The following is a 72,089-nucleotide window of genomic DNA, read 5'->3' as shown; positions in this document are numbered from 1 at the left end:
TTCTCTGGTCCCTGTCCCTCCAGGAAAGACTTATGTTCCTCCCCGTCTTCGCCTCCGGATCCTCAAATGGGGCCATTCCTCCCTTCTGGCTGGTCACGCCGGAATAAAAAAGACTTTACAGTTGATTGCCAGACACTATTGGTGGTCCTCCTTGGAAAAGGATGTGACCGATTTCGTACGAGCCTGTATGTGTACGTGACAAGACCCCTCGTCAGAAGCCTTCAGGTCTTCTCCATCCGCTGCCGGTGCCTGAACACGGTCATCTGGGTGGTCGTTGATCGTTTTTCCAAAATGGCTCACTTTACTCCGCTTCCAGGCCTTCCTTCTTCGCCACAGTTGGCGAAGCAATTTTTTCTGCAGATCTTTCATCTTCACGGGCTTCCCACGCATATCGTCTCGGATAGAGGCGTTCAATTTGTGTCTAAATTTTGGAGAGCTCTCTGCAATCAATTAAAGATCAAATTAAATTTCTCGTCCTCCTACCACCCGCAGTCCAATGGACAAGTGGAGAGAGTGAACCAGATCCTTGGCGACTACCTGCGACATTTTGATTCCTCCCGTCAAGATGATTGGGTCGACCTGTTACCCTGGGCTGAATTCTCGTACAATTTCAAAAACTCTGAGTCATCCGCCGAGTCTCCATTCTTTGTGGTGTACGGCCGTCACCCTCCCCATCCCCACTTCATCTGGAGTTCCTGCTGTAGATCATTTGACCCTGGATTTCTCTTCTATCTGGAAGGAAACTCAAAAGTCGCTCTCACTGGCCTCTTCTCGCATGAAGAAACATGCGGATAAGAAGAGAAGAGCTCCTCCTGTCTTTGCCCCTGGTGACAAAGTATGGCTCTCTGCCAAATATATTCGGTTTCGTGTCCCTAGCTACAAGTTGGGTCCTCGTTACCTTGGACCATATAGAGTCAAAAGTCAAATCAACTCTGTCTCCTACAAGCTCCATCTTCCTCCTTCTCTTCGTATTCCTAACTCCTTTCATGTATCCCTTCTCAAACCTCTCATTCTTAACCGCTTTTCCCCCAAGGTCACCGTTCCTGCCCCTGTCACTGGGTTCTCTGACGTCTTCTCGGTAAAAGAAATCCTCGCCTCCAAGGTCGTCAGAGGTAAAAAAAAAATTCTCGTAGATTGGGAGAATTGTAGCCCCGAAGAGAGGTCTTGGGAGCCTGAGGTCAATAGCCTCGATAAGGAGCTCATCCATAGGTTCCTGGACTCCAAAAAGAGGGGGAGACCAAAGGGGGGGGGGGTACTGTAGCGCCGAGTGCTCCGGGCCCCGCTTCCCCTCCGGAGCGCTCGCTGCGTCACTTTCTTGCCTGCAGCACCCCGGTCAGACTCGTTGACCGGGAGCGCTGCTATGTGTCCCTCGGCGGGGATGCGATTCCCGTGGCGGGACGTGCCCGCCCGCGGATCGCATCCTGTGTCACTCACCGGTCCCATCCTTCTGCTCAGTCCCGGCGCGCGGCCCCGCTCTCTAGGGCGCGCACGCGCCGGGTCTCTCAAATTTAAAGGGCCAGTGTACCATTAATTGTTGCCTGGCCCAATTGGTTCCTAAACACTCCCTACACTATATAAACCCACTTCCCCTTCCTGTCCCTGCTGGATCTTGTTGCCTTGTGCCCTGAGAAAGCGTTGTGTTCCATTGCCTGTGTACCCAGACCCTTGCCGTTGCCCCTGACTACGAACCGTTGCTGCCTGCCCAGACCTTCTGCTACGTCCGACCTTGCTCTTGCCTTGTCCCTGTGTACCGCGCCTGTCTCAGCTGTCAGTGAGGTTGAGTCGCTATCGGGTGGAACGACCTGGGGGTTACCTGCCGCTGCAAGTCCATCCCGCTTTGCGGCGGGTTCTGGTGAAAACCAGTAACCCCTTAGATTCCGTTCCCCTGGTACGGCCCACGCCATCACCTCACTGACACAGAGGATCCACCCCCCGTGTCCTATCCGCATACCAGTCCGGATCCTGACACTTAGTCTGTTTTTTTTTGCATCCCCTAATGGCTTTTAGGGAAATCCAAAAATTCCCAATTTCCCTACCCTTTCATAGAGAAAGCTTTTGAGTAATTTTCCCAGAATATAAAGCACAACCTTTTGTATTGCTCCAATACATGGTCTTGACTAAAATGTCCCACTGGTTTGTGTATACAGTTTCTATGTAGATCCATGTGCCTCCTTAGTTATAAACTACAAACAAACTCAATGGCCTAGATTTATCAAACTGGGTGAGAAAAAAAATAGAGTGATTTTCCCACAACAACCAACCAACAAGATAAAAGTGGCTCAAAAGGGTACTCCGCTGCTAAGCGCCAGGAGCTCATGACGTCATAGCCCCGCCCCCTCATGACTTTACATCCTGCCCCCTCAAAGCAAGTCTATGGGAGGGGGCGTGACAGCCGTCACGCCCTCTCCCATAGACTTGCATTGAGGGGGCGGGATGTGATGTCATGAGGGGGTGGGGCTATGACATGCCGACTCCAGTGTTCGGAACAGTTTGTTCCAAATGCTGAGCAGCGGAGTACCCCTTTAAACATTTATGACGTCAAACTTTTTCTGAAGTGTCATAAATACTACCATCTGTAGCAGAATGGAGCCTTCAGAATGATCTATGTGACCCCAGCATGCTTGGTGTTGAACACTACTTAGTAGCATATTCTTATCAGTAAAAGTCAATGTACACCAACATCTCCATAACTGATAAATGTATAACCTGTAAATAGGGTAATATATCATTTCAAGAAAATGCTATATACCTCTAGAAAGCAATTCCAATGAACATAGCAGCACTTTGGCTTATAAAATCTGTTAGGCTTATTTAACTTGGGGGTAGGGGTGTTTAACCTCTGAAAGCATTTTGCACCCAAATTTTCTTTTGATTTTTAACAGTGCTGCCCTAACCTTTTATGTCTCTGACATTTCTATGGGACCTGACATTAGGTGGCCCACTCCAGGCAAGCCATGTCCTCCTTTGTTCTGTTCTGTGTGAACTTACTGCTCTATCCACAACCATTGCTGTGGGGGGAAACGACTAAGGGCAGTGGCGTACATCGAAGAAAGAGGCCTCCTATTATGACACCTGATTTTGCCACCAGGACAGAAAGGTTTGGTCTTTGCTTTCAAGGACATATTGGTCTGTGATGTCCCAGTACAGGACATAGTCCTGTAATACCCTTAGGCCCTGTCAGTTAGAGTCCCTCAGTGACCTGGGGGCTACCCTGCAAGGTCTCCCCCCTGTTGGTTCTATAAAGGTTTGTATCACTTTAATGTCTAGACAGGATCCGCATGTATACATAGTATAGAGGACCTGTGGGAGGTCTCAAGGACCTGTGTAAGCTGTCACATGTTTTGTTATGTTGTCACATGTTCTCCCAGAAAGCACCAGCTTAACCTCTGACCCGCAGCTTGACCAATGGGCTTTAGTCAAGCCCCCCACTATATAAAGGGGCAGCCATTACAATTCTGTCTCTTTGCTATGAGCTCTTCTGCTGCAAGCAGCTCTTCCATCTAAGTCTTTGCTGAGGCAGCAACCACCAAAGATCTCAGTGCAAGTGATCAGAATCTGGAAGGCCACAAAAGCTACAAGTCTCTCCAATCTAAATCTAATCTAAGTCTCAAGTCTATGTCGGCTGTCACTGAAACTAGTCAAGTCCTGCACATACTCAAGTCAAGTCTAATTTCAAGTCAAGATAACTAAAAGTGTATTGGTCCAGCAAGCTGCAAGGTCCTCTGGGTCCTGGCCACCTCTCTGGGAAATCTTGCCTTAACTGTGAGATAATTACACCTGTCTTCTACTCAGTAAAGAGTCTCCGTTTGACGATAACTGGTTGTGAACTCTCATTTCCCTTCTAGCAATTGGGATAGTGGAGAATCCGGGTGTGTGGTGTTCCAGAACCCGAAAACCACACTGGTGTCACAAACACGAGGGGTTAATACCATCAGATCCCACCACTCACACCGCTACACCCGTGGTCCCGCCATTACACCTGGTGGTCCACCACAGGTCAATTTTCCCCCTCTATTAATTTGATGACAATACAGTTCCCTGGAACGAGAAATCCTACAAAGTTTCTTACCAATACAAAATGCGACTAACCAGGTCAGGACCTTCCTCTCTCCAACATAGCAGCCACATGGTCTTCTACAATGGTACATATTCCCTTGACTAAGTGTATCACTGTCCAAAAGGGGTTTACTATTTATGTAGTTCTATGTCCTTGTGTTTCAAAAGTGTTGTATGATCTAGTAGTTATAGTGCCTATTATTAAAGAGTTCATACAAAATGTAAAATAAAGTTCTGCGGATCGGTTCCTTGCTTAATGGTCATCTTGAGATATCTACTGTAAGTGGATACTTCTTTGCAGTCATAGGATGATTCTGGGTTTCAGTGCTGGGGACCTTTGGCTCAGTAGAGAGGAGACGTTTCCCTCTTTGTCCTTTTTCTTCTCTTCTCATTTCCCTTCTTTTTTCACTTTGTTAAGTCTTTTCTATCTTCTTGCTGGAACTCCTTCTCTAGAATCTCTCTCTATCGTGATTAGAAGTGAGGATGAGAGGTTGTATTCATGACTTCCCTAGGAGGCCACTTTTGCTTTCCCCCAAAAACCAGCACCACTCTCTTGTATATTGCATCTCTTCCATATGTACAAAAGTGGAGGTTCCTGGAAAAAAAGGCTGGCTAGCCCTACATGTAATTATTGGCAGCCCTGTTAATACTATAATGGAATTCTTTGCATAAACCCATCTATGAGGACCCCGTACATATTTCACAATGCTGTAATGTTAAGAAACAAATTTCCTGGTTGACCATGGTGATCATGAATGGCCACTTCAATTCCCTGTAATAGTTTGTGTTACATGTACTGTATGTCTTAATGTATGTTGTCTGTCATATACTTTGATTCCTTGAGTTCTATTATCTTATCTGGTCAATCACATTTACGTCTTTGCTTAAAATGGGAGCAAAGGTTGGGGCAAGAAAGAAAGTAACTCATGTACTATAGAGAACACTGGATACAGAAGGTGAGTGGATCTAAAGTAAAAAAAAAAAGAAAAGAAAAAAAGATAGAACAAACACTAGACATGTCTATAGGTCAAATAAAGATACCTGTATCATGCCTGTAGATGCCTATAGCTCTGTCCGGAAACACTGGACAGGTTTGGGAGTAAATATTATGTCACAAAAGTAGCATCTGTGGGAGATCACCCTGGGGCCATGCCCATTTGTGGACTAGGGATCTCTACTGCTAAAGGGCCTTCTTCATGGGCCAATTATCAACCAAATGAACATTTGTTGAAATATTCTTCTCCATAGCTGATGGCTGATGAAGAGAAAACACTTGTGGGGCTAATAACATAATTTATGCAAACCTCAAAATCATCTATCAGATACACACAAGCAGTTTGGCGTGGATTACGCAAAAGACAGCAAAAATCCACTTATCTGTAAGAAATTTTTACAACCCACAGACCTGACTAAGGGCAATTCCGCTACGGAAGGTGCACACCAAACCAAATAGATCCTCAAGCAATGCTTCTTAGACGTGAAAACAATGCCAAACATATTACTGTCTCCTTCGGTAACACTCCACTTAATGCCACTATAGGAAAAGCCATCAGGCGTTATTGGTACAAGCTCGAATAAGATGCAGAATCGCAAGAAATAGTTTGAACAGTCAATTGGGAGGTGTAGAAGTAATAAGGCACTTTATAACATGCGGAAATTCTTATGTTGTATATATTCTGTTTTGTCCTTGCACATTCTATCATGTAGGAAAGACTATACGCCAGCTATTGATTCGTATTAGAGAACATCTATATTCTATTCGTACTGGGTGCACCTAAGCTAGTTTTCCACCTAATGGAATGTCATGGAGGAGACAGTACTGTGCCTAGATACATTTGCATACACAGGGTTAATCTTCCGCGTTCAGGCGAAGACAGACATGCGTACTTACTACAAACAGAAGCAAGATGGATATGGTTGAATGCCCTTGGTCCATTGGGTCTTAAAAGGGTACTCCGCCCCTAGACATCTCATCCTCTATCCAAAGGACCCCTCCGCGACCCTGGTGTTCTGAACAGTTCAGAACGCTGGGTCCAGGCAGCCATGGTTGTGATATCACACCACTCCCCCTTGTGACATCACACCAAGCCCCCTCCATTCATGTCTATGGGAGGAGGCATGATGGCCATGTCCCCTCCCATAGACATGAATGGAGGGGGCGTGGCTGTATACATGGATAAGATGTATAGGGGCACAGTAACCCTTTAATGACCGTTATGACCTAAGCTAATTTCTTTGATGTTTTTGTGTCATATATTTTATTTGTTATACATTCTGTTGTCTATGTAAACTAACATCATACATGAAGAGCACCATTCAACTGTACAAGTGCACCTGACATGTAACACGTTGGACGTAAGCCAGAGGAAGTATGTAGTACATACAAAACAGCTGGTGCTTATTATTCACTTCATGTTGTCCTGTCATCCCACGTTCCTGGTTTTATGTCATGAATAAAGCATGTAAAGTTTTATTTTTTTACTGCCAAGGAGAAGTGTGCTGACTTTCCATACACTGACCCATGTAAATGATCCGGCAAATGTTTGGAGAGCCCCGGCTGCACAATGATTGAGTCTAGACACGACCACCAATAGCAAATCAGGGGCGGGGGGGTTTACTTTCGTTTTCCCCGTTCTGCCCACCCACAATAGGCAGGGCAGAACGGGGAAACGACGGGGACCGAACTCCGAAGATCCACTTACCCGTCGGTGGAAGCTGCGGGACGGGATCGGCGGCAGTGATCGGAGTGGGCGGCGATGTCGTGCAGCAGAAGAGGACGGCTCCCTTGAGCCGACGGAAATCGGTATGTTGCCTAGCAACATCTAGAGGGCTACAGTCTGAGACTGTAGCCCTCCAGATGTTGCAAAACTACAACTCCCAGCATGCCCAGACAGCTGCTGGGCAAGGTGGGAGATGCAGTTTTGCAACAGCTGGAGGTCTACAGTTTAGAGACCACTGCACAGTGATCTCTATACTGTAGCACTCTAGATCTTGCAAAACTACAACTCCTAGCATGCCCACATAGCTGTTTGCTGTCTGTGCATGCTGGGATTTGTAGTTTTGCAACATCTGGAGGTCCACAGTTTGGAGATCACAGTGCAGAGGTCTCTATCTGTAGCCCTCCAGATGTTGCAAAACTGCGAATCCCAGCATGCTGAAACAGCTGTCTCGGCATGCTGGGAGTTGTAGTTGCAATCCCTCCAGCTGTTGCATAACTAGATCTCCCAGCATGTCCTTCGGCAATCAGTACATGCTGGGAGTTGTAGTTTTGCAACAGCTATAGGCACACTGGTTGGAAAATACTGAGTTAGGTAACAGAACCTAACTGAAGGTTTTCCAACCAGTGTGCCTCCAGCTGTTGCAAAACTACAACTCCCAGCATGCACGGTCTGTGAGTACATGCTGGGAGTTGTAGTTTTGAAACATCTGGAGGTTTGCCCTCCCATGTGAACGTACAGGTTACATTCACACGGACAGGTTTACAGTAAGTTTCCTGCTTCAAGTATGAGCTGCGGCAAATTTTTCGCCGCAGCACAAATTTCTAGCGGGAAGCTCACTGTAAACCTGCGCCCGTGTGAATGTACCCTAAAAACACTACACTACACTAACACATAATAAAGGGTAAAACACTACATAAACCCCCTTTTACACTGTCCCCCCAATAAAAATGAAAAATGTATTGTACGGCAGTGTTTCCAAAACGGAGCCTCCAGCTGTTGCAAAACAACAACTCCCAGCATTTCCGGACAGCTACTGACTGTCCAGGCATGCTGGGAGTTTAGCAACAGCTGGAGACACCCTGTTTGGGAATCACTGGCGTAGAATACCCCTATGTCCACCCCTATGCAATCCCTAATTTAGTCTTCAAATGTGCATGGCGCTCTCACTTCAGAGCCCCGTCGTATTTCAAGGAAACAGTTTAGGGCCACATATGGGGTATCTCCGTAATCGGGAGAAATTGTGTTACAAACTTTGCGGGGCTTTTTCTCCTTTTATCCCTTATGAAAAGGAAAAGTTGGGGGCTACACCAGCCTGTCAGTGTAAAAAAATTTAAAATTTTACACTAACATGCTGGTGTTGTCCTTTACTTTTTATTTTCACAAGTGTTAAAAGGAAAAAAAGACCCCCAAAATTTGTAACGCAATGTCTCCTGAGTACGGAAATACCCCATATGTGGGCGTAAAATGCTCTGCGGGCGCACAACAAGACTCATGAGAGCGCACTATGTACATTTGAGGCCTAAAATGGTGATTTGCACAGGGGTGGCTGATTTTACAGCGGTTCTGAAATAAACGCAAAAAAATAAATACCCACATGTGACCTCATTTTGGAAACTACACCCCTCACGGATCGTAATAAGGGGTATAGTGAGCCTTTACACCCCACAGGTGTTTGACGAATTTTCATTAAAGTTGGATGGAAAAATGAAGGATTTTTGGAACGGTGGTCCGTGAAAATGAAAAATTTCATTTTTCATTTGCACAGCCCACTGTTCCAAAGATCTGTCAAATGCCAGTGGGGTGTAAATACTCACTGCACCGCTTATTAAATTTTGTGGGGGGTGTATTTTCCAAAATTTTTTCCATTTACACATCCGACCTTAGCAAAAAGTCGTCAAACACCTGTGAGGTTTTAAGGCTCACTGTACCCCTTGATGTGTTCCTTGAGGGGTGTAGTTTCTAAAATAGTATGCCATTTTTTTTTTGCTGTTCTGGCACCATAGGGGCTTCCTAAATGTGACATGCCCTCCAAAAACCATTTCAGCAAAATTCTCTTTTCAAAAGCCAAATGTGACTCCTTCACTTCTGAGCATTGTAGTGCGCCAGCAGAGCACTTGACGTCCACACTTGGGGTATTTCCATACTCAGAAGAGATGGGGTTGCACATTTTGAGGGGCACTTTGTCCTATTATCCCTTGTAAAAATTTTAAATTTTGGGGAAAACTAGCATTTTAGTGGAAAAAAATAAATAAATCATTTACACATCCAACTTTAACAAAAAGTCGTCAAACACCTGTGGGGTGTTAAGGCTCACTGGACCCCTTGTTACGTGCCTTGAGGGGTGTAGTTTCCAAAATAGTATTCCATGTGTTTTTTTTTGCTGTTCTGGCACCATAGGGGCTTCCTAAATGCGACATGCCCCACAAAAACCATTTCAGAAAAACTCACTCTCCAAAATCCCATTGTCGCTCCTTCCCTTCTGAGCCCTCTACTGCGCCCGCCGTACACTTGACATACACATATGAGGTATTTCCTTACTCGAGAGAAATTGGGTTACACATTTTAGGAAGATTTCTCTCCTTTTACCCCTTGTAAAAATTTAAAAACTGGGTCTACAAGAACATGCCAGTGTAAAAAATGAAGATTTTGCATTTTCTCCTTCAATTTGCTGCTATTCCTGTGAAACACCTAAAGGGTTAACAAACCTTTTGAATGTCATTTTGAATACTTTGGGGGATGTAGTTTTTATAATGGGGTCATTTGTGGGGCATTACTAATATTAAAGCCCTTCAAATCCACTTCAAAACAGAACTGGTCCCTGAAAAATTTAGATTTTGAAAATGTTGTGAAAAATTGGAAAATTGCTGCTGAACTTTGAAGCCCTTTGATGTCTTCCAAAAGTAAAAACATGTCAATGTTATGATGCAATCATAAAGTAGACATGTTGTATATGTGAATCAATATATAATTTATTTGGAATATTAATTTTCCTTATACGCAGAGAGCTTCAAAGTTAAAAAAAAATGCAAAATTTTCATTTTTTTCATCAAATATTGGAATTTTTTTTACCAAGAAACGATGCAAGTATCGACAAAATTTTACCACTAACGTAAAGTAGAATATGTCACGAAAAAACAATCTCGGAATAAGAATGAAAGATAAAAGCATTCCAGAGTTATTAATGCTTAAAGTGACAGTGGTCAGATGTGCAAAAAATGGCCGGGTCCTACAGTGAAAATTGTCTGGGTCCTTAAGGGGTTAAAGTTGGAACATAATCAAGTAGATCGTTTTCAGCTTTTGGATGTTATGTTTGGATCTGGAGAAGATTTTATTATTGAATGCAGCCATTCTTGTTGACAATGCTATGGACGGAGCTTTGGAGATAAAGTGTACTTACCTTTATACTGACTTCTAATACTGACTGGACGAATCTTGAGATCTTCAGCAAACCACAAAACGGCCTTAGAAAAAGATGACTATGAATATGTTCCTCTAGCAAGGACACCAAAGAACTGGTTTCACTGGCACACTCCTGATGATCCTGTCAGGATCGGAATATCCATGTCCTTATGGACATGAATCAGGACAGAAAGCTGAAGGGGGATCTTTAAATAATATTTTTTAGGGATCTTTAAAGCATATTTGTCATATCACAGAAAAAAAAATAATGCTTGTGGATGTTCCTCACTAGGTTATGCAGATGTGTCACATGTTTTTTATGTGTCTAGCTTCTTTATTTGGCTTAAAAATCCCTTATTCTGCTGCTCACTCATTCTGACATCCACTTCCCAGGAATGGGCATGTCCAAAGCAAGAACTGAGCCCACTCTCACTCACCATTCAATCACTTTCCCTCTGAGTTTGATGTGCTGAGTCTATTTATCCAATCACTACAGGCTGCTCTGCAACCCCCTTCTCTCTGATTTCAAAGAGGAGTCTAAGACAGGACAGGAGAGGGCATATAGGAGTACTAGTCCTGCTAGCTCTTCCTGGACTTTCTCCTTGCCTGGGCTTCAGCTGGGACAAAGATTATGCTGCAGCTGGATGGGATTATGTTCTGGATAGTATGGAGACCCCTGATCTTGATAAGCCAACTTTAACAAATTTTCCTCACCTTGTCTTTTGCCTGTTAATTTGAACCAGACCCTGACTCTTCTGGCTTGACCACTGCCAGTATTACATTGTGTTGGTTCTCATTTGGTGGTGTGGTTCGGGCCCCTGGTTTACCTTTTTGTATTCTGATGTTTGTCCTAGGTGTGCCCATATGTTATTGACCTGGCCTGTCTTACCCTCCCATAAGCGCCCTGTGCACATAGTGAGTGTAGGGACTGTTGCCCAGTTGGGGGCTGCTGTTTAGGGTGGATCATCCAAGAAGGTAGGGACAGTAGCTGAGGTTAGAGTAGGGCTGAACTTTTCCCTACCTATCGTGACAGCTCCCCAGCTCCATTCTATGGATGATGAGATCTCCATTTTAGTTTAAAGAGGTTACAGAAACAGCGGACTATGTCACAACATCCATGAACTTCAATTCTGATGGCTTTATCTATGTACAATATAGAATGATAGCAGAAAAACCTACCCCATTCTGGAGATCGCAGTGGGTGCTACTGGTCAGACCCACCATGACCAGACACTTGTCCCCTATCCTGTGGATAGGGGTATATTTTTAATGACCGGACAACCCCTTTAATGGGGGGACATCCCTTTTTAGCAGATTTTTGCCCAGTAGAATAAGACACCAGTAATATAAATAGAAGATAGTAGGTGGAATTCTCTCTTGTACACTGACTCTGTCTGCCGAACATTTGTATTCCAACTATATTGATTCTTGAAAAGAAAAAGTTTAAAGAAGTGTAGAAAATTTGAATAAAATGTGTGAAAACAAAAGTGTAATCACTATAAATCCCTATTTCTTCAAATTTTTTGCTTTTAGATGATAATCCCTCTCATTGTTGAGAAGAAACAGATAACAGATAGCCTTCTGCCTATAGTTCTGCATAATAAATGCTCAGGTACCTCCGCCCTGATAACCAGTGCTCTGCTATGTCATTTAAACATTAATAGCCACAATTGTACAGTGCCAAAGATCACTGGAATATAAGGGATGATCCTGCACAGTTTCCTCATTTTTGGCTTTGTGACTAGTAATGGTCTTGAATGGTGAACGCATTGGGATTTATAAACTCAGTTCCATCATGGCAGTGGTGGCCACCCTGCTCTTATTGTTGTCACTGCTAACAGGTAAGTGATCACTGGGGAATCTTATAATGTCTGCCTTCTTTTTTAATGAAGTAAGAGAGAAGAATCTAAACAAAAAGACAAGATAACCCAAAAAAATAGTCACAGTCAAAATTTTTAATGATTTGTTATAATTAAGGACATTCAATAATGGATTCAATTTAGTGTTATGTACTACTAAATCTAGTTCATGATCTCATACATAACTGAAAAGACATTTTTATGGGAAATGGTTTTATGGATATTAAGTCTGGTATCTATTTTTAAAAAAATCTAAATTACTTTTATTTTATGTACCAATAGGGAGCTTATAATGTAATCTAAATTCCCACAAAGTCAACATTGGGGTCTATGGTTTGTGGGCTGGACAACAGAAGCCACATCTACCATTAATATGAAACAAACCTATGTATGGTGGAACAACTGTGCTGATGTTGTGGTGGAATGAGATTATATAACAGCTCCATATCATAGGAAACATATCCAGTGCCCCCTATGGGCTTTTTGTGCATTTAACCGTTATCTAGTTTAGTTTTATGGACAATTATTTTCCATTACGTCTTGCCTACCTATCATATATAATCAATTGTTTCTACTTTTTTACAAGTAGTCTTCCGTGTGGTTTCTCATGGTTTCTTAAAATGGGAATTTATTATATGTTGGAAGAAGAGTAGAGGAATCTATCTACAGAGTTAAATGGGTTATCCAGAAATAGAAAAACAGAGCTAATTTCTTTCAAAAATGGTGCCCGTCTGTCTCCAGGTCCGGTTTGGTTCTGCAGCTCAGTTCCATTTAAATGAATTTAGCCAAGTTGTAATACCACACACAACCTGGGGACAGACGTGGAGCTGTTTTTGAAAGAAATTTGCTCTGTTTTTCTATTCCTGGATAACCCCTTTAATTTCTACATTTGTTAAAATGGCATGTGAAAAGGGTTAAAAGAAGGGACATGACCCTTTAAAACTATTATTACTCTGTATCTTCTTCTTCTTCTTTGGAGCTACAAGGCAAATGACTGCATGGCATTGACCATGTAAGAAATCTTATCTCAGATAGTTCTTTATGAGTTTGGTCCAAAACTACTGACTGGTCGCGCCTATTGGACTTATTTGGAAATCTATTGTAATTGATAGTAAAATGTAATATTGGTTATTTGTTGTATTTTAAGGGGTATTCTGCACTAATTCGATTGGTGATCCATCCTCAGGATATGCCATTAGTGGTTGATCTGTTGGGTGCCGACACCTGGTCATTTACTTAAAGGGGTACTCTGCTGCTCAGCGTTTGGAACAAACGGCGTCGGCTCCAGCGTTCGGAACAGCTTGTTCCAAACGCTGAACAGCAGAGTACCCCTTTAAATGGGAGTCACAGCTATACAATAAAAGGCACATGGCTTCTGGCTCCATTTACTGTGTAGTGTGGGGCGCCAAACAGCTGATCAGTTGAATCGGTGATTGCCTATCCTGAGAATTGTTCATCACTCGTATAATCCTGGAAAACTGCTTCAATTGTGGATGATAAGAGCAGAGCAACTTAGAAGCCTTTGTCATAAGCCATGGTAGTAATGAACACATATTACTCCAATGTAAAGATGTTTGGTTTGGCAAAATTATTTCAGAGGAAAAATGAAGACAATGGGCCACCCCATTTTGTGGAAGAAAGGCTTAGAAAATCTAAGTATTCTGACCTATGGTTCTACCAACGTTTACATGAGGGTCTACAGTAGTGATCTCCAAACTGGGGTCCCCCAGATGTTCCAGCTCATTGGCTTTCCGGGCATAATGAAGGTTGTCGTTATGCAATATCTGGAGGGCAACAGTTTGGAGACTGCTGGTCTACAAGATCCCATAGACATAATCTACAGTAGATGTGAGATCACATGAAATGTGTCTATGAAGAACTTTGGAAGTTTGATAGATACCTTAGTACAGGAGATGAGATGGAAGCTAGTTTATATGTCAAGGACCTTAAGGGTATGTTCCCACTATGAAAAAAAAATGCTGCGGCCAGATGTTAGCTGTAAATCAATGAGAAATCGCAAAATTCTTTTTCCACTTTGCATTTTTTAGTTTGGCATTTTTTTTCCCATCAATTTGGCATCTTTTCACTCTTTTTCAGCTCCTTGGCGGTTTTGCAAAATCACAGCATGTTGAGCCTATGGTGGGTTTTCCCTGAAATCGTGGTGTTTTTCTCCAATAGAAGTCTATGGGAGTAAAAAAACACCAAGAAAAACGGCATGTGGGTTTTAACTTTGGCGTTTTTGCCGGTGGTTTTTATTTAGATTTTTTGGGACTTTAGTGATCCAAAAAAGTGATAGAGATACCTTTTTTTTTAGTAACAATTTATAGAGTACCATTAAAAAACAAATCATAAAAAAGATACAGTAGTGATGAAAAAAATTGTATTTAACAGAATTTATCTTTTTTATAACAAAATTTTTATTAATTTTTAAACAGGGATGAATTTATGTGTGCAGGCAGGGCACTAAAAATATAGCTGACAATAATACAGTGGGGATCAAAAGTTTGGGCACCCCAGGTAAAAAATTGTATTAATCTGCATAAAGAAGCCAAAGAAAGATGGAAAAATCTCCAAAAGGCATCAAATTACAGATTAGACATTCTTATAATAGGTCAACAAAAGTTAGATTTTATTTCCATCATTTACACTTTCAAAATAACAAAAAACAAAAGAATGGCGTCTGCAAAAGTTTGGGCACCCTGCAGAAATTTTGGCATGCACTGCCCCCTTTGCAAAGCTGAGACCTGCTAGTGTCATGGATTGTTCTCAATCATCATCTGGGAAGAGCAGGTGATGTCATTCTCAAAGGTTTTAAATGCCCAGACTCTGACCTTGCCCCAACAATCAGCACCATGGGTTCTTCTAAGCAGTTGTCTAGAAATCTGAAACTGAAAATAGTTGACGCTCACAAAGTTGGAGAAGGCTATAAGAAGATAGCAAAACGTTTTCAGATGTCAATATCCTCTGTTCGGAATGTAATTAAGAAATGACAGTCATCAGGAACAGTGGAAGTTAAAGCAAGATCTGGAGGAGCAAGAAAAATATCATACAGAACAGCTCTCAGGATGAGAAAAACAATTCAAAACCCACGTTTGACTGCACAATCCCTCCAGAAAGATCTGGCAGACACTGGAGTTGTGCTACACTATTCCACTATAAAGAGATACTTGTACAAATATGGTCTTCATGGAAGAGTCATCAGAAGAAAACCTCTTCTACATCTTCACCACAAAAATCAGTGTTTGAACTTTGCAAATGAACATATAGACAGGCCTGATGCATTCTGGAAACAAGTTCTGTGGACCGATGAGGTTAAAATTGAACTTTTTGGCCGGAATGAGCAAAAGTACGTTTGGAGAAGAAGGGGAACAGAATTTAATGAAAAGAACCTCTGTCCAACTGTTAAGCATGGGGGTGGATCAATCATGCTTTGGGGTTCTATTGCAGCCAGTGGCACAGGGAACATCTCACGAGTAGAAGGAAAAATCGATTCAATAAAATTTCAGCAAATTTTGGATGCTAACTTGATGCCATCTGTGAAAAAGCTGAAGTTAAATAGAGGATGGCTTCTACAAATGGATAATGATCCTAAACACACCTCAAAATCCATGAGGGATTACATCAAGAGGCGTAAACTGAAGGTTTTGCCATGGCCTTCACAATCTCCTGACCTCAACATAATTGAAAATCTATGGATAGACCTTAAAAGAGCAGTGCGTGACAGCTATCACGCCAAGCGCTCCAGGTTCCGCCGCTTCCCCGGAGCACTCACGGCGTGCCCATGTATGCAGCGCTCCGGTCGGCACCACTGACCGCGAGCGCTGCTTCCATGTCTCCGGTGGGGGCGGGATCCGAGGTACGGGACGTGCCTGCTCTCGGATCGCGCCCCATATCTCTCACCTGCCCCGTTCTCCTGTTCAGTCTCTCAGATTTAAAGGGCCAGTGCACCATTAATTGGTGCCTGGCCCAATTAGTCCCAAGCACTCCCTACACTATATAAACCCACTTCCCCTTCCTTTCCTTGCCGGATCTTGTTGCCTTGTGCCCTGAGAAAGCGTTTCTGTGTGTTTCATTGCATGTGTACCCAGACCCTTGCCGTTGCCCCTGACTATGAACCGTTGCTGCCTGCCCAGACCTTCTGCTACGTCCGACCTTGCTCTTGCCTTATCCTTGTGTACCGCGCCTGTCTCAGCCGTCAGTGAGGTTGAGTCGCTATCGGGTGGAACGACCTGGGGGTTACCTGCCGCTGCAAGTCCATCCCGCTTTGCGGTGGGCTCTGGTAAAAACATGTAACCCCTTAGATTCCGTTCCCCTGGTACGGCCCATGCCATCACCTCACTGACACAGAGGATCCATCACCCGTGTCCTCCCCGCATACCAGTCTGGATCCTGACAGTAGATCCGGCCATGGATCACGCGGAGGTCCCGCTGCCCAGTGTCGCTGACCTAACCTCCATGGTCGCCCAGCAATCACAGCAGATCACTCAACAAGGACATCAGTTGACTCAGCTGACCACTATGCTGCAACAGCTTCTGCCGCAACAACAGCAACCATCTCCTCCGCAAGCTCCTGCATCTCCTCCGCAGCGAGTGGCTGCTCCCAGTTTCAGCCTGTCTCTTACAGACAAGTTTGATGGGGACTCTAAACTGTGCCGTGGATTCCTGTCCCAGTGTTCCCTACACCTGGAGATGATGATGGACCAACTTCCTTCACAACGGTCTAAGGTGGCGTTCGTAGTCAGCCTCCTGTCTGGAAAAGCCTTGTCATGGGCCACACCGCTTTGGGACCGCAACGATCCTGCCACTGCTACTATCCAGTCCTTCTTCTCAGAAGTACGTAGTGTCTTTGAGGAGCCAGCCCGGGCTTCCTCAGCCGAGACTGCTTTGCTGAATCTTGTCCAAGGGAATTCTTCAGTGGGCGAATACGCCATCCAGTTCCGCACCCTCGCCTCTGAGCTATCATGGAATAATGAGGCCCTCTGCGCTACCTTTAAGAAAGGCTTATCCAGTCACATCAAAGATGTGCTGGCTGCACGAGAAATTTCTGCTAATCTGTCTGAACTCATCCATTTGGCCACCCTCATCGACATGCGTTTCACAGAAAGACGCCAGGAACTTCGTCAGAAAAAGGATCTTGTTCACACCAGGCGGTTTCCCTCCTAGGCTCCTCTCTTTCAACATCCTTTGCAATCTGTTCCTGTGCCTCCTGCCGAGGAGGCTATGCAAGTGGATCGGCCTCGCCTGACCCAACAAGAGAGGACTCGCTGTAGGGATGAAAACCTGTGTCTATACTGTGCAAGCACCGAACATTTCCTAAAAGACTGTCCTATTTGTCATCCGCGTCTGAGAAACGCACCCACTCACCTAGTCAACGTAGGAGAGTCATTGCTAGGAGTGAATTCTACCTCTCCACGATTGACTTTACCTGTGTGGATTGCTATACCCGCTAATGCTACTTCCTTCTCCGTTGTGGCCTTCTTGGACTCGGGTTCAGCAGGAAGTTTCATTGAAGCCTCCCTAGTAAACAGATTCAACATTCCAGTTACCCGTCTAATCAAGCCTCTCCATTTCATCCGTCAATGGAGAGAGACTGGTCTGCACCGTGCGTTACCGCACTCAACCGCTAGCTACTCATGACTGTTGGAGTTCACCATCATGAACATATTGAATTTGTTGTGCTCCCCAACTGCACTTCTGAAATTCTTCTGGGCTTGCCCTGGCTCCAACGTCATTCGCCTAGCCTCGATTGGGTCACCGGGGACATTAAGAGCTGGGGATCTTCTTGCCACAAGCGATGTCTTCACCCAGTTTCTTCCTGCCAAGTCTCCATGGCTACTCCTTTGCCAGGTCTTCCTAAGGTCTATCAGGACTTTTCGGATGTCTTTTGTAAAAAGCAGGCAGAGGTCTTACCACCACATAGACCCTATGACTGTCCTATCGACCTGCTCCCTGGTACCACACCGCCCCGTGGTAGGATTTACCCACTTTCTGCCTTGGAAACCCAAGCTATGTCTGAGTACATACAAGAAAACCTCAAAAGAGGTTTTATCCGGAAATCTTCTTCCCCGGCTGGAGCTGGATTTTTCTTTGTCGCTAAAAAAGATGGATCTCTCCGCCCTTGTGTTGATTACCGCGGTCTCAATAAAATTACCGTAAAAAATCACTATCCTCTGCCTCTCATCTCCGAGCTCTTCGACTGACTGCGAGGTGCTAAGATTTTAAAACCAAACTAGATCTAAGGGGCGCATATAACCTCATCCGTATTCGAGCAGGCGATGAATGGAAGACCGCCTTCAATACCAGAGATGGTCACTTTGAATACCTAGTTATGCCATTTGGTCTATGCAACGCCCCAGCAGTTTTTCAGGACTTTGTTAATGAAATTTTTCGAGATATGCTGTACTTTTGTGTGGTAGTCTATCTTGACGACATCCTCATTTTTTCCTCCAACCTAGAGGAACATCGCCTTCATGTTCGTCAAGTGCTTCAGCAACTACGCCAAAATCAACTTTACGCCAAAATCGAGAAGTGTCTATTCGAACGCAGCAGTCTTCCCTTCTTGGGTTACATTGTGTCCATACAAGGTCTTCAAATGGACCCTGATAAACTTTCTGCGGTAATGGATTGGCCTCGTCCCACTGGCCTGCGAGCAATCCAAAGATTTCTCGGATTTGCAAATTACTGCCGTCAATTAATTCCCCACTTCTCCACCATCGTTGCTCCTATTGTAGCACTGACTAAGAAAAATGCAAATCCGAAATTCTGGCCGCCACAGGCTGAGGAAGCCTTTAACCCCCTCAAAGCCGCCTTCTCCTCTGCTCCAGACTTGTCCAGACCTGATCCTCAGAAGCCCTTCTTCCTCGAGGTTGACGCCTCCTCTGTTGGAGCCGGAGCTGTTCTCCTACAAAAATCCCCTAAAGGAAAAAATGTCACTTGCGGATTTTTCTCCAAAACCTTTTCCCCTCCAGAAAAAAATTATTGCCAGGCTAGGTGGTCGTTGTTTTTTGCACGTTTCAACTTTCAGATCCATTTTCGTCCCGCAGACAAGAATGTCAGAGCTGATGCTCTATCTCGTACCACCGATGCCTCTGAAGCCGAGACCCTTCCTCAGCACATCATTCCCCCTGAGTGCCTGCTCTCTTCTGCTCCTCCTTCTCTGGTACCTGTCCCTCCAGGAAAGACTTATGTTCCTCCCCATCTTCACCTACAGATCCTCAAATGGGGCCATTCCTACCTTCTGGCTGGTCACGCCGGAATAAAAAAGACTTTACAGTTGATTGCCAGACTCTATTGGTGGTCCTCCTTGGAAAAGGATGTGACCGATTTCGTACGAGCCTGTACAGTATGTGCACGTGACAAGACCCCTCGTCATAAACCTTCAGGTCTTCCCCATCCGCTGCCCGTGCCTGAACAGCCTTGGTCCCACATAGCCATGGACTTCATCACTGATCTTCCTGTATCCCATGGCAACACTGTTATCTGGGTGGTCGTTGATCGTTTTTACAAAATGGCTCACTTTACTCCGCTTCCAGGCCTTCCTTCTGCGCCACAGTTGGCGAAGCAATTTTTTCTGCAGATCTTTCGTCTTCACGGGCTTCCCACACATATCGTCTTGGATAGAGGCGTTCAATTTGTGTCTAAATTTTGGAGAGCTCTCTGCAATCAATTAAAGATCAAATTAAATTTCTCGTCCTCCTACCACCCGCAGTCCAATGGACAAGTGGAGAGAGTGAACCAGATCCTTGGTGACTACCTGCGACATTTTGTTTCCTCCCGCCAAGATGATTGGGTCGACCTGTTACCCTGGGCTGAATTCTCGTACAATTTCAGAAACTCTGAGTCATCCGCCAAGTCTCCGTTCTTTGTGGTGTACGGCCTTCACCTGCTTCCCCCCCTCCCCATCCCCACTTCATCTGGAGTTCCTGCCGTAGATGAATTGACCCTGGACTTCTCCACTATCTGGAAAGAGACTTAAAAGTTGCTCTCACTGGCCTCTTCTCGCATGAAGAAACATGCAGATGAGAAAAGAAGAACTCCTCCTGTCTTTGCCCCTGGTGACAAAGTGTGGTTCTCTGCCAAATATATTCGGTTTCATGTCCCTAGCTACAAGCTGGGTCCTCGTTACCTCGAGCCATTTAGAGTCAAAAGTCAAATCAACTCTGTCTCCTACAAGCTCCATCTTCCTTCTTCTCTTCGTATTCCTAACTCCTTTCATGTATCCCTTCTCAAACCTCTCATTCTTAACCGCTTTTCCCCCAATGTCACCGTTCCTGCTCCTGTCACTGGGTCCTCTGACGTCTTCTCGGTAAAAGAAATCTTTGCTTCCAAGGTCGTCAGAGGTAAAAAAAAAATTCTTGTTGACTGGGAGAATTGTGGTCCCGAAGAGAGATCTTGGGAGCCCGAGGACAATATCCTCGACAAGGAGCTCATCCATAGGTTCCTGGGCTCCAAAAAAAGGGGGAGATCCAAGGGGGGGGTACTGTCACGCCGAGCGCTCCAGGTCCCGCCGCTTTCCCGGAGGGCTGCTTCCATGTCTCCGGTGGGGACGCGATCCGAGGTACGGGACGTGCCCGCTCTCGGATCGTGCCCCGTGTCTCTCACCTGCCCCATCCTCCTGTTCAGTCCCGGCGTGCGCGGCCCCGCTCTCTAGGGCGCGGGCGCGCTGGGTCTCTCAGATTTAAAGGGCCAGTGCACCATTAATTAGTGCCTGGCCCAATTAGTCCCAAGCACTCCCTACACTATATAAACCCACTTCCCCTTCTTGTCCTTGCCGGATCTTGTTGCCTTGTGCCCTGAGAAAGCGTTTCTGTGTGTTCCATTGCCTGTGTACCCAGACCCTTGCCGTTGCCCCTGACTACGAACTGTTGCTGCCTGCCCAGACCTTCTGCTATGTCCGACCTTGCTCTTGCCTTATCCTTGTGTACCGCGCCTGTCTCAGCTGTCAGTGAGGTTGAGTCGCTATCGGGTAGAACGACCTGGGGGTTACTTGCCGCTGCAAGTCCATCCCGCTTTGCGGCGGGCTCTGGTGAAAACCAGTAAGCCCTTAGATTCTGTTCCCCTGATATGGCCCACGCCATCACCTCACTGACACAGAGGATCCAAAACTTGTGTCCTCCCCGCATACCAGTCCGGATCCTGACAACAGCCCAGAAATCTCAAAGAACTGGAAGACTTTGTAAGGAAGAATGGGCAAAGATACCTCAAACAAGAATTGAAAGACTCTTGGCTGGCTACAAAAAGCGTTTACAAGCTGTGATACTTGCCAATTGTTACGCCGAGCGCTCCGGGTCCTCGCTCCTCCCCGGAGCGCTCGCTACACTCTCTCCGCTGCAGCGCTCCGGTCAGATCCACTGACCCGGGGCGCTGCGATTCTGCTGCCAGCCGGGATGCGATTCGCGATGCGGGTAGCGCCCGCTCGCGATGCGCACCCCGGCTCCCGTACCTGACTCGCTCTCCCTCGGTCCTGTCCCGGCGCGCGCGGCCCCGCTCCCTAGGGCGCGCGCGCGCCGGGTCTTTGCGATTTAAAGGGCCACTGCGCCGCTGATTGGCGCAGTGATTCCAATTAGTGTCTTCACCTGTGCACTTCCCTATATCACCTCACTTCCCCTGCACTTCCCTGCCGGATCTTGTTGCCATTGTGCCAGTGAAAGCGTTCCTTGTATGTTCCTAGCCTGTGTTCCAGACCTCCTGCCGTTGCCCCTGACTACGATCCTTGCTGCCTGCCCCGACCTTCTGCTACGTCCGACCTTGCTTCTGTCTACTCCCTTGTACCGCGCCTATCTTCAGCAGCCAGAGAGGTTGAGCCGTTGCTAGTGGATACGACCTGGTCACTACCGCCGCAGCAAGACCATCCCGCTTTGCGGCGGGCTCTGGTGAAAACCAGTAGTGACTTAGAACCGATCCACTAGCACGGTCCACGCCAATCCCTCTCTGGCACAGAGGATCCACTACCCGCCAGCCGGCATCGTGACACCAATGGGGTCAGTACAAGATATTAACTCTGCAGGATGCCCAAACTTTTGCAGATTACATTTTTTTTCCTGTTATTTTGAAAGTATAAATGATGGAAATAAAATCTAACTTTTGTTGACATATTATAAGAATGTCTAATCTGTAATTTGATGCCTTTTGGAGATTTTTCCATCTTTGCTTGGCTTCTTTATGCACATTAATACAAATTTTTACCTGGGGTGCCAAAACTTTTGATCCCCACTGTAAAAATGTAGTGTGTCTTTCACTTTTTATTCTTTATTTATATATTTTTTTTAGGTAGTACTACTACTCCCAGCATAGAACACACTGTTCCATGATGGAAGTAGTAGTACCTGTACTAATTGACAGATCACCCCGGGTTCATTGCGATCCTTCTGTATAATGTATAGATGCAGGCGGGCGCATTTCTATGGTCCCCTGCACTGCTGTATTAATAGTTCCCACAGAGAGCTGTGATTGGCCAGATGGTTCTAGCCAATCACAACTCACTCTGCTCCATGTTGGGAGTAGTAGTACCTGCAAAAAGGGACAGATCACAGCGGTTGTCACATCTGACACCCTATGCGATCGTCCAATCTATTGCAGAGATGTGGAGCGCCTCTATACTCCGGCCAGTGATATGAATAGAACATCACTCATTCATATTTCCCTCTGAGAGCTGTGATTGGCTGCAACCATCCGGCCTATCCCCACTCTGGGCGGAAAATATGAATGAGTGATGTGAATTTCTATTCACATCACTGGCCGGCCCGGAGTACAGAGCAGAGATGTGAGCGCTGTATAGAGCCGCTTCGCACCTCTGCTATATTATGGATGATTGCATCACTCTTGACACCCGGGGCGATATGTCCATTAGTACAGGTACTACTACTCCCATCATGAAACAGTTTGTTCCATGCTGGGAGTAGTAGTACTACCTAAAAAATTGTACAAAATAGAGAAAAGAAAGTGAAACACACACAAACACTTTATTAAACATTAATTAAAATTTCATTATAAAAAATAAAAATGTAATTGAATATATTTTTTCCCATCCCTACTGCATCTTTTTTTAAATTTTTTTTGGTACCCAACACATTTAGAAAAAAAACACCAAAGGGGACAAAAATGCAATTTCCACTCAAATGCAAAAAATGCCAGAAAAAACGTCAGACGCAGGAAATTGCAGCTGCTTTTTTTCCAGCATTTTTTTCACACAAAAAAATGCAAGAAAAAAAACAAGTGGAAACTTAGCCTGAGATAAAAATTCAAAGATCACATTTAGACTAGTTTAGGCCCTTAATTTATCCTCTAATACTCTTCATAGACTTCCAGGTATTAAGTGTAGACCCCCACTATTTGGATATAGTTCTACAGTCACTCTTCAATCCACTTAGGGATGTAGAAGTCCAGAGTACAGGGTCAAGAGTTGCACCTTGTTTTTGGGCCCCATAACTTTTTACCACATAAGAAGACACCAGCATTACAACATGATAGTAAGGGGGAAAATGCATTCTTTGTAGTGCGTTGAATTCGTTTACTATAGACTTTTATGTATCATCTGGCCACAGCGTTTTGAGTAGAAAATGCAGGAAATGTGTGGTCTACTGGAAGTGTGGTCTACTGCAGTGTGGCCACCAAACTGTCCAAAATCCCAGCAAAGCCAACGATCAGCCAAATGTATACCCAGCGATCACGTTGGAGACCACTTCAGTTTTACTACATGCCATGTCATGTTTTGATCAGGACATGTATCAGGTTAACAGTCAAGAATGGCTGAAAACCATATGTGATCACTGTTTAAAGATGTAAGGCAGTCACTAAAGGCTAATAATACCAAGTGTGGAAACAATGATAACATTAATAATAATAAAAATGGCATAAAAAATATGGCTTTTATTTACGGACACATTTTCAGCTGATTATGGTAAAAAATTGAAAAATTTTTACTATTCCCCCCCCCCCCCAAATATAGATTAAATTACAGTCGTAAATAAAATACTGTGCCCCATTCTGTAATTAAGTCCCCACCATACTGTTCCCTGCTCTGTAGTTAGGTCCCCACAAAACTGTGCCCGGCTCTGTATTTATAACTCCGCCCAAACTGTGCCTCACTTTGTAGTTAGATCCCTAATACTGTGCCCTGCTTTGTAGTTAGACCCCATCATAATGTACCCCACTCTGTAGTTAGACCCCCCAATACTGTGCCACGCTCTGTAGTTAGACTCCACCATACTGAGTTTTGTTTTAAGGCCCCCACATTGTGTGCCCGCTCTTAAGTAAGGCCCCCAAAATAAGATTTATGCCCCCAAAAAAGATTTATGCCCCCAAAATGAAATTACTAAGTGAGAATAGTTACCAGGGCTAAAAGGGGTACCCCACTGCTCAGCGTTTGTAACAGACTGTTCCGAAAGCTGGAGTCGGCGCCGGGAGCTCTGACTTCATAGCCCCGCCCCTCATGATTTCACGCCCCACCTCCCCAATACAAGTCTATGGGAGGAGGCGGGACAGCTGTCACCCCCCTCCCATAGACTTGCATTGAGGAGTTAGGTCGTGACGTCATGAGGGGGTGGGGCTACGACACCACAAGCTCCTGGCGCCAGTTCCAGCATTCGGAACAGTTTGTTTCAAATGCTGAGCAGTGGAGTACCCCTTTAAAGGAGTACTCTAGTGGAGAACAATTTTATTTTTTTTTTTTTTAAATCAACTGGTGCCAGAAAGTTAAATAGATTTGTAAATGACTTAAAAAAAATCTTAATCCTTCCAGTACTTATTAGCTGCTGAATACTACAGAGGAACACAAGCACAGTGCTCTCTGCTGACATCTCTGTGCATTCTAAGAACAGTCCAGAGTAGGAGAAAATCCCCATAGCAAACATATGCTGCTCTGGACAGTTCCTAAAATGGAATATTGATCAGTAAACACAATTTAATGAAAAGTGTAAAAAAAAATAATAAAAAAGGTACAATATAAAAAAGCTCCTGCTCTAAAAAAATATAAATAAATGCCCATTGTTAATGGTCTGATCAGTGCTTTAATCCATTAAGGACACAGACCATTTTGGCCTTAACCCCTTAAGGACCAGAGTTTTTTTTTCCGTTTTTGCACTTTCAATTTTTCCTCCTTTCCTTTAAAAAATCATAACTCTTTAAATTTTGCACCTAAAAATCCATATGATGGCTTATTTTTTGCACCACCAATTCTACTTTTTAATGACATCAGTCATTTTACCCAAAAATCTACGGTGAAACAGAAAAAAAATCATTGTTAGACAATATAAAAAAAAAAATAAAAAAAGCCATTTTGTTACCTTTGGGGGCTTCTGTTTCTACGCCGTACATTTTTTTTTGTAAAAATGACACCTTATCTTTATTCTGTAGGTCCATATGATTAAAATTATACCCTACTTATATAGGTTTGATTTTGTCGTACTTCTGAAAAAAATCAAAACTACATGCAGGAAAATGTATACGTTTAAAATGGGAAAAGGGGGGTTATTCAAACTTTTATTAGGGGAGGTGTTAAATGATCTTTATCCACTTTTTTTTTTAAACTTTTTTTTTTGTGTCATAGCTCTTTTACATTGATAACTGGTTTCTCATAGGAAACCAGTGATCAATGATTCTGCCGCTTGACTGCTCAAGCCTGGATCTCAGGCACTGGATCGGACAGCATGGAAGCAGGTGGGGATCCTCCGGCTGTCATGTAAGCTGTTCGAGATGCCGCGGCGATCCCGAACAGCTCCCTGAGCTAACTGGCATTGTTTTACTTTCACTTTAGATGCGGCGGTCAACTTTAAAGGGTTAATAGCGCGCGGCACCGCGATCAGTGCTGCGCGCTATTAGCCACGGGTCCCAGCCATTGTTAGAGGCCGGGCCCGACCCGTTATGCCGTGGCCCCGCATTAAAGAAAGGGAAAGGACTCATGGCGTACCGGTATGTCCTTGGTCCTTAAGAGGTTAAGGACCGAGCCAATTTTATTTTTGCATTTTAGTTTTTTCCTTCTCACCATAACTCTTTTTATTTTGTGAGAGTGAAAAGAAAAACTTAAATGGGCACTGTCACCAACTTTATTTTTTGATATGTTGTAGTACTTATGTACTACAACATATCTCTAATATACTTTTATTTTTTTTATTAAAATTGTTTAATTTTCATTTGAAAACCGCCCACTAGGGGTCTCCCTCCTAGTGGCCGGCTGCAGCCTGGCATGACATCACGCCTGAAAAAGGACCAATGCGGCCGGGCATCGGTCCTTTTTCATTCAGCCTGCGCTCGCTCCCTGCCTGTCAATCAGACAGGCAGGGAGCGAGCGCATTGGCTCCCTGGCCACTGGCTGGGAGGCCACTCCTCCCGCACATCGCCACCGCCGCCTCGTAGTTTATCTACACAGGGTGCCTCCAGCTGTTTCAATACTACAACTCCCAGCATGCCCTGACAGCCAATAGATGTCAGGGCAAGCTGTGAGTTGTAGTGATGAAACAGCTGGAGGCACCCTGTGTAGTTGAATTAAGGGCTGAAGTCCCCCCAGCAGGCATCAATGACGTGGTGCCTGCTGGGGAAGTCTGCCTGGTAGTGAGCACACTGCCAGGCAGACAAAAAGCATTTTTAATATAGTAAAAATAAAAATTAAAAGCAGGGAGGGGGTTAGGGATAGATTGGCAACAGGCAGGGACAGAAAAAAAAAATAGGATGGTGGGAGCTACCCTTTAAATTTTGTAACTTTTAAAAGGTTTTTTTTTTCACACTGTACACTTAATACTTGACATGTTTTCTTCATTTTGTGGGTGAATACAATTAAATTGATATTCCTGTTTACATGCTTTACTATTATTGTACTACTCAAAATTTTTTTAAACTAAATTATTATTTTGAGATTGCCCTATTCTGACCCCTATAACTTTTTCATTTTTTCCTATATGGGGCTGTATGAAGGTCATTTTTTGCACCGTGATCTGTAGTTTCTATCAGTGCCACTTTTGCTTATGATGCGATGAGACCAAAAGGCTGAAATTTCGGGCTTTGTTTTTTGTTTTTTTTTAATTTACACAGTTTGCCATACGGGATAATTTAATAGTTTGGACATTTACACATGCAGCGATACCAAACCTGTTTATTTAAATTTTTTTTGTTCCACTTTTTATTTTTAATATGAGAAAAAGGGGTGGGGTTTTTAATTTTTATTGGGGGAGGGGCTTATTCCCATTTTATTAAAATTTTCTTTTTACTTTATATTTTTTTATGTCCCCATAGGGGATTATACTTAGAAATCCTTAGATTGCTATTACTGTTTAATGCTTTGCAAAGCACTGATCACTAATATCGGTGATTTATTACTCTGGTCTGCAAACTGGAGTAGCAGATCACCAGAGGCAGGTAGGGGGACCTCCAGTGGCTATCCTGACTGTTTGAACCTCCGCAATTTCGTTGGGTAGTCTGATCAGTAACCCACAGCAACACTAATGCCGCAGATGCCATAATCAGTATTGATCATGGCATTTATGGGGTTAATAGTGAACCCTGATGTCTGCCATTACTGTCGGGTCCTTGACTGCTGATAGCAGCCAGGACCTGCTGTGCATGAAAAGAGCGCAGGTCCTGCACTCACTTCATGTATAGAACGTTAATGTACGTCATGGTCCACTAAGTTCCACCGAATCAGGACATACATTTACATCCATTGTCCTTAAAGGGTTAAAGGGATACAGCAGCTGATAAGTACTGGAAGGCTTAAGAAAACAGAAGTAATTTACAAATCTGTTTAACTTTTTGGCACCAGATGATTTGAAATAATCTTTTTTCCTACTGCAGTACCACGTAAGAATATCCTAGACTAAAAGAGTCAAAAGTATTCAGATTTAGATAAATAAAGCGGGGATTTGTGGAATTGTTCACTTACCTATAAACCTGTCAAAATGTTTATAGAGAAGAAAAAAAAAACTAAAACATCAAAGAAAATTATCTGCATAAAAGTAAAATAACTTCTTTTTCTTTGTTTTTTAAAGTGACAACAGCACAAACTACAGACTCGCTACTGGAAAAGTCTGCACACCATACTTCATCACCAGAAACATTAACTGAAGGAGAATCTATATCATCACCAGAAACACAAACTGAATCAGAAAAATCTTCATTATCCTTTACACCATCAGACTCATCTAGAACATCTGATGTAACGGGAGAATCTTCTTTATCACCAGAAACATTAACTGAAGGAGAAACATATACATTATCACTAGAACCACAAACTGAACCAGAAAATGTTTCATTATTTTTTACTCCAGACTCATCTAGAACGTTGGATGTAACAGGAGAATCTATATCATCACCAGAAACACAAACTGAATCAGAAAAATCTTCATTGTCCTTTACACCATCAGACTCATCTAGAACATCTGATGTAACGGGAGAATCTTCTTTATCACCAGAAACACAAACTAATCCAGAAACATCTTCATTATCTTATACACCATCAATGTCATCTAGAACGTCTGATGTAACGGGAGAATCTACTTTATCAACAGAAACATCAACTGAAGAAGAAACATCTTCATTATCTTATACACCATCAATGTCATCTAGAACGTCTGATGTAACAGGAGAATTAACTTTATCAACAGAAACATCAACTGAAGAAGAAACATCTTCATTATCTTATACACCATCAATGTCATCTAGAACGTCTGATGTAACAGGAGAATCTACTTTATCAACAGAAACATCAACTGAAGAAGAAACATCTTCATTATCTTATACACCATCAATGTCATCTAGAACATCTGATGTAACAGGAGAAACTACATCATCACCAGAAACACAAACTGAATCAGAAAAATCTTCATTATCCTTTACACCATCAGACTCATCTAGAACATCTGATGTAACGGGAGAATCTTCTTTATCACCAGAAACACAAACTGAACCAGAAACATCTTCATTATCTTATACACCATCAATGTCATCTAGAACGTCTGATGTAACGGGAGAATCTACTTTATCAACAGAAACATCAACTGAAGAAGAAACATCTTCATTATCTTATACACCATCAATGTCATCTAGAACGTCTGATGTAACAGGAGAATTAACTTTATCAACAGAAACATCAACTGAAGAAGAAACATCTTCATTATCTTATACACCATCAATGTCATCTAGAACGTCTGATGTAACAGGAGAATCTACTTTATCAACAGAAACATCAACTGAAGAAGAAACATCTTCATTATCTTATACACCATCAATGTCATCTAGAACATCTGATGTAACAGGAGAAACTACATCATCACCCGAAACACAAACTGAACCAGAAACATCTTCATTATTTTATACATCAGACTCATCTAGAACATCTGATTTAACAAGAGAATCTACATCATCACCAGAAACACAAACGGAACCAGAGAAATCTTCATTTTACTTTACACCATCAGACTCATCTAGAACATCTGATGTAATAGAAAAATCTACTTTATCATCAGAAACACAAACTGAAACAGAAACATCTTCATTATTTTTTACATCAGACTCATCAAGAACGTTGGATGTAACAGGAGAATCTATATCATCACCAGAAACACAAACTGAACCAGAAAAATCTTCATTATCCTTTACACCAGACTCATCTAGAACATCTGATGTAACAGAAGAATCTACTTTATCACCAGAATCACAAACTGAACCAGAAAAGTCTTCATTATCTTTTACACCATCAGACTCATCAAGAACGTTTGATGTAACAAGAGAATCTACATCATCCCCAGAAACACAAACTGAACCAGAAAAATCTTCATTATCATTTACACCATCAGAGACATCTAGAACATCTGATGTATCAGAAGAATTTACTTTATCACCAGAAACACTAACTGACCCAGAAGCATCTTCATTATTTTTTACATCAGACTCATCTAGAACATCTGATGTATCAGCAGAATCTACATCATCACCAGAAACACAAACTGAACCAGAAACATCTTCATTATTTTATACATCAGACTCATCTAGAACATTTGATGTAACAAGAGAATCTACATCATCACCAGAAACACAAACGGAACCAGAAGCATCTTCATTATTCTTTACATTCTTTACGCCATCAGACTCATCTAGAACGTCTGATGTAACAGAAGAATCTACTTTTTCACCAGAAACACAAACTGAACCAGAAACGTCTTCATTATTTTATACATCAGACTCATCTAGAACGTCTGATGTAACAGTAGAATCTACTTCTTCACCAGAAATACAAACTGAACTAGAAACATCTTCATTATTTTATACATCAGACTCATCTAGAACTTCTGATGTAACAGTAGAATCTACTTCTTCACCTGAAATACAAACTGAACCAGAAACATCTTCATTAGTTTATACATCAGACTCATCTAGAACGTCTGATGTAACAGGAGAATCTACTTCTTCACCTGAAATACAAACTGAACCAGAAACATCTTCATTATTCTTTACATTTTTTACACCATCAGACTCATCTAGAACGTCTGATGTAACAGAAGAATTTACTTTATATCCAGAAACACAAAGTGAACCAGAAACATCTTCATTAATTGATACATCTGACTCATCTAGAACATCTGATGTAACAGGAGAATATACTTCTTCACCTGAAATACAAACTGAACCAGAAACATCGTCATTATCTTATACAACATCAGACTCATCTAGAACATCTGATGTAACAGGAGAATCTACATCATCACCAGAAACACAAACTGAACCAGAAACATCTTCATTATTTTATACATCAGACTCATCTAGAACGTCTGATGTAACAGGAGAATTTACATCATCACCAGAAACACAAAGTGAACCAGAAACATCTTCATTAATTTATACATCAGACTCATCTAGAACGTTTGATGTAACAGGAGAATCTACTTCTTCACCTGAAATACAAACTGAACCAGAAACATCTTCATTATCTTATACAACATCAGACTCATCTAGAACGTCTGATGTAACAGGAGAATCTACATCATCACAAGAAACACAAACTGAACCAGAAACATCTTCATTATTTTATACCTCAGACTCATCTAGAACATCTGATGTAACAACATCTTCATTAGTCTATACATCAGACTCACGTAGAACATCTGATGTAACAGGAGAATCTACATCATCATCACCAGAAACACAAACTGAACCAGAAACTTCTTCATTATTTTATACATCAGACTCATCTAGAACGTCTGATGTAACTGGAGAATCTTCTTCATCACCAGAAACACAAACTGAACCAGAAACATCTTCATTATCTTATACATCATCAGACTTATCTAGAACATTTGATGTAACAGCAGAATCTACTTCATCACCAGAAACACAAACTGAACCAGAAACATCTTCATTATTTTATACATCAGACTCATCTACAACATCTGATGTAACGGGAGAATCTCCATCATCACCAGAAACACAAACTGAACCAGAAACATCTTCATTATTTTATACATCAGACTCATCTAGAACGTCTGATGTGACGGAAGAATCTCCATCATCACCAGAAACACAAACTGAACCAGAAACATCATCATTATTTTATACATCAGACTCTTCTAGAACATCTGATGTAACAGGAAAATCAACTTCATCACCAGAAACACAAACTGATCCAGAAACATCTTCATTATCTTGTACAACAGCAGACTCATCTAGAACATCTGATGTAACAGGAGAATCTACTTCTTCACCAGAAACACAAACTGAACCAGAAACATCTTCATTAGTTTATACACCAGACTCCTCTAGAACGTCTGATGTAACAGGAGAATCTACTTCATCCCCAGAAACACAAACTGAACGAGAAACATCTTCATTATTTTATACATCATATCCATCTAGAACATCTGATGTAACAGGAGAATCTACTTCATCCCTAGAAACACAAACTGAACCAGAAACATCTTCCTTATTTTATACATCAGACTCATCTAGAACATCTGATGTAACAAAAGAATCAACATTATCACCAGAAACACAAACTGATCCAGAAACATCTTCATTATCTTATACAACATCAGACTCATCTAGAACATCTGATGTAACAGGAGAATCTACATCATCAACAGAAACACAAACTGAACCAGAAACATCTTCATTATTTTATACATCAGACTCACGTGGAACATCTGATGTAACAGGAGAATTTACATCATCACCAGAAACACAAACTGAACCAGAAACATCTTCATTATTTTATACATCAGACTCATCTAGAACGTCTGATGTAACAGGAGAATCTACATCATCAACAGAAACTCAAACTGAACCAGAAACATCTTCATTATTTTATACATCAGACTCATCCAGAACATCTGATGTAACGGGAGAATCTACTTCATCACCAGAAACACAAACTGATCCAGAAACATCTTCATTATCTTATACAACATCAGACTCATCTAGAACGTCTGATGTAACAGAAGAATCTACATCATCATCACCAGAAACACAAACTGAACCAGAAACATCTTCATTATTTTATACATCAGACTCTTCTAGAACATCTGATGTAACAGGAGAATTTACATCATCACCAGAAACACAAACTGAACAAGAAACATCTTCATTATTTTATACATCAGACTCATCTAGAACGTCTGATAGAACAGGAGAATCTACTTCATCCCCAGAAACACAAACTGAACCAGAAACATCTTCATTATTTTATACAACATCAGAATCATCTGGAACATCTGATGTAACGGGAGAATCTACTTCATCCCCAGAAACACAAACTGATCCAGAAACATCTTCATCATCTTATACAACAACAGACTCATCTAGGACATCTGATGTAACAGGAGAATCAACTTCATCTCCAGAAACACAAACTGAACCAGAAACATCTTCATTATTTTATACATCAGACTCACCTATAACATCTAAAGTACCAGGAGAATCTACATCATCACCAGAAACACAAGAATCAGAAACATCTTCCTTATTTTATACATCCGACTCATCTAGAACATCTGATGTAACAGGAGAATATACATCATCACCAGAAACACAAACTGAACAAGAAACATCTTCATTATTTTATACATCAGACTCATCTAGAACGTCTGATGAAACGGGAGAATCTACATCATCACCAGAAACAAAAACTGAACCAGAAACAACTTCATGGTTTTATACATCAGACTCATCTAGAACGTCTGATGTAATGAGAGAATCTACATCATCTAAAGATACACAAACTGAATCAGAAACATCTTCATTATTTTATACATCAGATTCATCTAGAACATCTGTTGTAACAGGAAAATCTACTTCATCACCAGAAACACAAACTGAACCAGAAACATCTTCATTATTTTATACATCAGACTCATCTAGAACGTCTGATGTAATGGGAGAATCTACTTCATCACCAGGCACATCGACTGAACAAGAAACATATTCATACTCTGTGACTAATGTAACAATAGAAGAATCATCATCTATATCACATTCTACATGGGTAGAAACATCTCCAGAGGTTGAAAAAATGACAGCAATATCAACAGAATCTTCTACACTATCTGATAAAACAATAGCTTGGACATATACAAGAACGGATACCACAATTGCAGAGACCTCAGATGTAACAAAAGAAGAAACACTTACTTTACCACCAGAAACATCAGCTGAAACAGAAACATCTTCATCTCCCATGTATGATGTGACTACATATGAGACATCCCATGCAACAGATCCCACAACAGCAGAAACATCTGTGGAAACATCTGAACAAATCTCCTCACTACCAGAAATGTCAACAGAAATATCTCCAGTATCTGATACAACAGAAGAACCTGATATTACAACAACAGAAACATCTTCACTGTCTACTGTACAAACAGACAGATCTCCAGTGTCTGATTTAACAACAGAAGAGACATCAGAAACATCTCCAGTAGTTGATCTTACACCTACAAAAGCCACCTCACTCCCAGAGCTACAAACAGAAATCACTCCGGTATCTGGCACCACAATAGAGGAAACATCTTTATTCCCTACAACAAAATCCATAACAGTAAACATAAATACCCAAACCTCTTCAGAAATACCAACAGAGACATCTCGAGTATCTGAAATAGAAACAGAAGGGACATCTTTAGTACCAGAAGTTACAATAACAGAAACAACTCCAGTGCCTGAAGCTAGTACCATAAAAATGTCTTCACTATCAGAAACAACATCTCTATCTGATAAAACAACAGGAGAAACATTTTCGGACTCTTCGTCATTGACTCCTTCATTGTCCTTTGCAACTGATTCAATAAGTGAAGTTTTTACATCAACAGACTCGAAAATAACTCATACTGAGGTGGAGACATCATCAATAGATCTTATAACCGGCATAACAAGTAAAGAAGTATCCACTGTATCTGCCGAAACATCTTTTTCAGAAACATCTGTACGAACTTCTACATTGGATTACACAACCGACACAACATCAATGGAAGACTCAAGTGCAACAGAAACTGCCACAAGATCCATTACTATAGGCTCAGAAACAACTGAAGTTACATCATCTACAAGTAATGACATTGAAAGCCCTGCAGTTGACACAACATCATCACAAACATACACAATCATGGGTGAAACGTCATCAGAAACATCTAATTATGTCACAACTCTTGTCTCTCAATCAGGATCAATCCCAACTGTAATTGACACAACATTGTTAGAAGTTTCCACATCCGCTACTTCACAGGCAGCAGAAACATCTCATACACTTCCATTTACAATAACACAGGATGCAAACACAGAAACATCTGTAATAACTAGCACAACCAAAGAAGCATCTACATCCACTGAGACAACATTGGAAGAGCTTTCAACATTGGTCGTAACTGCAGGAGCAACATCATCAACAACTTACACAATGTCTTCCACAACAGGATCTTCTTCAACAGATACTGCAACTGTAGAAATTAGTACAGAAAATCTCTCTACAACATTAACTACAGAATCTTCTACTGAATATTCTACAGTAAGTGCAGAGTCATCCTCTACAACCAAAGATCAAACATCTACTCCTATATCAACATCAACTCTCTCCACTGACACTAAAACTGAAGAAACATCTGGAACAGTCAGTACTGTTGGAGAAGAAACATCATCTATCCCTTACACAACAACAGAGAGGGAAACTTCTCAAAGCATTTCACCAGGTCAAACATCTGCAACAACCAGTACACCAAGAATATCATCCTTGGCAACTGAAACATCTACTATAATTGATGAAATAACAGGGACTGGAACTAATGAAGCCAGTAAAGAAAGTGTTTCAGGTACAACATGGGAATCATCTCATACAACAGAAACACTGTCTTCTGATAAAACAACCAGACAGTCATCTCCATTCATTACTTCAAAGATAACATCAACAGCAATTATTACAATTGGAGGAGAAGCTTCTTCAGAAACAGTCATACCTGGATCAACAAGAGCAGAAACATCAGTGGGAGACACGTCAACAACCAAATCTTATACAGGTGCAGAAACTTCTTCAACTACAGATGAAGCCATCACACCTACATATCAAATAACTACCACATCAAATTTGGAAACAAAATCTGAAAAACCTACAGTAACTACTATTAGTGATACATCAAAAACAGAAACATCTCATGCAATAGATGTAACAAGTGTAGAAATTTCTCCTCTGATCAGCAGGACAACAGAATTGTCATCAGTAACTAGCAAGACAACAGCGGAGATATCTGTCTCCACTATTCTAGCAACTGAAGACATTTCAGATACAACACAGTCAGAAACTTCAACTTCTGCATCTTCAGCTCTAACCAGTACTACAGCAACATCTCCAATGGAAACTGTACCATCTACTGATACAACATCTGGGGAAGTTGAGACATCAAATTTAACTTCTTCAACTGCAGAAAAAACATCTGAAGTAAGTTCCACAACAAAAACATCTTCTGAAAGGCCTACTCCAGTTGAAGAAAGTACTCTTGTTACTGATTTACCAAAACCGGAGACATCATCAAGACCAGAGGAAGCAACATCTCTACCGATATCGTCGTTACTAACTACAATACAGTTAGACATATCTTCAGAAATCTCAACAACAGGAACACTGAAAACTTCCACTACTGATGTAGACATAACACAAACAGCATCACTGGACACATCTTCATTAAGTATGACTACAAGAGAAGGAACATCAAAGGTGGCTTCAACCACAAAACAAGTCTCAACACTAGTTACTGACACATCACTTGAAAAAACAGACCCTTTTACTGATGTTTCAACTGAAACAACTATAATTGACAAAACAACCACAACTACAACTTCTGAAATAGGTATAACAACTGCAGAAACATTGTTCTCTCCTGAGACAACATCGCTATCTTCAATTACAACAATACAACTAGAAAAAACTTCAGTGAACACATCACCCACAACTGTCACTATGAGGGAAGAAACATCGGAGGAAGTTGCTTCTACAATAAAACATCTTACAACTCCCTCTACTCAAGCAACAGCTCGTGTGACAGATGTAACAACTGAACAAACACTACCGGCATCATTGGAACCTTCAGAAACAACTATAATTGACAAAACAACAATAAACACCACCCCAGACACATTTCCCTCTACAGAGGCAACAACCATTACCACATCTCTGTCAATCACCACAATAGAATCTGACAAATCTACAGAAATTGCTGGAACAGAAACAGAAACAACTTCTGTAACTCATATAACTACAGATAAGGAAACATCTAGCACACCTTTTACAACGAAACAAAGCTCAACTCTTGTAGCTCGTACAACACTTTCAGAAACAGCTCAGGAGACTGATATAACAACTGAACAAACACTGACTACAACTCCAGAAACAAGTCAGACCGATACAACATTGTCCTCCATTGAGACGACAACTTTACCAACATCTCCTGTACATACTACAGTACAAGTTGACAAATCTTCAGAAATCCCTTCAACAATGATACAGCCTACTTCTTTGACTGATATAACAACAAAAGAAACAACATTGGTCAAAACCTCGACCATCACTGTTGCCACAAGAGAAGAAACTACAGATGTGGCTTTGACAGTAAACCATGGCTCAACCCTAACAACTCACACAACAGTTGCAGAAACAGGTGTCATCACTGGTGTAACATCTAAACAAACAACAGTGACAACTCCAGAAACAACTGTAGTAAACATAACAAGTACAACCCCACAAACAACTTACACAATGTCTTCCACAACAGGAGACACGTCTTCTTCAACAGATACTGCAACTCTAGAAATTGGTACAGAAAATCTCTCTACAACACTAACTACAGAATATTCTACTGAATATTCTACAGTGAGTGCAGAGTCATCCTCTACAACCAAAGATCAAACATCTACTCCTATATCAACATCAATTCTCTCCACTGACACTAAAACTGAAGAAACATCTGGAACAGTCAGTACTGTTGGAGAAGAAATATCATCTATCCCTTACACAACAACAAAGAGGGAAACTCCTCAAAGTACTTCACCAGGTCAAACATCGGCAACAACCAGTACACCAAGAATATCATCCTTGGCAACTAAAACATCCACTATAGTTGATGAAATAACAGGGACTGGAACTAATGAAGCCAGTAAAGAAAGTGTTTCAGTTACAACATGGAAATCATCTCCTTCAACAGAAACATTGTCTTCTTCTGATAAAACAACCAGACAGTCCTCTCCATTCATTACTTCAAAGATAACATCAACAGCAATTATTACAAGTGGAGCAGAAGCTTCTTCAGAAACAGTCATACCTGGATCAACAAGAACAGAAACATCAGTGGGAGACACGTCAACAACCAAATCTTATACAGGTGCAGAAACTTCTCCTACTACAGATGAAGCCATCACACCTACATATCAAATAACTACTACATCAAATTTGGAAACAAAATCTGAAAAACCTACAGTAACTACTATTAGTGATACATCAAAAACAGAAACATCTCATGCAATAGATGTAACAAGTGTAGAAATTTCTCCTCTGATCAGCAGGACAACAGAATTGTCATCAGTAGTTAGCAAGACAACAGCGGCGATATCCGTCTCCACTATTCTAGCAACTGAAGACATTTCAGATACAACACAGTCAGAAACTTCAACATCTGCATCTTCAGCTCTAACCAGTACTACAGCAACATCTCCAATGGAAACTGTACCATCTACTGATACAACATCTGGGGAAGTTGAGACATCACATTTAACTTCTTTAACTGCAGAAAAAACATCTGAAGTAAGTTCCACAACAAAAACATCTTCTGAAAGGCCTACTCCAGTTGAAGAAAGTACTCTTGTTACTGATTTACTAAAACCGGAGACATCATTAAGACCGGAGGAAGCAACATCTCTACCGATATCTTCGTTTCTAACCACAATACAGTTAGACAAATCTTCAAAAATCCCAACAACAGGAACACTGAAAACTTCCACTACTGATGTAGACATAACAGAAACAGCATCACTGGACACATCTTCATTAAGTATGACTACAAGAGAAGGAACATCAAAGGTGGCTTCAACCACAAAACAAGTCTCAACACTAGTTACTGACACATCACTTGGAAAAACAGACTCTTTTACTGATGTTTCAACTGAAACAACTATAATTGACAAAACAACCACAACTACAACTCCTGAAATAGGTAAAACAACTGCAGAAACATTGTTCTCTCCTGAGACAACATCGCTATCTTCAATTACAACAATACAACTAGAAAAAACTTCAGTGAACACATCACCCACAACTGTCACTATGAGGGAAGAAACATCGGAGGAAGTTGCTTCTACAACAAAACATCTTAAAACTCCCTCCACTCAAGCAACAGCTCGTGTGACAGATGCAACAACTGAACAAACTCTACCAGCATCATTGGAACCTACAGAAACAACTATAATTGACAAAACAACAATAAAGACCCCCCCAGACACATTTCCCTCTACAGAGGCAACAACCACTGCCACATCTCTGTCAATCACCACAATACAATCCGAAAAATCTACAGAAATCGCTATAACAGATACAGAAACAACTTCTATAACTTATATATCTACTGATAAGGAAACATCTAGCACACCTTTTACAACGAAACAAAGCTCAACTCTAGTAGCTCAGACAACACTTTCAGAAACAGCTCAGGAGACTGATATAACAACTGAACAAACACTGACTACAACTCCAGAAACAAGTCAGACCGATACAACATTGTCCTCCATTGGGACGACAACTTTACCAACATCTCCTGTACATACTACAGTACAAGCTGACAAATCTTCAGAAATCCCATCAACAACGACACAGCCTACTTCTTTGACTGATATAACAACAAAAGAAACAACATTGGTCAAAACCTCGCCCATCACGGTTGCCACGAGAGAAGAAACTACAGATGTGGCTTCGACAGTAAACCATGGCTCAACCCTAACAACTCACACAACAGTTTCAAAAACAGGTGTCATCACTGATGTAACATCTAAACAAACACCAATGACAACTCCAGAAACAACTGTAGTAGACACAACAAACACAACCCCACATATGAGTACCGCACCTTCAGAATCACTGCCCTCTACTGTGGTAACAACCACACATATATCCTTAGCTACCTCAAAACAACCAGAAACCTCACAAATCACTTCAACAGATGAAACATCACAAGTTGCTTCTACCACAAAACATGGCTCAATTCCTATACCTCATACCACAGAGTATAAAACAGCTCAGGTAACTGCAGGACAATTGACAAGTACCTTGCCAATAACTGAAGCTACAAGTGGAGGAACACCAGAGATGACTTCTACAAGAAACAGCTCAACTATTGCTACCACTCTTGAGACTGAAGTAACAACAAAACTAACTTTTCCACCATCTGTGGAGAAAACAACAATTGTATTTCCAGTGACCAGTGTGACATCTGGGGAACCATTGACTTCCATTAAATCAACAATCTCATTAGAGACAACGTCATTAGGAGTATCAGATTTATCACCTTCTACAACAGGAGTGACTACTTCTACAGCCAAATCTGAAACTACCATTGAAACTACAACAACACATGCCCAAACAGCTCTTGTGACAACTGAAAGAACTTTGGCAACAAGTTCAGAAACAACGGCTATAACTGAAGGGACAACAACACTACTTCCAACAACCAGCAAGACAACTCCAGTGACATCACCCATTACAACGGCTACGATGACACAAACACCTTCATATACTACACAACTACCCAAAACAACTTCTGAGATGACAACAAAAATAGAGACATCTTCAGATTTAGCAAAAACATCATTGGTGAGTGTTTCTACAGTGGTGACTACACCTCAAGTAGCTTCAACAATGACAGCAAAAGGTGAAACCTCACAGGTAGCTAGCACCACAAACTATCCATCACAAACAGGTCTACAGACTGATACAACAACTAAACAAACATCATTACCAACAACCTCATTAGAGACAACATCATTAGGAGTATCTGATTTATCACCTTCTACAACAGGAGTGGCTACTTCTACAGCAAAATCTGAAACTACCCTTGAAACTACAACAACACATGCCCAAACAGCTCTTGTGACAACTGAGAAAACATTGGCAACTAGTTCAAAAACAACGGCAATAACTGAAGGGACAACAACACTACTTCCAACAACCAGTAAGACAACTCCAGTGACATCACCCATTACAACAGCTACGATGACACAAACACCTTCCTATACCACGCAACTACCCAAAACAACTTCTGAGATGACAACAAAAATAGAGACAACTTCAGATTTAGCAAAAACATCATTGGTGAGTGTTTCTACAGTGGTGACTACACCTCAAGTAGCTTCAACGATGACAACAAAAGGCGAAACCTCACAGGTAGCTACCACCACAAACTATACAGCACAAACAGGTCTACAGACTGATACAACAACTAAACAATCATCACTACCAACGGCTCTTGTGACTGATAAAACAACATTAGCAAAAACATCAGTCTTGGGAACATCTCCTGTTACTGTTGCTACATTCGGGACAATGCCTACAGAAACAGTTAAAATAGAAACAACTGCAAAAACTTTATCATCTAGTGGTGTTACAGATTTACAAACATCTTTGGTTACCACAAATAGCTCAGAAGCAATAACTGGGAGACCAACTACAGAAGCATTTCCTAACACAAGTGCAAAAACTACTCCGTCAGTAACTGCAACACCGTCTTTAGAAAGCATTACAACAAAAGTGGAAACTGCTCCTGGTACAGTTCCAAAAACATCTGAGGTGTCTCAAGTGGCGACCACCAATAAAACAGAAACATCTACTGCCACATCGGGTCCATTACCTACTGGAAGTGTAACACAAACATCAAAAGAAACTGCACCTTCTACAATAAAACCTACATCACCTTCCTCGCCCCATACAACAAATACAACAAAAAATGAAATAGTGTCTACAATAATTGTTACAAAAACACCAATAACTAGCATAAAAATGACTCCACTGACAAGTACAGGTGCAGCCACCGTAGTTCCATCTACAGCAATTGTTATAACTACTGCACCAACCATCCCCACCACAACTTCAATAACAACAAGAACTATTACTACTACTACAGGTAAATGTAAATGACAGGTAAATGTGCTTCTCATTGTTTTTCTGTGGTTCTTGTTTCTAAATGCATATGGGGCAAATACAATTTCAAAAATTAATATTTTTAAGATTTGGTGGAACTTGCAAATATTTTGGAGTAGTCTCATGTCTGATCTTTAGTAAGTGTCCATTTTTTTATGTTGTCCCTTCTTTCACAATGACATGGGGAGCAGGTATTTTCCAAACTAATCCATATGATTTTGACATGTGATAGCACAGTCTCCAAAGCTGTCCAGAGTTGCCAATGTCAACTTTAACATACAACTTACGATGTCCCACATTTAAAGGCTGGAATCAGAGATAACTCTTATGGCAATTTAATCCCTTAGATGCCAGAGTCTGATCTATCTGGCCAGCCCAGTAATGCACAGTAATGTTTTTGGAGCTGTGTCCCCATTATAAGTAGCCAGTGTCACTTGAACATACTTCTTACAATGTCCCACATGTAAAGGCCAGGATCAGAGAACACTGTGATTCAAGTAATTAAATATATTGATTCTAGAGTCAATAGAGACTGAGGCATCTAAGTGGTTTTACAGAGGGAGAAGAGCTACGTTTGTAAGTCCGCTGACACCCAATGAACACAAATAAAATTTAAATAACTTTAACAGCTGGGATCAGAGATAACTCTGATCCTGGCCAATAACCCCTTTAGATGCCAGAGACAATAGCGACTGAGGCATCTAAGTGGTTTTACAGAGAGAGAAGGGCTACATTTGTTAGCCGACAGACACCCTATAGGCACAATTAAAGTTAAAATCAGGGATCAGGGATAACTCAGATCCTGGTCATTTACCCGCTTGGATGCCAGAGCCATTAGCGACTAGGGCCTCTAAGTGGTTTTACAGAAAGAAAAGGGCTACATCTGTAAGCCCACTGAAACCCCATGAGCACATATAAAGTTAAAATATTGTTTATACCACCATGGTTTTATAACATGTGTTATGTAGCCTATGCTGCATGTGTACAGTCTGTAGTGAAAGTTACAGGTAATTTAGTTAATGTAGTGTCTATAATATATGTTGTGTGTAGTGTATGCCGTGTGTGATTGTATTGTATGCTCTATTTATGCACAATATATATGTAGTCTGTAGTATTGAAAAACATTATTAGATAACAGCCAAAATTATAATTGGTTTTACACAGTTTTTTTGCACAACAGGATAAAAAAGCTGTACATTTTGGCACAACAGGATAAAAAGTTGCAAGTTTTTGCGCAATGGGTAAACCCTAGAAAATGGAAAATACTAAGGTGAAATTTCAGGAAATGTGTACCTGCCTGAAATTTATCAAATGCCCTGTGACCTTTTAATACGTTTTGTGTACAATCACATTGGGGGAGATTTATCAAAACCTGTCCAGAGGAAAAGTTGCTGAGTTGCCCATAGCAACCAATCAGATCGCTTCTTTCATTTTTGAAAAGGCCTCTGAAAATGAAAGAAGCGATCTGATTGGTTGCTATGGGCCACTTAGCAACCTTTCCTTTGGATAGATTTTCATAAATCTCCCCCATTATCACCGCACAAAATAAAGGTGAATAAAAATTGTTCACCTACACCAGTGTTTTTCAACCAGTGCACCTTTATCTGTGGCAAAACTACAACATCCTTTGGCTGTCCGGGCATGCTGAGAGTTGTAGTTTTGCAAAAACTGGAGGTGCACTGGTTGGAAAACAGTGACCTAAACCAACAATAATAAACTCCCTGCAATATGTACCCATCATCACTGGTTTTCAACTCTGAGCACAGTCGAAGTTCAGTGTAAGCCATAGGATGATTGCTTGTACAAGCCCCTAAAAATAATTAAAAATTAAAATGAGCATTTCAAATATATATTTTTTCTGGTTTCTCTATAAATTAATTACATTAAATTAAGTACAACATCCCGCAACAACAACAAAAAATAAGCCCTCTTACATCTTTAGATTCTCAGGCAAGAGAAAAAGAAATTTCCATCAGGCACTGCTACAGCCTATAAATGCACTTTTTTTCAGTCCTTATATGTATTAGACTTGATATGCCAGGTGTGATACCATACTGCTATGGTGGACTCAGTGAGAGGTGCGGCTTCAATAGAACAACTGAACATGTAATTAAATGCAAGACTCTCAAGGTTGAGAAATGAATCGCACTCACCACGTTGAAGTCCCGATCAAATAGGATGTTTTATTCCATAAGTGCTGGTGGAGACATTACAGGATGATGTTGATCCATGTAGCGGAAGAAGGGTCGGCTGACGCGAAACTAGTTGCCACCTGTGGTGTGCCCCTGCGTCTGAGAGCGGCTGCTCTCACTCCCCGCTACATGGATCAACATCATCCTGTAATGTCTGCACCAGAACTTATGGAATAAAACATCCTATTTGATCGGGACTTCAACGTGGTGAGTGCGATTCATTTCTCAACCTTGAGAGTCTTGCCTCTTACATCTTTGTTGATGGAAAAGGGAAAATAATGCTGACTTCTTTTTTGTGGGTCCCAAGCTCTTTATACAAAGCCCTGCCTCTTCACACTAAAAATATTTGCATATTTTTTTTTCCCAAACATAAATAAATTCTCTGCTCATCCTGTCTCTGTCTATACTGCAAAGCTAACAAGCGATTATGCATGAATCGAAATAATTTAGTTCTCTAATTTTACTTTTCTTTTTTTGACAGATAAGTGCCTAAATGGGGGAAAGTATGATGGAATTAAATGCATTTGTCCAGAAATTTACTATGGTCCAATTTGTGAAACTCTCATAGATAAACTTCCTCCTGGTAAGTGAATATCTACCTGGCACAAGGCTATCTTATCTGACCAGTTCCAAAGTTATCTATGTATTTATGAAGAGTCTGCTGTGGGTTAGCGGTGGGAATATAACTATATTCTGCTGTGGCAGTGTTGTAAGACAATAATTCTGTTCAGGTAACCTACAGATCTTTCCATATTACCAAAGGGCTATTCTGGCCATAAATATTTATTATCTATTCCGTCAATTGATATGACCAGTTGGAGCTTCCCTGGCTCTAATAGCTATTTGTTTATGGTGTCTAAGGCCAGAAAGTCCCTTTAAAATAAAAATCATAGTTGGAAATATGTTGAAATATTTACCTACAACAATAGATTTAGGTTATTTTAAAATTGCAACAAAATTAAGAATTTGGAGCTGTTGTGTTGGAATTTTTCAAAACATGTTCTTAAAAGGTTTTCTTCAATCCAGTAGAACTCTGGGAAGCCCTTGAAAAGAACGGTGATGCAATTATGAAAGCTTTAGTTGTCTTTCAAGTTCCTTTATGAGTAGTGGAAAGAACTAGGGAAATATTATAACGGTTTGAAAAAAACCTTCTCCATATTCTTTAGTAAAGAGAACCTGCCACCAATCTAAACTTTTAATATATTGTTCCTTATGTAATTATAAGACACTTTGCTATTTATTTGCTGTTAAAATTCTCAATCTTTATGTTTTTAACGTGATTGAAAAAACATCCACTAGGTGGCTCGGTTCTGTTCCCTGTGCAAGTCAAGCAGTAAGTTTGGTCTCCTCCCGGCCTGGCAAGAGACCAAACTCAGGAAGTGCGTGCGGGGCAGGGTGGGGCACAACTCTTGCAGGCTTCAGTGACGTTGCGCCTGCTGGGGAACGGCCACTGTCACTTGCTGGGAGCTCACACAATGTGAGCAAGCAAAATGTTATGATACACAGCTTTTTAAAGGTCAGAAAAAAATGTAAGGGTAGCAGGGGTGTTTGGAGTAGTTAGGGAATATGAACTGAGTTAGTTTTTAGAAAATATGGTTTGATGACAGGTACTCTTTAACACATTTGGTGTGGTTTCTAATATACAGCTTGTGCAGTGTCCTGCTAGTTTGAGTAGTCTTCCACCTCTCCTGAGCCAACTAGTCAGCTGAATTATGACAAGATCAAATGCCAACTTTGCTGCAGTCAAAAATCTGTTAAAAAAGTTCCTTCAGAAAGGGAGAGAAGGGCTGATAATAAATCTGTCAGATAATTGCTTATCTGTTGGACTTGACTAATAGCAGGACACTCTAGAGTCTGTAGAACAAAAACTACCCATACATTTCTAATAAAGACCAATGGAGAAAGTGTTTTGAAATCATAAGTACAAGGCAAGAATTAGAAAATGTATTCAAAGATGTCCCTTGTCTTTAAGACAACAGGTGTAACTATCTCACAGGCTTTAACTGTTTTTTGAAAGGCTTATCCCGTTTTCTCCTGCAGTGAAGACTGTTGACACCACTGTGAAGGTGGAGTTAAAGATCGATAATAGGCCGTTTGATGAGAATCTGATGAACAATCAATCAGACGAATACAAAGAATTTGAGAAGGAGTTTAAAGATTTGGTAAGAAGCCAGAAAGACTAAGCCTAACATACATTTTTTTGTTCATTTAACATAAGTTATATTTTTTGTTCTTCGTTTATACAGATGAAAAACACCTATTCAGATTTGGTCGGGTACAAAGATGTACAAATTGTGGAATTAAAGTAAGTGTCTTTATTTAGGACAATGTTTTTTGTTTTTTCTATTTAACCCCTTAACGACGAAGGACGTGAATGTACATCTTGGTGCGGTGGTACTTAACGCACCAGGACGTACATTTACGTCCTGTACATGACCTTGAGCATCGGGGTGGTCGTCGCGTCATGAATGGCTGGTCCCGGTAATAGCGGACATGAGCGATCGGGCTTATGTCTGCCTTTAACCCCTCAGATGTTGTGATCATCAATACAGATCACTGCATCTGCAGCAGTGTGGTCCAAAAAATGTAGGATCGGATCACCTGCAGCGCTGCCGCGGGGATCCGATCATCCAGCATGGTGGCCAGAGGTCCCCTTCCCTGCCTCCGTCCATCTCCAGGGGTCTTCTGCTCTGGTTTGAGATCGAGTAGACCAGAGCAGAAGATCGCCGCTAATACTGATTAGTGCTATGCCCTATACATAGCACTGAACAGTATTAACAATCAAGTGATTGCTATAAATAGTCCCCAATGGGGATATAAAAAGTTTTTTTTTTTAAAGTAAAAAAAATTAAAATGTAAATTGTCTCTTTTTTCCATTTTACCCCCAAAAAGTGTAAAAAACGAATTGATCCCGTACGGTGAATGGCATAAACGTAAAACAAAAGTAGGTTGTGTCTTCCCTTCAGTACACAGAGTCGCTTCTACTCCTGACAGTCTTCCTACTGCTTTTCCTTTCTCAGAACGCCTAATATCTTGCAGTAACCTGGTTTACCCAGACAGAGGTCATTCACAGTGTCTCTCCACTTTACTTGTTCTTCTCTTCACAAAATTTTTGCCACCTTCTGTCCAATCCCCCCTTCCCTGGCAGTTAAAATATGTTTTTAAGCAAGATGCCAATTTGCTAAAAGAGTGGCCAACAGAGTTATTGATAGCACCCACAAAATGATGCTTTGTGCACGTATCACCCTACAGATCTGACCATCTAAACCTCAGACCAATAAGGATGTGCACATCTCCAGTAGAGCAAACCAGTTGGTGGTTGGAGACATTCGTTCTTGTGTGTTACTCTTATAACGTTGTTGCATCCTATATAGCCAAACCCTGTCCGCATAAGCTTGCCCAACATAAGAGGATTTCATAGTGGAGTTTCTCTCTTTAACCTTGAAAGAAAACCAGAGGAAAGAGTATTTCTCACTTTGGTGGACATAACCACATATTATACACTCAATCATAAAAAGAAGCATTGTATAATGTGGAGCTATGACAGCTTCCCTGGCAACAACTGTTGATTCCCAGGGGTTTCAGCAGTCAGGCTCCCAGATATGAGCTGGTCTTTGATTTCCATCATGTTGCGATACAGACAGCAGTATAACTCACTGGTAGGGATCTTGTGCTGGTCGGCTGAAATTTAGTATGTTAGGTTAGCTAGCGATCTTCCTGCCAAACTGCTTTCAGCTCTCCTGTTCAAGAACTACAGTGTTGACAGTAATACATTCAATTTAATCCAATTTTGTTATGTGGTCTGCAATCTGTATAGTGTATTAGAACATTCCTTCCATTCCCCTTCCCCCTGACCCTCTGACCCGGCGGCAATTTCATTATATGTGAACATTTAAAAACTGGCGCTTTTCTCTCTGTAACTCATACTGCCTGACGAAGAATCCGGTCCGGATTCGAAACTTTTAAGTTGCACCATTTTACTAATAAAAATTCCCTTTCATACGCTTTGGCAATTTTCTTCAATTCCTAAGGAAGGCGCCGTCCGGATTGTCCATATCTTTTATCCTAACCTCATTTTATTTCCATCAGTCTTTCATGTTTCTATGTTACTATAATGGGAGGGTTTTTCAATCCTGGACAACATGTTGACATAAAGATGAAATAGTCATCATTTCAACAAACTTTGCATAAAATCAGTAGTAAAAGCATGTATAAGAAACATCGTAATATATTGTAGGTTAATCCTAAAAGCACAAATAAGTGGGACATGTATCGACCGGCTGCTGTTATCAGCACATGGAGCCTCAGGGATAATGGCAGATCACAGTGATCCCATCATTAACCCTTCAGATTCCATGATCAATACTTAAGTTTCTATTGGGCCCGGGGGTACTCATCGTATCACCCGCAATTGATTAATAAAAATGGCCTCCTCTTATTAGCTCCCAAGAGGTACATGCTATCTTGTCTGCATTCTGGCAGACCATAGAAGTAGATTGCAGATAATACTGATCAGTGCTATGCCTACGCATAGAACTGAACAGTTTTAGCAAACAATGGGGAAATAGAAAATGTAAAATAAATGGAAAAAAAAGCTTTAAAAAAATGTGAATAAGCCCCTTAACCCAATTTAAATCACCCCCGTTTCACATTTTACATATAAAAAAGAGTAAAAGAAAAAAAATGAATAACCATATTTGGAAAAGGCGTAGGGCAATTTAAAAACATACTTATTCTGTAGAAAAAAAGGTTGAGTTTAAAAGCAGTGCAATAATAGTAAGGCCTGTAACCATGGGTGTCATGTTAATAATATTAACCTACAGAATAAAGAGAACATAATATTTTTTGGGTTTTGCCATACATTTTATGGTAAAAGGTAAAATGAGGGATGTCATTACAAAGTAAAATTGATCAGACAAAAAACTAGCTCTTTTATATGACTTTTGCAGGGCCGGGAGCATCATTGTGGACCATCTTGTGATTGTGGAGGTTGAATACAAAGAAAACATGACCGTAGAGGAAGAATACAAAAACATCTTAGAGCAAGTCACTGTAACAGTGAATACGGTGAAGGAATCTTCACAGAACTGCAAAGAGGACGGTGAGCAACAAAGTCTTCATCACTGTGGTTAAAATCAATGATATATTTGGGTAAAACTTCTCAAGAGCAGTGATGAGCGAACCGAACCTGTCATTCAGATATGCGCAATGTCAAACCTCTGGTACACAAATTATTTTGAAAGAGCAGTGCATAGGGGGCTTTGTGTCACTTTTGTACACAGTGGCCCTCATTTACTAAGAGTGTCGGGTTTATCTCTGAGTGTTTCTTCATTTACTCCGTGTAATGTGTCGCATGGGAAAAAATTGTGTTGCATGGTAAATTGTATATATGCCCCCCCCCCGCACAGCGCTATCATATGCCCCCAGCAGCGCATGTTATATATGCCCCCCGCACAGCGCATGCTATATATGTCCCCCGCACAGCGCTATCATATGCCCCCAGCAGCGCATGTTATATATGTCCCCCGCACAGCGCTATCATATGCCCCCAGCAGCGCATGTTATATATGTCCCCCGCACAGCGCTATCATATGCCCCCAGCAGCGCATATTATATATGTCCCCCGCACAGCGCATGTCATGTATGCCCCCAGCAGCGCATGTTATATATGTCCCCCGCACAGCGCATGTTATATATGTCCCCCGCACAGAACATGTTATATATGTCCCCTGCACAGCGCATGTTATATATGTCCCCCGCACAGCGCTATCATATGCCCCCAGCAGCGCATGTTATGTATGCCCCCAGCAGCGCATGTTATATATGTCCCCCGCACAGCGCTATCATATGCCCCCAGCAGCGCATGTTATGTATGCCCCCAGCAGCGCATGTTATATATGTCCCCCGCACAGCGCATGCTATATATGTCCCCCGCACAGCGCTATCATATGCCCCCAGCAGCGCATGTTATATATGTACCCCGCACAGCGCTATCATGTGCCCCCAGCAGCGCATGTTATATATGTCCCCCGCACAGCGCATGTTATGTATGCCCCCAGCAGCGCATGTTATATATGTCCCCCGCACAGCGCATGTTATATATGTCCCCCGCACAGAACATGTTATATATGTCCCCCAGCAGCGCATGTTATATATGTCCCCCGCACAGCGCATGTTATATATGTCCCCGCACAGAACATGTTATATATGTCCCCTGCACAGCGCATGTTATATATGTCCCCCGCACAGCGCATGTTATATATGTCCCCCAGCAGCGCATGTTATATATGTCCCCCGCACAGCGCATGTTATATATGTCCCCCAGCAGCGCATGTTATATATGTCCCCCGCACAGCGCATGTTATATATGTCCCCCGCACAGCGCATGTTATATATGTCCCCCGCACAGCGCATGTTATATATGTCCCCCGCACAGCGCATGTTATATATGTCCCCCACACAGCGCATGTTATATATGTCCCCCACACAGCGCATGTTATATATGCCCCCAGCAGCGCATGTTATATATGTCCCCCGCACAGCGCATGTTATATATGCCCCCAGCAGCGCATGTTATATATGTCCCCCGCACAGCGCTATCATAAGCTCCCGGTAGCGCTATAATTGACAAGCATTTTAGTAGCAGAGCATCTCTCCGGGAAGCCGCTGACCGATGCTCTGCAAATACTCTGCTTGTCAGTAATAGCGCTTCAGAGGCATATGTGTATAGAAGCGAAGTGGGGACCAGATATATAGCGTTATCTGGTCCCCCACTTCACTTCTATACACAATCCTCCTGAGTACAAACACCACAGCTGCCCCATCACCTCCCCCAACCCCGGTGTTATAATTACCTGTTCCCGGGGTCTGCGATCCCTCTGGCTCCGGCGCTGTTGCTGTGCGCTGTCACTGTGCGCACTGATGGTGAAGTCGCATTGGGGACGTCACTCGTCATTGTGCATCGCAGCGCACAGCCACAGCGCCGGAGCCAGAAGAAGCACGGACCTCGGGAACAGGTAATTATAACACCGGGGATGGAGGAGGCCATGGGGCAGCTGTGGTGTTTTTACTCCGGAGGAATGTTTATAGAAGTGAAGTGGGGGACCAGATAATGCTATATATCTGATCCCCACTTCGCTTCTATACACATATTCCTCTGAAGCGCTATCACTGACAAGAGGAGCATTAGCAGAGCATCAGTCAGCGGCTTCCCGGTTAGAAGCTCTACTAATCAAATGCTTGTCATTGACAGCGCTACTGGGAGGGGGACATATATAACATGCGCTGTGCGAGGGGGATATATAACATGCGCTGTGCGGGGGGCATATATAAAATGCGCTGTGCGGGGGACATATAGAACATGCGCTGCTGGGGGCATATGATTGCGCTGTGCGGGGGGCATATAAAACATGCGCTGCTGTGGACAAGATATATATATATAAGCTGTGGGGACATATACAAAACCCCCAGCGATTCTATATATCTTTCCCCACCGCAGATCTTCTATTTGAGAACCCTGCAGGGATCCCTGAATGGCTCTTCAGTACTGGCCATTCAGGGATCCTGGCTGGGAATTATAAAATGAAAGTAAAATACATTGTGCATCGCTGGGGAGCGGACAATGCCGCCCGCTCCACTGCTTAATAACTTTTGATCGGATCGGGTCTCAGAAGTGAGACCCGATGCGATCAACCCCTTTGCCCCTGTACTACTACCCCCAACATGGAACAGACCCTGTTCCATGATGGGGGTAGGATTTAGTCAGTTTTGAATCATTTCCCAACAGCTCAGAGCTGTCGGGTTTTGGTGAAGAAAAATTCCTGTGAGTTTTTCATCATACTCCGAGTTTTTTTTCTTTTTTGTCGGGAACACACCCCTTTTTGTGATAACCACGCCCATTTTGACCGGTTTAAAAAACACTAGGAGTGATGATATATTTTGTCGGATTGTGCGACCAAATTTGCGTTGCATGGGCTATGTGACACAAATTTGGTGACACACAACCCAGCAAAAAAAGTCGTGCTCACATTAGTAAATGAGGGATAGTCTGTTTAGTCGCAAATTAGGTTTGGTATTTATTTGTGGTATTTGCTCTGAATTTGCATACAGTCTGATGATTCTCAATTTTTTTTCTGGTACAGTAATTGTTCTAAAGAGGAAATACATAGAGAGTTGTGTGTCTCCTTTGCCACAACTTTGACATTAACTATATAAAAGTACTTATATACACCAGGTAACCTAACAGTGTTATACAGGGATCTTAGGGCTCTTAGACTTAGACATATATACATTTTAGAGATATTGGAGAAATTCAGGTTTGGCTCAAACTAGTTTGACCTGAAACTGAACTTTTTGCCTAAATTCAGTAAACTGGCTGAACCAAACTTTTTAAAACATTTTCTTATCTCTACTGAACCTCTTTATGATGAAGGGCGTACAGGTATGCCCCTGCATCCTGGTACTTAAGGACCAAGGGTGTCCCTTTACCGGGGTTTGATGCATGCGCACAAGCTGAGCACTCTTCATACTCAGTGGGTCCCCATTGCTATCAGCAGCCAGAACCCACGGCTAATGCCGAGCATAGCCGATCGGGCTAATGCCTGGCATTAACCCTTTAGATGCCGCAGTCAAAGTTGATTGTGACATCTAAAATGTGGGGTTAATGCTGCCGGTTAGCTCAGGGAAGCTGATCGGGAAATCCACTGAGAAATTGTGGATCACAATCAGCTGAGTAGATGGCAGAAGGGCCCATTCCTGCCTCCAGCATTGAATAGTGTATACAATCATAAGATTGAATGTTATAGCCCCCCCTATGAAAAAGGTTAAAAAAAGTTCATAAAAGTGAATTAACCCCTTCCTAGTAAAAGTTTGAATCCCCCACCCTTCCCATTTTTTTTTTTTTATAAAACAATGCAATAAAAAAAATAAACATAATCATATGTGGTACCACCATGTGCATAAATGTTCAAACTATTAAAATATAATTTTTAGTTAAACCGCATGTTCAATGGTGTACACGTAAAGAAACATCAAAGTTCAAAAATGCACATTTTTGGTCACTTCATATAAAAAAAAGTCATTAAAAAATTTACAAAAGCGATCAAAAAGTCCCATCAAAACAAAAAAGGTATGGATAAAAACTTCAGATGACGGTGCAAAAAATTACCCTCATAAAGCCCTGAATGAGGAAAAATTTAAAAGTTACCGGGGGTCAGAAGATCACAATTTTAAGCACACAAATTTTGGTGCATGCAGTTATAAAAAATTTTAAGTAGTAAAATAAAACAAAACCTACATAAATTGGGTATTATTGTAACCATATGGACCTAAAGAATAAACATAAGTTGCCATTTTTACCAAAAAGTGCACTGTGTAGAAACGGAAGCCCCCAAAGTTACAAAAGTTACAAAATGGCAGTTTTTTTTTCTATTTCACCCGACAAATTATCTTTTTTTGTTTCGCCTTGCATTTTATGAAATGATTGATGTCATTAAAAAGTACAATCTGTGAGCCAAAAAACAAGCCCTTATATGAGTTTGTAGGTGCAAAATAGAAAGCGTTATGATTTTTAGAATGGGAGAAGGAAAAAACGAAAATTGCCCCAGTTCTTAACCCTTTAAGGACCCAGCAAATTTTCACCGAAGGACCCGACCATTTTTTGGACATCTGACCACTGTCACTTTAAGCATTAATAACTGTGGAATGCTTTTACCTTTCATTCTGATTCCGAGACTGTTTTTTCGTGACATATTCTACTTTACGTTAGTGGTAAAATTTTGTCGATACTTGCATCGTTTCTTGGTGAAAAATTCAAAAATTTGATGAAAAAATTGAAAATTTTGCATTTTTTTATCTTTGAAGCTCTCTGCTTATAAGGAAAATTAATATTCCAAATAAATTATATATTGATTCACATATACAACATGTCTAATTCATGATTGCATCATAACGTTGACATGTTTTTACTTTTGGAAGACACCAGAGGGCTTCAAAGTTCAGCAGCAATTTTCTAATTTTTCACAAAATTTTCAAAATCTAAATTTTTCAGGGACCAGTTCCGTTTTGAAGTGGATTTTAAGGGCCTTCTTATTAGAAATACCCCAAAATGACCCCATTATAAAAACTGCACCCCCCCAAAGTATTCAAAATGACATTCAAAAGGTTTGTTAACCCTTTAGGTGTTTCACAGGAATAGCAGCAAATTGAAGGAGAAAATTCTAAATCTTCATTTTTTGCACTAACATGTTCTTGTAGACCCAGTTTTTGAATTTTTACAAGGGGTAAAAGGAGAGAAATCTTCCTAAAATGTGTAGCCCAATTTCTCTCGAGTATGTCAAGTGTACGGCGGGCGCAGTAGAGGGCTCAGAAGGGAAGGAGCGACAATGGGATTTTGGAGAGTGAGTTTTTCTGAAATGGTTTTTGTGGGGCATGTCGCATTTAGAAAGCCCCTATGGTGCCAGAACAGCAAAAAAAAAAAACACATGGCATACTATTTTAGAAACTACACCCCTCAAGGAACACATCAATGGGTACAGTGAGCCTTAAAACCTCACAGGTGTTTGACGACTTTTTGCTAAAGTCGGATGTGTAAATGAAAAAAAAAATTTTTTTCACTAAATTGCTGGTTTTCCCCAACAATTTATATTTTTACAAGGGGTAATAGGAGAAAATGACCCCCAAAATTTGTAACCCCATTTCTTCTGAGTATGGAAATACCCAATGTGTGGACATCAAGTGATCTGCTGGCGCACTACAATGCTCAGAAGAGAAGGAGCGCCATTGAGCTTTTGAAGACAGAATTTGGTTGGAATAGAAGTCGGGGGCCATGTGCGTTTACAAAGCCCCCCCGTGGTGCCAGAACAGTGGACCCCCCCACGTGACCCCATTTTGGAAACTACACCACCCACAGAATTTAATAAGGGGTGCAGTGAGTATTTACACCCCACTGGCGTTTGACAGATCTTTGGAACAGTGGGCTGTGCAAATGAAAAATTACATTTTTCATTTTCACGGACCACTGTTCCAAAAATCTGTCAGACACCTGTGGGGTGTAAATGCTCACTGTACCCCTTTTTACATTACGTGAGGGGAGTAGTTTCCAAAATTGGGTCATATGTGGGGGGTTCCATTGTTCTGGCTCTATGGGGGCTTTGTAAACACAAGTAGCCTTCAATTTCGAACAAATTTTATCTTCAAAATCCCAATGGTGCTCCTTCTCTTCTGAGCATTGTAGTTTGCCCGCCGAGCACTTTACAGCCACGTATGGGGTATGCTCTTACTCAGAAAAAATGGGGTTAAACATTTTTAGGGGCTTTTTTCCTATGTTTCCTTGTGAAAATGAAAAATTTTGGGTAACACCAGCATTTTTGTGAAAATTTTTTTATTTTTCATTTTTCCATCCAAATTTGTCAAACACCTGTGGGGTGTAAAGGCTCACTATACCCCTTGTTACTTTCCGTGAGGGGTGTAGTTTCCAAAATGGGATCACATGTGGGTATTTATTTTTCTGCGTTTATGTCAGAACCACTGTAAAATCAGCCACCCCTGTGCAAATCACCAATGTAGGCCTCAAATGTACATAGTGCGCTCTCACTCTTGAGCCTTGTTATGCGCCCGCAGAGCATTTTACGCCCACATATGGGGTATTTCTGTACTCAGGAGAAATTGCGTTACAAATTTTGGGGAGCTTTTTTTCCTTTTAACACTTGTGAAAATAAAAAGTAAAGGACAACACCAGCATGTTAGTGTAAAATTAAAATTTTTTTCACACTGACAGGCTGGTGTAGCCCCCAACTTTTCCTTTTCATAAGGGGTTAAAGGAGAAAAATCCCCCCAAAATTTGTAATGCAATTTCTCCCGATTACGTAGATACCCCATATGTGGCCCTAAACTGTTTCCTTGAAATACGACGGGGCTCTGAAGTGAGAGCGCCATGCGCATTTGAGGACTAAATTAGGGATTGCATAGGGGTGGACATAGGGGTATTCTACGCCATTGATTCCCAAACAGGGTGTCTCCAGCTGTTGCTAAACTCCCAGCATGCCTGGACAGTCAGTGGCTGTCCGGAAATGCTGGGAGTTGTTGTTTTGTAACAGCTGGAGGCTCCGTCTTGGAAACACTGCCGTACAATACATTTTTCATTTTTATTGGGGGCACAGTGTAAGGGGGTGTATGTGTAGTGTTTTACCCTTTATTATGTGTTAGTGTAGTGTAGTGTTTTTAGGGTACAGTCACACTGGCGTGTTACAGTGAGTTTCCCGCTAGAAATTTGCGCTGCTGTGAAAAGTTTGCCGCAGCTCATACTTGAAGCAGGAAACTTACTGTAAACCCGCCCGTGTGAATGTACCCTGTACGTTCACATGGGGGGGCAAACCTCCAGCTGTTTCAAAACTACAACTCCCAGCATGTACTGACAGACCGTGCATGCTGGGAGTTGTAGTTTTGCAACAGCTGGAGGCACACTGGTTGGAAAACCTTCAGTTAGGTTCTATTACCTAACTCAGTATTTTCCAACCAGTGTGCCTATAGCTGTTGCAAAACTACAACTCCCAGCATGTACTGATCGCCGAAGGGCATGCTGGGAGATCGAGTTATGCAACAGCTGGAGGGATCGCAACTACAACTCCCAGCATGCCGAGACAGCTGTTTCGGCATGCTGGGATTTGCAGTTTTGCAACATCTGGAGAGCTACAGATAGAGACCACTGCACTGTGATCTCCAAACTGTGGACCTCCAGATGTTGCAAAACTACAAATTCCAGCATACACAGACAGCAAACAGCAATGTGGGCATGCCGGGAGTTGTAGTTTTGCAAGATCTAGAGTGCTACAGTATAGAGATCACTGTGCAGTGGTCTCTAAACTGTAGACCTCCAGCTGTTGCAAAACTGCATCTCCCACCATGCCCATCAGCTGTCTGGGCATGCTGGGAGTTGTAGTTTTGCAACATCTGGAGGGCTACAGTCTCAGACTGTAGCCCTCTAGATGTTGCTAGGCAACTTACCGGCTTCCGTAGGATCCAGGGAGCCGTCCTCTTCTGTCGCACGACATCGCCGCCCGCGCCGATCACCGCCGCCGATCCGGTCCTGCAGCTTCCACCGACGGGTAAGTGGATCTTCGGCGTTCGGTCCCCGTCATTTCCCTGTCCTGCCCCGCCTATTGTGGGTGGGCAGAACGGGGAAAATGAAAGTAAACCCCCCCGCCCCTAATCTGCTATTGGTGGTCGCGTTTAGACCACCAATAGCAGAGATAGGAGGGGTGGCAACCCTGCCACCTCACTCCTATCGCTAGAGGGGGATCGTGGGTGTCTTAGACAACCGCGATCCCCCTTCTATTCCGGGTCACCGGGTCACCATAGACCCGAATGACCCGGAATCGGCGCAAATCGCAAGTGTGAATTCACTTGCGATTTGCGCCGATCGCCGACATGGGCATTTGCACGGGGTGCCTGCTGATCGATATCAGCAGTCACCCCGGCCCATTCCTTAAGACCCAGGTACAGAAGGCGTATCCATACGCCTTAGGTCCTGTACGGGTTAAAGGGGCAATTCGCTGCTCAGCATTTAGAACAGTTTGTTCCAAATGCTGAGCAGAGGAGTACCCCTTTAAGGCCAAAATGGGCTGAGTCCTTAAGTGGTTAAGAGGTTCCCCCCCCCCCCAATCTATCTTTTTTATGGAGTCCTAATATGTTTCAGATGAAGAAAAGTTATAAAAGTAAATCAGACATTTTGGTGGAGCACCTCTTTGCTGTCAACCTGTGCATAATGTTGGACAAATTAAGATTCTAATAGATGAAACGTTGAAACTTTTTCAAATAATAAAGCCAAAGATGGAGGAAGCTTAGGTGTAGGATTTGGTGTAGTATTTCTATGTGTAAATCATTCTTCAATATGCAACACTGAATGGTGGATTCAGGCGTCATAAAATCAGAGATTCAACTATAAAAACCAGTCACTGGTATCTAGTGACAACTATCTGTTCTGCCAATAGAATGCCGTTGTTTACTAAACTCTTTTTGTGTTTGTTCCCACAGATAGCAATAGTACTTTTTGTTTTAATTCAGAGTATGGAAATGTTACAGAAGTGGAAATACCAAATACTGGTAAGGGTAAAACGCCTGTGACTTTGGACTTTTTCTGGCACTTGTGTGTGATCTAAACTTTTTAATTGCTATTTGTCTCAACAGATTTGTGCGACCAAATATTTGGTGATGATCTTAAAGATTTTTACACTCAAACAATCATATCTGAAGGTCTGACCTGCATTTCGCACTGCGATCAATCATCTAAAAAATTCGTAGACTGTAACAGTGGCCGATGTGTGATACAGAACCAGACAGGTGTACAGTGCTTGTAAGTGAGTAGGAGACATCGTAGACTTGTGAGATCTCCCAAAAAGGTCTTTGTCAGTGTTTAATCAAGTTACTCATCAGAATTTTACTTATGATTAATGCAGGCTTAAAAGCCGGTTAATATAGTCTATTAGGTCACATGGATGTCATAGAGGGAGTTATAAATAGCTTCTCATCTGAGTGGCTACCTAGTAGTACCTTCATTTTTTTACCGTGGCAGCTGCGGTAGAGGAAATATCTGTCCGGATAAGGATTGCCCCAACAAAATAATTTGTTTGCTAGGGGTTGAAGGAACAAGACATGGCACAAATTCTGCTCAACTTCTGATGTTTCATCAAGACATATCAGTTTTCGCAATTGATAGAGGTTCATAATGCACTGAGACCCTATCCATTTGAAAGACACACAAAAAAAAATTAAAAAAGAGATGAACCTATGGATATGTTTGGCACATATGCCAATTAGGCACTATAGCAACTCAATTCATCAGCCAAAAACCTAGACCTGCACCCAGACTTGATTCTGCTTGACTGCTTGGGGCTTTGCAATGTTATCTCTTGGTTGGCTGGGCCAGCCACGACCTATGTCAGGACCACTCTTAGAGGTAGCAATCTGGTCTAGCAGCAAAAACCAGATCCTCCTGGGAGAGAGTAAAAGGTTCAAAATCTAGGGGCTTCTTTGACAATGCCTTCGAGGTCCCAAAGCCAAATTGGTTTGGTGGCACACTGGGTTCACACCCATTGACTGTCATGTAATACTACTGTACAATTCTCCTATAGTGGCCACTGCGGGGGAAATGTCTGTCTGGTTAGGGTTTCATCCGAAAATCAGCTGATACTCGTGGTGGTTCCATTCAGTTGACAAAAAACACTTTACTTAATTTTCCAATATTGATAGTGCAATTCTTACTAGAAATAACCCAACTAACCCAAGTAGTGGTGCTCATTACTTTTTCTTACAGGGGTGAATCTCAAAATTCAAAACAACTAACCGAAGACAACCCCCTTACTCACCTTTAAGTATTGCAGTAGGCCTTATTAAGATATAGTGACCCAAGTAGTGGTGCTCATTACTTTTTCTTACAGGGGTGAATCTCAAAATTCAAAACAACTAACCGAAGACAACCCCCTTACTCACCTTTAAGTATTGCAGTAGGCCTTATTAAGATATAGTGACCCAAGTAGTGGTGCTCATTACTTTTTCTTACAGGGGTGAATCTCAAAATTCAAAACAACTAACCGAAGACAACCCCCTTACTCACCTTTAAGTATTGCAGTAGGCCTTATTAAGATATAGTGACTTAGACCTAAGGCAGAAAACTCCTTATATGAAGTAAAATTCATGGCAGGGCCTTCAACCTTCGTTGATTTGCAAAATTTTGAGGACCTCACTTAGCTGATGGGAGGGTATCAAAAGTTGTTAACACAAATTATACATATATTATGTTGTACTTAAAGACAAAGCTTATAGTAAGATCATACAACATTACTGACCAGATTGGAACTCAAGAATTGCAATTTGTTCACATAGTTAGATCTAGTATTCACAGGTTCCAAATTCGATTGCTTACATGTCCTATTTGTCTCCATACAGTTGTCCAAGGACAGATCTCTACATGTACACAGGCTCTAGGTGCACAGGAAAAATACTAAAGTCGGGGCTGTATGGAGGCATCGGAGCAGCCATTGGTGTCCTCGCAATTATTGCTGCCACTGTGGCATTCCTCTTATTCAAATCAAAGAAGAAGACAAATTGGTGAGATCTGCTAAGGAATACCTTACTTATCTAAGAAATGTCATGGAGACCTACTGTTCAAGTCAAGAGGGCAGAAGCCATGATTGTAGAAAAGTCTCAGCTATTGTCTCACATTCTTAGTGGATTATATAAATTCCCTAGTATTTTCTATCAATTCTACATCTTCTAGAACTAGCTGATTGCAGGTCTAACTTCCCAGGCCACCTGTGATATAAAGAATGGTGACCTTGGGTTCCCATTAGATTTATTCTCTATGGGAGCGGCATAAACAGCCGAGAACAGCATTCGACTGCTTACGGCAGCTTCCATAGAGAATAAATAGAGTGTCAGGGCACCTGCACGTCCTAAGGCTGGATCCAATGCAGAGGGAGATTGGGGTCCTCATTTGGGAGAATGCTCATTCCCCAGAGAACGAACCCTATCCTGTGTATTGAGAATAACTTCTCAAGATGTAAAACTTCTTTAGGATAAAGGAATATTAAACCAAATAGGAATAGCTTTAGATATTGACCACAAAAGGTGAAAACCTACCCCAGTGTTATAGTAGTCTGTATAGAGGCCCCTGTCACTCTAATCTACTAAGGCATATAACATGTTTCTGATTAATACATCCATATGGTGTCACAATACAGATATATTGTCTCAAGAAGCAACACCTTTAAGTGAGAATCTCTCTGTAATGCCATGTACTATAAGATGCCATACATGTTGTGTTCTCATAGAAGTACACAGTAAAGATTTCTATGGGAGCAATATTTTTGCATGGGAGGTTGCACAGAGCCATGATATTGTAGTGTACAGTATGTTAGGCCTTTAACTGGGTAAACACAAAATATTTTGGTCAGTATTTTACGCCACAAGCTTTTACTGAACCAACACAGAGAAACATGACAATGTTTACCATGTGTGAACCCAGCCTAAGAGTGTATTCACACTGGGGGAGATTAACTAACTTGGCATTTTGGTGCATCGTAAATTAGTGATTCCATGCCCATTTACTCTCCAGCCGATTTAAAATAATAAGAAAAGTTATTCTTATTCTTATTAATAATAATACTATTAGATACATTATAATGGTAATCAATATGCAATACACAATAATAAGAATAATAATATTATTATTAAAATGATATACATGATAATAATAAGATATATGCAAAAAAAAATTTGGATGTATAGAAATTTTTTTTTATATCCAGCAATAGAATTTCATTAGTGAATATTGCAAAAAAAAAAAAAGTTATAACACTATAAAAAAACAATAATAATACAAATATAAAATAACTAAAAGTAAGAACTAATGCATACATATGAGAGTTTTATAATTAAATAATAATAGATGTATTAATAATTTAATGAGAGTAACATTGTTTTGTGGGGCAGGTTTTAATAATACGAATATAAAATATTTATTGGTAAGAACTTGCACATATACACATTAGAGAAAATATTATAATTAACTAATAATAGATATATTAACAATATCATATGTGATATTTTCCATTTTTAGGGACACGTACAGCAGTGATGACAATGATTTATGGTACGAGGACACAGAACAAGAATGGAATGCTGACCGTGGAATAACCAACCTGAGCTCGCAGGGAGACTATATTGAGGACGGTGTGTATAATACAAAGCCATCACACAGCAATGTATTGAGATATAAAGGGCGCAATACTACAGGTTCAATCTGGGACACCGTTAAGGGGATAGTAGACTATATTATACAGTATGTTCAGTCTAGGGCATTTCTATGAGATCAACTTCTATTACATTGACAAAGGTCCTGTTGAACTTGGTGTCGTTCTGCCAACTATACACTAGGACAAGGTTGCATTGAAAGGCGAGTTACGGACCATTTTGGGGCGTTACTGGAATTGGTCAGACACCCAAACCAGTGATCTCCGTCATGGAGCTCCACTACTTACCAGTCCCTGAATGATTTTCTTGTCGGTTATAAACCCAACACAATTCTCGCTATTCTTTTCTTAACTCTTCAGGATCATCTGGAAGCAGTCAGTCCAATAAGGAGAAGTTCAGGCCTAGACTGGAAAATGTAGACACAACAGTTGAGGTACTTGTCCATTTTTCATGTTATTCTTCTATCCCAACCATTATTAATGTAGTAGATTTTAGCAATAATAACTCAGGGCAACATTCTATTAGCTACAGCCATACATGTTTGCATCAAAGCAGTAGAAATTTCTTCAATCATTCTTGTTTGTTCTCCTCCAATGTAATAAATGTAATATTTCTATTTGATTGACGTAGATTAAAATCCAGAGGCCTGAAGTCTCTATTGCATAATATGTCAACACAACTAACAAGAAATTACAGAGGACCATTTGGGAAGAAAGATTCAATAAAGCCAGAAAAAACAAATATGCATCACCATGAACTGGAGGACCTAGAAAAGAATAGCAGGTTGTGGTATCAGATGCCTTACAAATTAGTAAAGCCACAACTGTCTTCTCTACTTCTTGGCCAATTAGAGGATGGACAATCCAACCAGATCTACCTACAACTGAAAAACTGTTTGGAAAATGTATAAAACCCTATAATGTGTGTAAAAGTCTAACATTTTTGAATATGGCTCATTTTGTGAAAACAATTTGGAAATGTTTCACTTTTGTGATACAATTTAGAAACAACTCAGTAGAGAGTGCATGGGGGTGTAGGATAACACCGGCAGCAAAAAGAAAATGGAGGTTCCAATGCTTCCACAATAGGTATTGAAACATATTTAGTTTATTTGTGGTTTCTGAACAGAGTAAAACACAGAGCAGGCTACTCCAATGCGTTTTGGTAATTTCTGGCCTCTAGTCATGACTAAGGTCTGGAAGTGTTTGAAATATGTTGGTATAATTTGTCTAGTTATTTATGCCATCCAGAAACCACAAATAAACTGAGCAGGTTACTCCAATGCGTTTCGGTCACTTCTGGCCTTTAGTTATGATGACTAAGGTCTAGAAGTGTTTGAAATATGTTGGCATAATCTGTGATGTGATTTATGCCATCAAGAAGACACCAATGGAACTGAACAACATAAAACACAGAGCCGTTTTATCCAACAATTTTTGCTCACTTCTTTCCTTTAGCCATGAAGACTAAGGTCTAGAAGTGTTTGGCATAATTTGTTCTGTGATTTATGCCATGTACAAGCCACATATAAACTAAAAACATTTTAAAACCTATTGTGGAACCTCCTTATTTCCTTTTGTCACTTTTGCACAACTCATTTTTCCGAAAAGTAGATGGGGCTCACAGCTGAAATCTATTTGGCACAAATAAGTCCTGACCTCTTAATACATTTAAGGGCATCATACTCTGATCATAAAATTCCAGTTTATAATGAATTCCGTTTCTTTCTTCCCGACTCAAGAATACTGGATATTCTCTCTCACTGTGGTGGACCATACTGAGGATGCGTTAAGACAAAGCCCATATGCGTTAAGACAAAGCCAAAAGTATTCGGCGGCTTTGTGTTCATCGTGTTATTGTCACCTTATTTAAAGCTAAATTGTATATAATGTTCTAAATATAAATGTTAACTATTAAATTATTATTGTTAATAAAAAAAATTGCTTTGGTTTTTAAATTGAGCTTGACTTAAAAGGGTGAAGGATATGGAGCACAGTCAAGTTATATAAGCAATAGAAGCAATCAAAAAATATTATGTGATGGTATAAAAATGCATAAAATGGTAAAAACCACTGAACAAGACAATAACCTAAGTAAATTTTATGGGCTGATAATAAACATGTTGCATGAGAATGACCGTGACGTATCTCGTCAATGCTAGACTCTCAAATGAGTTATCACAATACACATTCTCTGTATGACTAGTAGTTGGTAAAACACCAATCCTTCCAAAGAGCATCTATTCCATATGGGCCGTCCATGTGGCTGATTATGTGACCCTTACATACAGGGTTAGGTTCTCAGATGCGTTGAGGTCCTCAGGTATTATATTGTTAGGGAAGGAAATATAAATATTAACCCCTTAACTTCCATTTTTGCACTTTCGTTTTTTCCTCCTCACATTTAAAAAATCATAACCCTTTCAATTTTGCACCTAAAATCCATGTGATGGCTTATTTTTTGTGCCACCAATTCTACTTTGCAATGACATCAGTCATTTTACCCAAAAATGCACGGCGAAACGGAAAAAAAAATCATTGTGCGACGAAATTGACGAACAAACGCCATTTTGTAACTTTTGGGGGCTTCTGTTTCTACACAGTAAATTTTTCAGTAAAAATGACACCTTATCATTATTCTGTAGGTCCATACGATTAAAATGATCCCCTACTTATATAGGTTTGATTTTGTCATACTTCTGGAAAAAATCATAACTACATGCAGGAAAATTTATACGTTTAAAATTGTCATCTACTGACCCCTATAACTTTTTTTATTTTACCACGTATAGGGCGGTATGAGGGCTCATTTTTAGCACCGTGATCTGAAGTTTTTAGTGGTACCATTTTTGTATTGATCGAACTTTTTGATCACTTTTTATTAATTTTTTCATTTTATAAAAAGTGACCAAAAATATGTTATTTTGGAATTTTTAATTGTTTTGCGTGTACGCCATTGACTGTGCGGTTCAATGAAAAGGGTACTCCGGTGAAAAACTTTTTTTTTTTAAATCAACTGGTGCCATAAAGTTAAACAGATTTGTAAATTACTTCTATTAAAAAATCTTAATCCTTCCTGTACTTATTAGCTGCTGAATACTACAGTGGAAATTCTTTTCCGTTTGAAACACAGTGCTCTCTGCTGACATCTCTGTCCATTTTAGGAACTGTCCAGGGTAAAAGGAAATACCCATAGCAAACATATGCTGTTCTGGACAGTTCATAAAATGGACAGAGATGTCAGTAGAGAACACTGTGGTCGTGATGTCAGCAGAGAGCTCTGTGTTTCAAAAGGAAAATAATTTCCGCTGTAGTATTCAGCAGCTAATAAGTACAGGAAGGATTAAGATTTTTTTTATAGAAGTAATTTACAAATCTGTTTAACTTTCTGGCACCAGTTGATTTAAAAAAAAAAAGTTTTTCACCGTAGTACCCCTTTAATGATATATTTTTATAGTGCGGACATTTACGCATGCGGCAATACCACATTTGTTTATATTTATTTTTATTTACAAGTTTTTTTAATGGGAAAAGGGGGGTGATTTGGGCTTTCATTAGGGAAAGGGTTAAATTACATTTATTAACTTTTTTTTTTCCCTTTTTTTTTTTTTTTTGCAGTGTTATAGCTCCCATAGGGGACTATAACACTGCACACACTGATATTTTACACTGTTCACTGCAAAGCCATAGCTTTGCATGGATCAGTGTTACCGGCGGTCGATTGCTCAAGCCTGCATCTCAGGCTTGGAGCAATCAATCGCCGAAGGGATGCGCCGGAGGAAGGTAATAGGACCTCCGCTCGCGTCCAAGCTGATCTGGACACTGCATTTTCACTGCGGTGGTCCCAATCAGCCCCACTGAGCAGCCAGGAAGCTTTTACTTTCATTTTAGACACGGCATTCAACTTTGAATGCCACGTCGAAAGGGTTAATAACACCACGATCGCTGCCACACGCTATATTAGCCCCGGACATAAATATACGTTCTTGGTCATTGAGGGGTTAAAAAAAATTAGATTGGGCAAAAAGATCTTCTATTGTTGGTTTCTTGGGAAATTCTCATCCATATTGAGATGATAAATGCAGTGAAAATCTCATTTTACTGCACCAAATCCAATAGGTCCTTCAATGCAGGATTCTCCAACTGAGGTGATTCCCAGGAGCGGTGAGTGTCGCAAGTTTGTAAAGTGAATAATTGTTGTAAGGGCCTTTCTCCAGGTGTCTCGAGTTTACAAACATACTTTAATATTTAAAAGGGGTTATTCCAAGAATAATGGTTATCCCTTATTCACAGGATAGGGGATAACTAGTGGATCAGATGGGGGCAAACTGGTGAGACTCAAACTGATCACAAGAATGGAGGTCAAATGTCCCCCCGAGTAAATGGAGCCGCAGCATGCCTACCGGTTACTGCTCCATTCACTGTCTATTGGATCTCCAAACATTGAGCAATACTTGGAAGCCTCATAAGAAGTAAATGGTGTGGTGACCTAGTGTGCAATAGGCCAGATGATCCACGCTTTTTCATGTTATGGTTGGAGTTATTTTTTAAAAGGAATCTGTCACCTCCTTATTTATGATATGAGCTGCAAACAACATCAGATAGGTGACAGAACAGAAATAATAAACACACCATTGTAAGTGTTAATGGGTTTTCCATAACCTATAAAATGATGAGTAGAAAAATATTGATACTGTGCACTACTACATACTTATCCTTTACTGATCCACAGTTATATGTCATATATCTCCAGAGCTGCACTTTTCTGCTGGTGGAGTCACTTTGTACATACATTACATTACTTATCCTGTACTGATCCTGAGTTATATCCTGTATTATACTCCAGAGCTGTACTCACTATTCTGCTGGTGGAGTCACTTTGTACATACATTACATTACTTATCCTGTATTGATCCCGAGTTATATCCTGTATTATACTCCAGAACTGTACTCACTATTCTGCTGGTGGAGTCACTTTGTACATACATTACATTAATTATCCTGTACTGATCCTGAGTTATATCCTGTATTATTCTCCATAGCTGTACTCACTATTCTGCTGGTGAGGTCACTGTGTACATACATTACATTACTTATCCTGTACTGATCCTGAGTTATATCCTGTATTATTCTCCATAGCTGTACTCACTATTCTGCTGGTGAGGTCACTGTGTACATACATTACATTACTTATCTTGTACTGATCCTGAGTTATATCCTGTATTATCCTCCAGAGCTGTACTCACTATTCTGCTGGTGAGGTCACTATGTACATACATTACATTACTTATCCTGTACTGATCCTGAGTTATATCCTGTATTATACTCCAGAGCTGTACTCACTATTCTGCTGGTGGGGTCACTGTGTACATACATTACATTACTTATCCCGTACTGATCCTGAGTTATAGCCTGTAGATCTTTTATTAAAATTTCAAACATAACAATAAAAAAATTACAAAACATAAACATATCATATCCGACAGAACATATCAATATAATGATCATAAAACCAACACAATAGCATAAAATACAACACCGGTCAACCCCACACTCATTCCTGCACACAAACAAATATATACAATATTTACAAAAGACAGATTCCTATAATACCCATACCATACTAATAAACTACATACACTAATACTAAATGTGAATTTCCTGACCCAGTTGCAATACCAAAAACCCAATACCAGTAATATACCAAAAGAATAACAACAACAACAATAATAATATATACAAAATAATAAAAACCAACACAAACAAAATAACACCACTTTTTTTTTTTTTTTGCCCTGAGCTGGTCCCGCATCCCATGCCCCCAGTACATGTTACCAGACGTCCATGAACCAGTCCAGGATTTTCTGTATATATAAAAGTCCCATACAAACCCCCTCCCCCCTTTTTAACCCACCACCCAACCTAAACTAAACCCAAACCCCAGGTGGCATCACACAATATATACAATATATACATTACATAAAATATACACAGACTAACAATATATGCAATACATAAGTATACAAATAGACTACAACAATAAATACAATAACAAATACATATAACACTATAAGCCAAACAACAAACCCCTAAAGCTCAAGTTCAGTGCCTGCAAGCCCTATATTACCATAAACCAACTGCTCAAAACAAAAAGACTAATGTGCCAGCATCAGCCCACCACCAGGGGGGGACAACAGGCTAAGGCACTTTAAAGGCAGAGCCCCTCCATAGACGAGAGGCCCTGCCAGCACCCAGCCTCTCGTACTCCAGAGAACGCACCTTCACCAGGTCACCGAGAATGTTCCTAACCACCTCATCCACAGGGAGGATTTTACGCTGCGTCGACACTAAACACCGTGCGTTCCACGTGTAGTACCTAACCACTGAGCTGACTAGGAATAAAGTGCACCGGTCCCAGCCTCCAAGGTTTCTGAATGCCCCATAGGCCCATTCCGCATAGGAGAGACTGGCCAGCCGAGGCCAACCAATGGAAGCGCCCACCCTGGTGTAAACCTCTGTGTTAAAGGGACAATGAAGCAGAAAATGCTCCATGCTTTCCAGCATGCCTCCACACTCTTCGCGGGGACATCCCCGGTCATCAGAGCTCCTGCACTTCAGATTGTCCCTCACACACAGTTTCCCATGGAAGCAGCGCCAAGTCAAGTCCCAAAACTTCAAGGGGATCCTGATAGAATTCAAAAGCTCTAAACCCACCTCCAGATCCCGACTTGGGCAGTCCTTGAGCGCCAATGGCCTCTGGAAATGAGAAGACAGGACCCTCTTGTCAAGGAATTTCCTCGACGGAGTCCTAATCTCCCACATCCCCAGACCCCACCGACGAATAACCTTCAGAACCGGGGTAGCATAAGCCGGGAGATGCCCGTGTGGTGTGCGAAGATCCTTCACTTGCCCTCCTGTCTCCCATTCCTGGAAGAAAGGCTGAAACCATCCCCTACAGGAGGATACCCACGGAGGAGCCCTCTCTGACCAGAGGTTTGCTATATTGGTCTTAAGAAAGGTATTAAATAGGAATACCACGGGGTTGACCATACACAACCCCCCTAGTCTCCTTGTGCGGTAAGTAACCTCCCTCTTCACTAGGTTCAGTCTGTTCCCCCATAACATCTGGAAGAACACACTGTAGACCCGGGTCCAAAGAGGTTCTGGCAACATGCATACACTGCCCAGGTATATCAGTAAAGGGAGCAGGAATGTTTTGATGAGGTTAACCCTTTCCCGGAGGGTCAAAGACCAACCCTTCCACTGATCCACCTTCTGAGCGGCGATCTTAAGCCTGCTGTCCCAGTTTTGTTTGGGGTAATCCCCTTGGCCAAATTCGATGCCGAGAACTTTTGCAGATTCCTGGGGCCCTGGAAGGGCGTCCGGGAGATCAAAACTAGGATCTTCCCCTCCCAGCCAGAGACTCTCGCACTTATCCCGGTTGATCTTGGACCCGGATGCCTCCGAGTAGCGGTCCACCTCTGACATCACCCATTGGCCTTCCTCTTGTGAGGAGACAAACACGGTGACATCATCAGCATACGCTACCGCCCTCAGAGCCAAATCCGGCACCGCCAGGTCCATTCTCACCCCGCCAACGGTCCACAATCAATCCTCCTAAGGAAAGGATCAACTGCAAACACGTACAGCAACGGGCTCAAAGGACAACCCTGACGGACGCCAGACCCAACCTCAAAAGAGCGGCCAATCCAACCATTCACAAGCGGGAAACTCTCTGACCCTGCGTACAAGATCTTAAGCCAATCAACAAACCCCCCCGGCAGGCCATATCTCAGAAGAACAGACCAGAGGTACTCATGGTTAACCCGATCAAACGCTTTTGCCTGATCCAAGGACAGCAAGTACCCCTTCCAGTGGCCAGCCCTACCCTGCTCCACAGCCTCTCGGACACTGAGCACAGCACTAAATGTACTGCGGCCCGGAACAGAGCAATTCTGAGCCCCCGAAAGGAGCCGGGGTGCAAACTCCACCAGCCGGTTAAACAGCACTTTTGCCAGAATCTTTCGGTCCACATTGAGAAGCGCTATGGGACGCCAATTCCCAATGTGGAACGGGTCTTTACCCTTTGACAGGATGATCAGCGCTGACCTCCTCATTGACTTTGGCAGAGTGCCCGAGGATAGACACTCATTAAAAACCGCAGTCAAGAGGGGAACCAAAGTGTCCTTAAAGGTCTTATAGAACTCAGATGTTAAGCCATCCGGACCGGGTGACTTCTTGAGGGCAAGCCCATCAATAGCCATCCTGACTTCCTCTTCCCGGATCATCTCTGTCAAAACGTCAAGAGAGGGGTCTACTCCTGGTTCAGGGACGGTTTCAGCCAAGAAAGCTGATACCTTATCTCGATCTAGATCCTTCCTTCCCAAGAGGTGCGAGTAGAAGGATCTGACGACCTCCAAGATCCCTGATCTGGACCTTTTCAAGGATCCCGTACTATCAATCAGTCCTGAGACTATTTTACTATTCACTGACATCTTGCAGTTTCTGTAAGGGTCAGGCGAGCGGTACTTCCCGTAATCCCTCTCAAAAACCAAAGATGCGTGTCTGTCGTACTGGCACTTCATCAACAAGGACTTCACTCTGGAGATATCGTCACGACTACCTCCAGTCGAGACAAGGTGCTCAAGTTTCTTCCTCAGGCCCTGGTACAAACGGTACCTGTTTAGGCTTCTGAGGCCCGAGAGCTGGCGGAAGAATCTCGCAACCCTTTCCTTGAAGATCTCCCACCACTCTGACTTACTGCTACAAAGGCCCAGCAATGGTACCTGGCTCTGAAGAAAATCCTCAAAGGACTGTCTTATCTCCGCTTCTTCCAAGAGAGACGAATTCAGCTTCCAATAGCCTCTGCCCATCCGGGGGGTCTCTGCGACATTCAGAGAAAACAAAATTAAACAGTGATCGGAGAACTTCACCTCAACAACAGATACTGCTGAAGAGACGGCCTCCTCCTTTAAATAAAACCTGTCTATCCTAGACCTACAACTACCCCTATGATAGGTGAATCCCATGTGGCCTGGGGTGTGCCGGATGTGGACATCCACCAGGCGAGCCTCACTCGCTATGCTATTAAGGGCGGCGCTATCATAAGTCAGCTTGTCTCTGGCACCTTCCCTGTCTTGGGGCCTCGTGACAGCATTAAAGTCCCCTCCAAAGACCACCTGCCGACTTGTAAAAAGATAGGGCTTGATCCTCATAAAGAGACACTTCCGGTCCCACTTAGACTGTGGGCCGTAGATGTTAATAAGGCGAAGTTCTTGTCCCTTCATGAGGACATCTAAGATCAGGCACCTCCCCATTTCTAACTCGATAACCCGTCGGCATTCTACCGCTGCGGTAAAAAGGACCGCCACTCCGCTATACGGCTCGGCCCCAAGAGACCAGTAGGAGGGCCCATTCCTCCACTCTCTTTTAGCCTTGTAGATAGATGACATATCTGTTAGCCTGGTCTCCTGCAAAAATAAAATATCAGCATTAATATGGGCAAAAAAATCATAGGCCGCAAATCGAGCCGTATCTGACTTTATGCTGGCAACATTAATGGATGCCAGAGTCAACGAAGAGGGTGCCGCCATCAAGGGTGATTGAGTTAGACAGCTTTCTTTTTCCCACCATCCTTCCCATCCACCCCACCACCCTCCTCATCAGATGATGGTTTACCCCTTTTAAGTGAAATAGATGTGTCCATTTTCCCTTTATATACATTTTCCTCGTCCCCTGACTCTGGGCCTGTCTCCCCCCCTGAAGACATAGATTCCCCAGGGAGAGAGGACTCGGTGTCTCCTGTGAGCCCCACCGCAACATCCGGAACCTCACCCCCAGCCACCCCCTCCTCCGAAGAGGAAATGTCGCGGAGGGCTCGGAACCGGTTGGAGAGACCAATCAGAGGGAGATCAGTTGTACCTTCCTTTGGCATCTGGCAGGTGGGAGAAGATCTTACATCTCTCCTTTTCTTATTCTTCCGAGTACCCCGCTTTGTTTCTGCCCATCCCCCACTGTCCTCATCCGCGCTCCCACCTTGGGAGGACAGTGAGGAGACGGCATCCCCCTCTTTGTGGATCCTTCCAGTCTCCTCATCCAGTTCACTATCCCCCAGGGCCTCAGCAGTAAGACTGGCCGCAGGGACAGGATCAGGAGTCACCCCAGTTGGTTGATGCTCCTGTGAGTCCTGAATCTCCCTGTCCCTTTGACGCTTCTCGAGACGCCTCAGTTGGGCAGGCGTCTTCTGCTTACTTTTCTTCCCTGGCCCCTGCACCCCTTCATCCCCGACAGCCATCCCCCCAGCAGAATCCACCTCACGGCTTACTCCCACCGGGGCAACAACCGCGTTGACAAAGGAACGAGGGCAGCGACTGAATGGGTGACCTAAGTCACCACACAGGTGACACCTAATCTCTGCACAAGATGTAGCGAGATGGCCTATTTCCCCACACAGAGTGCACTTCTGCACAGTGCAATTG

At 41.8% G+C, this 72,089-nt stretch overlaps 1 protein-coding gene across 1 annotated transcript; it reads left to right on the top strand.

The window, feature by feature from the left end:
• The first annotated feature begins 33,383 nt into the window (after window positions 1-33,383).
• Window positions 33,384-63,533, top strand: LOC130367332 (serine-rich adhesin for platelets-like). Its single transcript, XM_056569742.1, has 11 exons — window positions 33,384-41,655; window positions 44,346-44,447; window positions 45,905-46,026; window positions 46,111-46,169; window positions 48,814-48,965; window positions 57,896-57,964; window positions 58,049-58,214; window positions 59,807-59,968; window positions 61,479-61,591; window positions 61,972-62,045; window positions 62,243-63,533. Exons 1-11 carry the CDS (start codon window positions 33,384-33,386, stop codon window positions 62,276-62,278), a joined length of 9,327 nt encoding a protein of 3,108 aa, XP_056425717.1. The 3' UTR covers window positions 62,279-63,533.
• Window positions 63,534-72,089: the final 8,556 nt, after the last annotated feature.

The sequence above is a fragment of the Hyla sarda genome, chromosome 4 (genome assembly GCF_029499605.1).
Source record: "Hyla sarda isolate aHylSar1 chromosome 4, aHylSar1.hap1, whole genome shotgun sequence".
NCBI classification, from domain to species: domain Eukaryota; kingdom Metazoa; phylum Chordata; class Amphibia; order Anura; family Hylidae; genus Hyla; species Hyla sarda.
Note: the sequence above shows the minus strand (reverse complement) of the source record. Positions and strands in the feature narration are given on the sequence as shown.

Coding starts and splice junctions, on each gene's coding strand:
- LOC130367332 (XM_056569742.1), top strand. CDS start 33,384: ATGGGAGAATCTACTTCATCACCAGGCACATCGACTGAACAAGAAACA. Junction 57,965..58,048: donor AGTGGAAATACCAAATACTG/GTAAGGGTAAAA, acceptor TTGTCTCAACAG/ATTTGTGCGACCAAATATTT. Junction 58,215..59,806: donor CAGACAGGTGTACAGTGCTT/GTAAGTGAGTAG, acceptor GTCTCCATACAG/TTGTCCAAGGACAGATCTCT.